The 70,788-nt window shown below is 45.1% G+C and overlaps 2 protein-coding genes across 4 annotated transcripts; one reads left to right on the top strand and one right to left on the bottom strand.

Moving 5' to 3' along the window:
* Positions 1-6,502: 6,502 nt before the first annotated feature.
* Positions 6,503-41,043, bottom strand: TNFRSF10A (TNF receptor superfamily member 10a). Of its 2 annotated transcripts, none has more exons than XM_032144157.2 (10): positions 40,600-41,043; positions 27,686-27,782; positions 17,892-18,005; positions 17,049-17,160; positions 15,623-15,696; positions 15,432-15,536; positions 14,813-14,844; positions 14,195-14,344; positions 12,042-12,114; positions 6,503-6,908 (listed from the first exon to the last, which is right to left on the bottom strand). In XM_032144157.2, the coding sequence occupies exons 1-10, from the start codon at positions 40,903-40,905 to the stop codon at positions 6,589-6,591; spliced, it is 1,383 nt and encodes a 460-aa protein (XP_032000048.1). In that variant the 5' UTR covers positions 40,906-41,043; the 3' UTR covers positions 6,503-6,588. The 2 variants fall into 2 exon arrangements, with proteins under 2 accessions (XP_032000048.1, XP_032000047.1); XM_032144156.2 differs by having other exon boundaries at positions 14,195-14,377.
* A 9,864-nt stretch (positions 41,044-50,907) lies between these two features.
* Positions 50,908-66,524, top strand: CHMP7 (charged multivesicular body protein 7). 2 transcript variants are annotated; one of them, XM_032144058.2, is made up of 10 exons: positions 50,908-51,644; positions 53,857-54,028; positions 59,876-60,061; positions 61,080-61,213; positions 62,656-62,704; positions 62,953-63,072; positions 63,355-63,453; positions 63,689-63,749; positions 64,568-64,747; positions 64,963-66,524. In XM_032144058.2, the coding sequence occupies exons 1-10, from the start codon at positions 51,346-51,348 to the stop codon at positions 65,022-65,024; spliced, it is 1,362 nt and encodes a 453-aa protein (XP_031999949.1). In that variant the 5' UTR covers positions 50,908-51,345; the 3' UTR covers positions 65,025-66,524. The 2 variants fall into 2 exon arrangements, with proteins under 2 accessions (XP_031999949.1, XP_031999950.1); XM_032144059.2 differs by lacking the exon at positions 63,689-63,749 and having other exon boundaries at positions 51,281-51,644; positions 64,963-65,013.
* Positions 66,525-70,788: the final 4,264 nt, after the last annotated feature.

Below are 70,788 nucleotides of genomic sequence, written 5' to 3' on the forward strand. Positions count from 1 at the left end.
AACTAGGAAGCAAAAAGTCCTGAACTGTCTATCAATAGAAAATACTAGCATTTTCTAGATGGGTTTTCCATAAGGAGGAACAGTCAGACTGCAGGATTTTCTTTCCCTTTCTCGTAATCAGCCTAAGAAACAATATTTTACATTTTATCAAAATAATTCCCAGCTGAGGCGGGCGGATCACGAGGTCAGGAGATTGAGACCACGGTGAAACCCCGTCTCTACTAAAAAAAAAAATACAAAAAAAAATTAGCCGGGCGTGGTGGCGGGCGCCTGTAGTCCCAGCTACTCGGAGAGGCTGAGGCAGGAGAATGGCGTGAACCCAGGAGGCGGAGCTTGCAGTGAGCCAAGATCGCGCCACTGCACTCCAGCCTGGGCGACAGAGCGAGACTCCGTCTCAAAAAAAAAAAATTAATTAATTAAATAAAAAATAATAATAATAAAAAAAAAATTCCCAGCCAGGTGCAGTGGCTCATGCCTGTAATCCCAGCACTTTGGGAGGCCAAGGTGGGTGTATTGCTTGAGCCCAAGAGTTCAAGACCAGCCTGGGCAATATGGCAAAACCATATAGCTACCAAAAATACCAAAAAGAAAAAATTAGGCCGGTACGTTGGCTCACCCTGTAATCCTAGCACTTTGGGAGGCTGAGGTGGGTGGATCATGAGGTCAAGAGATCAAGACCATCCTGGCCAACATGGTGAAACCCCATCTCTACTAAAAATACAAAAACTAGCTGGGCTTGGTGGCATGTGCCTGTAGTCCCAGCTACTCGGGAGGCTGAGGCAGGAGAATCGCTTCAACTAGGGCGGCAGAGGTTGTAGTGAGCCAAGGTCACGCCACTGTGCTCCAGTCCGGTGACAGAGCAAGACTCCATCTCATAATAAATAAATAAATAAATAAAATTAAAAACAAAAATTAGCTGGCATGGTGGCACATGCTTGTAGTCCCAGCTACTCAGGAGGCTAATGTGGGAGAATCACCTGAGCCCGGGGAGGTGGAGGCTGCAGTGAGCCATGATCACACCATTGCACTCCAGCCTGGGCTACAGAGCAAGACCCTGTCTCAAAATAATAATAATAGTAATAATAATAATAACAACTCATTTGTTGCCTTTATTAGGTTTTTAATTGTTTAGAAAAGCTGAGATCTAAAAGGTTTTTTACATTCATGTAACCTTCTGTATTGCTTTTTTTTTTTTTTTTTTTGAGATGGGGTGTCACCCTGTCGTCCGGGATGGAGAGCAATGGCCCCATCTCAGGTCACTGCAACCTCCGCCTTCTGGGTTCAAGTGATTCTCCTGCCTCAGCCTCCCAAGTAGCTGGGATTATAGGCACCTGCCATCACGCCTGGCTAATTTTATGTTTTTAGTAGAGATGGGGTTTCACCATGTTGGCCAGGTTGGTCTTGAACTCCTGACCTCAGGTGATCCACCTGCCTTGGCCTCCCAAAGTGCAGGGATCACAGGCGTGAGCCACTGCGCCCAGCCTATTTTGTCCTTTTAACAGAGAAATTCAAATTCTAGTTTTATGTCAGTTCACTCTCAGTATTTAAGCTCATTTTTAAAAGTAATATAATAAATTCATTCAGTTTAATTAACTTGAGCACATATGATTCTCTCTAGTTTTCTCTAACTTTTTATTTCTGCTGTGATTTGTGTGTGCCCCCCAAAGTTCATGTGTTGGAAACTTAATTCCAAATGCAACAGTGGGGAGAGGTGGGACGTTTACGGGATGATTAGATCAAGAGGGTACTTCCCACGTGAATGGATTAATACATTATTGTGGGAGTGGGTTCATTATTGCAGGAGTAGATTGGTTATAAAAGTGAGTTTGTCCCCCTCTTGCACGTTTTCCCTTCCTCCCATGCATGCCCTCCTGTCCTTTCACCTTTCACCAGGTGATGAGGCCACAAGAAGGCCCTCATCAAATATGGACTCCTTGACCTTGGACTTCCAAACCTCCAGAGCAGTAAAAAATAAATCTGCATATTTAAGTAAATCACCGAGTCTCAGGTGTTCTGTTATAGCAGCACAAAACAGACTAAGACAATATCCATTCAGTTTTATCTGTTATTTATTGATTCATTTTGAAACAACCTTTGAATAACTTCCAAACTAAAACAATATTATTTTTTATCTTAACAAAAACCCATCTTTTCTGTCTCATAGTTTTTTTGTTTATTCATTTTTGTTTTTTTTAGAAAGAGTCTTGCTTTGTCGCCCAGGCTGGAGTGCAGTGGTGCTATCTTGGCTCGCTGCAACCTCCACCTCCTGGGTTCAAGCGATTCTCCCACCTCAGCCTCCAGAGTAACTGGGGTTACAGGCAACTGCCACCATGCCTGGCTAATTTTTGTATTTTTAGTAGAGACATGGTTTCAACATGTTGGCCAGGCCGGTCTCGAACTCCTGAGCTCAGGTGATCCACCACCTCAGCTTCCCAAAGTGCTGGGATTACAGGCGTGATGAGCCACCGTGCCTGACCAGTATATTTCATAAATTTCGAAGAAAAGATACACCTTATTTTTCTGTTATGCTTTGTATATAAAGTTGCTTCCCCTAAAATTTCTAGAAATTCCAATTACATTAATATGATTAATTAATAAGAATTGTTAACTCTTAGTGACTTTAATTTCCAGTAAACACTAGAAAACTAGAAAGTATGCAGTCATTAACTGTTTTCTTCCAAGTTTGCAAGCACACGATTTCATAATTTCTAGAAACATGATTCCTAGGACAATTGGAAAAATTGTCCTACGACACAGGACAGGAAATGGCAGAGGAAAGGTTTAATAGGCCCAAATATCTTTTATTCTTCTGTAATAGGTAGCTAAAGTAAGTTCTAAATTTATGTTCAGCAATAAATGTTTCAGTATCATATTAATATCTTATTTGGAAATGATCTAGATATTCAATACGTATTGCTATGGTTTGAATGTTTTTCTGCTCTGAAAATCATATTAAAACTGAATTCCCAATGTAACAATACTCAGAGGTAGGGACTTTAAGATGTGACTCCATCATGAGGGCCCTGCCTTCATGAACAGATTAATCCTTCACAGATTAATGGGTTATCATGAGTGTGGAGTAATTATAATTTGTGCATGATATGGTTTGGATCTGTGTTCCCACCAAATCTCATGTTGAATTGTAATCCCAGGTGTTGGAGGTAGGGCCTGGTGGGAGGTGATTGGGTCGTGGGAAGCTTCTCATGAATAATTGACCACAATTTCATGGTGCTGTTCTCCTGATACTGAGTGAGTTGTCCTGAGATCTGGTTGTTTGTAAGTGTGTGGCACCTTCCCCTCTCTCTCTACCTCCTGCTCTGGCCATGTGAGACAGCTCACTCCCCCTTTGCCTTCTGCCATGATTGGAGGCTTCCTGAGGTCTCCTAGAAGCAGAAGCTGCCATGCTTCCTGTACAGCTTGCAGAACCGTGAGCTAATTAACTTCTTTTCTTTATAAATTACTCAGGCTCAGGTATTTATTTATAGCAATGCAAAACAGACTAAGATAATGTGACTCTGTTATAAAAGCCTGTGTGTCTCTCAGTGTGTCCCCTTGCCATATAATGTCCTGCACCAACTTGGGACTCTGCAGAGAAACTTTGTATTAGTTTGTTCTCACATTGCTATAAATTAATACCAGACACTGGGTGATTTATAAAGAAAAGAGGTTTATTTGGCGCACAGGTCCACAAGCTGTACAGGAAGCATGATGCTGGCATCTGCTTGGCTTCTAGGGAGGCCTCAGGAAAGTTACAATCACGGCAGAAGGCAAAGGAAGAGACAGCACTTCACATGGCCAGAGGAGGTGGAAGAGAGAATGGGGAGGTGCCACACATTTTTTAACAATCAGATCTCATGAGAACTCACTCGCTGTCAGAAGGATAGTACCGAGAGGAATGGTGTTAAAACATTTATGAGAAATCTGCCCTCATGATCCAATCACCTCCACCAGGCCCTACCTCCAACACTGGGGACTACAGTTCAACATGAGACTTTGGTGGGGCCACAGATCCAAACCATATCAGAGCCCATTAGCCAGAAGGCCCTCCCTAGATTTGGCCCGTTGCCCTTGGACTTCCTAGCCCCAAGAACCATAATACATAAATTTATTTTCTTTATAAATTACCCACTCCCTACTCTGAGGTATTCAGTGATAGCAACAGAAAACAGACTAATACAAATAACCATCATTTAACTTAGGTTAATATAACTATAAGATTTTTAAGTTACCAAAAATTAAATATAAAAATACTTAAAAGTAGACATCTTGGCCAGGTGCAGTGGCTCACGCCTGTAATCCCAGCACTTTGGGAGGCCAAGGTGGGTGGATCACGGGGTCAGGAGATCAAGACCATCCTGGCCAACACGGTGAAACCCCATCTCTACTAAAAATACAAAAAATTAGCTGGGTGTGGTGGCGGACACCTGTAGTCCCAGCTACTCGGGAGGCTGAGGCAGGAGAATGGCGTGAACCAGGAGGCAGAGCTTGCAGTGAGTGGAGATTGTGCCACTGCACTCCAGCCTGGGTGACAAGAGACTCCGTCTCAAAAAAAAAAAAAAAAAGAAAAAGGAGGTAGACATCTTATAAAAATATCAAAAAAGACACAAACATCACATAACACATAAAAAAACACAAAAATAAACAAACACATAACACATAAAAAACACATAAAATACAAAGAAACATACATTGAAAATATATGGCTCTTTTCAATCTTCTTTTTCATTCTTGTGTTTCATATATATCAAGAAATTTATCTTTTCCTTGTGCATTTTGTTCTTCAGTTGAATTTACAGTTTTATGATCTTAAAGACACATAAGTGTTCTTTTTTTTTTGAGTCAGAGTCTCGCTCTGTCGCCCAGGCTGGAGTGCAGTGGCACAATCTCGGCTCACTGCAAGCTCCGCCTCCCGGGTTCACGCCATTCTCCTGCCTCAGCCTCCCGAGTAGCTGGGACTACAGGTGTCCGCCACCACACCCGGCTAATTTTTTGTATTTTTAGTAGAGACGGGGTTTCACCATGTTGGCCAGGATGGTCTTGATCTCCTGACCCCGTGATCCACCCACCTTGGCCTCCCAAAGTGCTGGGATTACAGGAGTGAGCCACCATGCCCGGCCACACATAAGTGTTTTGATTAGTAAATCCAGGTAGAAGTTGTATGTGTGAACTGTATATAATGTTGACAACTCTGAAGAATTGTCTGTTTTAATTAAACCAAGAAACTTAAACTAGCTTTCTATTTACTAAAGATTATCTCAGATCACATGACCTTGAAAAACATTTAGATGGGCTCCCACTTTTCTAAGAAAATGTTTCATTTATGGAAGCAATTCTTTTCTTTCTTTTAGCCAAATCTTTGCATAGGTACCAAATAACACATTTGTTTGGGATGAGAGCTCCCCACTGCCCTGCCAAAAAAATAGTACTTTTATATACATGAGTCCAAATCTCCAAAGGTATATGTACTTTAATCGTGACCTGAACTCAAGGTAAATAAATTAAATAATTAATAAATTAACCTTAGCTTACTGGACGGCCACCATCTTTTATGCTGTTCCCTTGACAGAAATGTTGTGGGATAAATGACCATATATGAAATGGGACTTATTGGAGGAATTAATGCATCTGATAATGGAGGTTGAGAAGTTCCACAACAGGCCATCTGCACAGCAGAGACCCTGAAATGCTGGAAGCAGGGCTTAATCCAGTCCAAAAATCTAAGACCCAGGGAAGCCGATGGTGTAATTCTTAGTTCAAGGCCAAAATCCTTAGATCCTTCGGGGGGCCACTGGTGTATGCCCTGGAGTCCAAGGGCTAGAAATCCTAGAGTCTGATGTCCACAGGCAGAAGAAGAGTGTCCCAGCTCCAGGAGATCAGATGGATTTTCCTTTCTTTTTTTTGTTCTATCTTGCTCCCCAGCCTATTGCATGGTGCCCCCACCCCCGCCACATTAAGGGTATGTCTTTTCCACTCAGTCCACCCGATCGCATGCCAATCCCCTCTGGAAACACCTTCGAAGACATGCCCAGAAAGAATGTCCCAGAAATAATGCCTTACCAGTGTTCTACGTGTTCCTTAATCCATTCAAATTAACACCTACAATTGACCACCATGATAGGGAAACACATGGAGGCCAGCTCAGGGGAGAACCAGATTTTTCTTTGGCATGTGAGCCTCAGTCGGGCAATAATTCTTTCAAGTTTATTTTATTTTATCTTGAGACGGAGCCTCACTCTGTCACCCAGGCTGGAGTAAAGTGGTGCAATCTCGGCTCACTGCCTCGTCGGTTCAAGCGATTCTCATTCCTCAGCCTCCCGAGTAGCTGAGAATATAGGCACACACCATCACATCTGGCTGATTTTTGTATTTTTTTTGTAGAGACGGCATTTCATCATGTTGGTCAGGCTGGTCTTGAACTCCTGACCTCAAGTGATCCACCTGCCTCAGCCTCCCAAAGTGCTGGGATTACAGGCATGAGCCACTACACCTGGCTAAGTATTTATTTTATATACATGTTAAAAAAAAAAAAACACCTAATATGTATTAACACCTAACACCTAAGAGGAAACCTCTGGTAAAAAGAGTCTTTCATTCCAAGGACACGGCAGAGCCTGTGCCATCTACCAAGTAGATGAACTTTCCAGAGTCCACCAAGAGGTCCTGAATCTTCTCTTTTGCATGTCTCTCTTCCACCCTCTCCAAGGCATCCAGCAGGGTGTGGATCGAGGCGTTCCGTCCAGTTTTGTTGACCCATTTCATCAGCATTGCATACAAGGCATCCCCTGGGCCTGCTGTACCAGCTCTGACCACGTCAATCTCATTTTTCGTGAGGTCCAGCTGCCTCATGAGCTGGTCCCAGGAGTCAAAGGGCACGATGTCTGCAAACTTGTCAAAGAACAGCATCAGAGCTGGGCGGAGAAAGCCACAGAGACAGCCAGGTGAGTTGGGATTCAGTTCAGAAGGGGCAGAGGATCCCACATCAGGCCCAGAACCCAAGGAGAGAACCTGGAGAGCCCCCTGCATGGGCAAACCTGTTGCTCCATTGCCCACCCACCTCCCATCCACAGAGAGCCCACCCACACTGCCTGGCCTCCATGGTCCCCAAGGCGCTGACAGGTGTCAAGGTCACCAGAGAATCTGCCCTCAGAGAGGGCTGAGAACCCACCTGGGGAGGATGGATTGACCCTATGGAGGCAGAAAGCAAAGTGGGTGAGAGTCGGAGGGAGGGAAGGAGAGTGGCTGCAGCGGGAGCTCAGAGGATGGAGGCTGCCTGGGCTGCACTTGTCATGGGAGCATGTCCCAGGTGGCCACTTCTGCATCTGTGGAAAGCGCAGGGTCTGGGGCAGGCGACCTCTGCCCTCCCTGAGGCTGGGGCAGAGCCAGGTGGGGGTAAGCAGGCCCTGACCAAGAAGCAAACCTGAAGACAGAGCAAACCTACCCAGATCTCAGGACTACCAGGGATTAAATGCAATGAGATGTGTGTGCAAAGCACGGCACACCACCATCCACAGGGATAGAAGGGGCCAGGAGTACCAAGCTATGTTTTCTAACAGCCTCATTTAAAGAACATAAAAAGAAAAAAAATGACATTCATTTTAATGTGTGGTACTGAATATGTGTAAAATATAATTTAATATGCAATGAATATACAAAAACTGAAACTGACCCTAATGTCCCATAGAAAGGTTTTTTTTGATAAACAGAAATTGACTCTTCTGGTCCTTAAGGACTTGAAACTTAACATTTGTTTTATCTGAGTTACTTCCTCAGGAAAGACCTTCAGGCATCTCAAAAAAAGTATCAAAGAACTGAAACTCACCAGATCACTACATCCAGACTATGATGGGATATGGGACCCCTCATTCATCTTGATTGCTTCCTTGCCCCATTCTAGCTCCTACTTTCTTACACATTGTTACATTTCTTGCCTGCTATATAAACCCTTAGTTTTAGTGGGTCAGGGAGATAGATTTGAGACTGAGCTCCCATCTCTTCCACTGCAGCACCCGATTAAAGCCTTCTTCTTGGCAATACTCATCATCTCAGTGATTGGCTTTCTGTGCAGTGAGTAGCCAGACCTAGACCAAACCCCTCAGGTTTTGGTAACACATTCTGGTTCCCTGGCTGGGAAAGTGTTGCTCATGGCTCTGCTGCATGGGCCAGGAGTCTCAAAAGCCCTCCCAAGTAGTTGCCCTGCTAACTTTGGCTGGAGGTGAGTTTCAGTCTCTCTCTGGTCCCACTGCAGCCAGCCCCAACCACATTCCTGATTACCTCCGAAGAACTGCCTTTTAAATTTGATATTTGCATCCAGATAAGTGATTGTCCTTTGTGGGCCCAGACAGCAGGATCTGCTCTTCTCAGTTTGAGAAATTTTTTAAAGGAATTTTCATTTGCAAGTTGAACAGGCCCAAGTGACTGTGAAAGGGAAGCACTCTGCCTCTCAGTCTGGACACTCTTGGAGGCTTGTTTGTAATTGTGTGTTGTTTCAGGGCAAGTGAGTGTCTTTTGTGGGTACCAGGCAGCACGACTGGCTCCTCTCAACTTGAGAAATTTGAAAGGAATTTTTGTTGGCAGGTTGATCAAACCTAACCAATGGAGAGAGGAAGCACCCTGCCTGTTTCAGTCTGGATACTCTTGGAGCTTGTTTGTTGCTGCAGCAGTTGTATTATGTTTTGGTGATTATTTGTATGTGTTTGCTAGAGTCATGGGAAATTGGAATTCAGTAAACTTGGTATTCTTTTGTAATACTGTTTGGCCCCAATATTGTTTGGAAACTGGAGTTTGCTGCTGAATGAGAAAGTGGGATGGAGTTCCTGTAACTAGGCTTTTATGTTGCTGTTCTAAGCAGGATTGGGACCGATTAGTTGGTTCTAGGTGGTGTTCTCTGCGATGCTGTTGGGAGTCTCCAGAGGTTTGGCCTTTAAAAACCAAACTACCATGGAAACTGCTTTACCTAAAATTTGAGTTCACAGCCTTCACTGAATTATCTATTGGGGCTAACAAAGTTCAGCCATGTGAACATGTTTGTAGACTGGTGAGTTTGTATTACTGTCTCATGGAGAGAGTTCAAAGGTAAAAGCTATTGGATCTTTGTGTGTGTATATAGGTCTAGATGTGTTTATGTGTATGTACATTTACTATTAAGTTACATGTTGTGTCTACCAAATTGACTTATAAGTAAGAGTACTCATAAATTAAGTAAATAAGTCCAAGCAATTTTCAAGTTCATGTGACTTAAGTAAATCCTTACTAAACAAGCCAGCTTTAAAATTATTGGTAAAATAAAAAAACCAAAATGTCTTCAGAATTGTCAGCATACATTTTTGTCTGGGCTTATATTTTTCTTTGCTAGATATTTTGAGATATCAGTTTGGCACAAAAACTTAGAAGACTATAAGCTCAACCAAAACAAAATGATTTTTGAGTCAAGCTTTTGATAAGTAAGATTAATTTAATGTTGTTGGTTTAATGGAAACAGCTGAGTCTTCTGAGGTATTGGTGAAAATATCTATATATTTAACTTTGAAGCTCCTAGGTGAGCACCTGGTGTTCACTGGCTATTAAAAAAATAGTTGACAAAGAAATTAGCTAACTTTAAATGATGGTGTTTAATATCTCAATTTTCAGAAGCAATCTGGATAAACTTAAAAATGAAAGAATTGAGTAAATATAAATGGGATGTTTTAAGTAAATTTTTCATGTAATTAAAAGTTGTTGTCATTGGATTACAGAGAAAACTTCCAGTGCAGTAATTGAAAGACTAATGTGTGGCCAAGAGCATTGGCTCATGTCTGTAATCCCAGCACTTTGGGAGGCCAAGGCGGGTGAATGTCCATCACTTGAGGCCAGGAGTTTGAGACCAGCCTGGCCAACATGGCAAAACCCTGTCTCTACTAAAAATACAAAAAGTACCCAGGTGTGTGGTGGTGCACACCTGTGGTCCCAGCTACTCAGGAGGCTGAGGCATGAGAATTGCTAGAACCCAGGAGGTGGAGGTTGCAGTGAGGTGAGATTGCACCACTGCACTCCGGCATGGGTGACAGAGCGAGACTCCATCTCAAAAAAAAAAAAGAAAAAGAAAGACTGATGTGTTCATAAAGATTGTGATTGTTAACCAAACATGAAGCTGGGCAGGAGCTGACTGAGTGGACTGAACTAATAGAGAACTGAAATAATTTGTATGGCTTTTGTTGGTTTGAAGTATTGCTGATTCTTTTGGTTTTGTTTTTCCAGAGTCTGGAGAACTTTTTTCTTCTTTGCTGTTTATAGTCTTTAAGTATACTTTAAGTATATTGAGTATCCTTTTGTAAACAGAATTTGAGGCATATTTCTCTCTCTGCCTAATTTCTCCAGAATTTGTCAATTATTTGTGACTATTCATGGCAACATGTTTGCTTGCATATGGTTAATAACAACGTTTTCTTTTACAATGGAACACAGTTGGAGAAAATGGTTATTTTCTCAGGGCTTTGATTGCAATGGCCTCCTGAGAGGTTCCAGCAAAGCCAACTTAGGAGAGCCTATGTGGACAGTGATTTTTGCTGCACTTTGTGTGGTTAATCAGGCCACGTATATGGAACTAAACTTATTTTGCAGGTACGCTGGTCCTGCTATAATTTGTCTTTGGTGGAAGTGGGGCCGAGACAGAGAGATTGTGTTTCAGAAGAAACACAATCTTTTAGTATGAAATTAACCTTTGATTCCTGGGTGGCCACCAGGTCACCCATGGTATGAAGCTTCCCATGAAGCCCCTCCTCAACCACGAAACAGCCAGAAAGATCCAGGACAAGACTCTCTGTGACTGTGGGATTGATAAATAGAGAGGGAGAACTGAAATCAACCCAATAGTTCCATCAAAAGGTTTTTTGTTGTTGTTGTTTTGATAAACATAGAAATTGACCCTTCTGTTCTTAAAGCTCAAATCTTACATTTGTTTTATCTGAGTTCCTTTTTCAGGAAATGACCTTCAGGCCTCTCAAACAAAGTATCAAAGAACTGAAACTTACCAGATCACTACATCCAATGGGATGCTGGACCCTCATTCATCTTGATTGCTTCCTTACCCCTCCCTAGTTCCTGTTTTCTTACACATTGTTACTTGTTTTTTTTGTTGTTGTTGTTTTGAGACAGAGTCTTGCTCTGTCACCCAGGCTGGAGTGCAGTGGCACGATCTCAGCTCACTGCAAGCTCTGCCTCCTGGGTTCACGCCATTCTCCTGCCTCAGCCTCCTGTGTAGCTGGGACTACAGGTGCCCACCAACACGCCTGGCTAGTTTTTTTTGTATTTTTAGTAGAGACAAGGGTTTCACCATTAGCCAGGATGGTCTCAATCTCCTGACCTCGTGATTCGCCTGCCTCGGCCTCCCAAAGTACTGGGATTACAGGCGTGAGCCACCGCGCCCAGCCCACATTGTTACATTTTATCCCTACTATATAAACCCCTAGTTTTAGTTCATCAGGGGACATGAATTTGTGACTGAGCTCCCATCTCCTTGGCTGCAGCACCCAATGAAAGTATTCTTCCTTGTCAATACTTGTTGTCTCAGTGATTGGCCCTCCGTGCAGTGAGCACCAAGACCTAGACCCAACCCCTGGTGTTTTAGTAACAAAATAATGAGTGAAATATTTTACATTCTTTCTTGCATTAAGTCTTTGGAATCGTTATATAGTTTATACAACAGCTCTGCAAATTGGGCTTAGGCACAGATAAAGAGCTATTAGCCCACTGAAGTCAGTGGTGCCATGCAGGACAGGGCAGCCCCTCAGGGCTGTTGTTCTCCTGAACAACAAAGGAGAAGAGAGGAGGTGGAGAAGGGGATAGACAGAGTGGCTAGTGTCATTAATAGGGTGCAGAAAGGATGAGGTAGAGTGGGAAGAAGAGATGGGAGAAGACAATTTAGGGTCTTGATGGTCTATAGCATATGACCCCCAGTTTCTGGCATGGAATGCTCTGGAAGAGCACTCTCAGCAATGGGGACACCAGTTAGGACACTGTCCCTATGCCCTCCATTCCTGCTGCATCTCCAGGAGCAAAACACTTACTCTCAGTGGGGTCAGCACCATTTGCTGGAACCAGCAGCCTCCTCCTCTGAGACCCTTCAGCTTCTGCCGGTCCCTGTAACACACAGTGGGGAACGCCTTGGTCTGAGTCAGGGGTCCTGCAGTCTAGTACTGACCCTGACCACCAGCCAGCCCGGAGACCTGCAGCACATCACTTTCCCTCTTGGGTCACCATGGACATGGTGAAAAACCTCTGGTCCTGCATAGCTCACAGCCACTCCCTATTGCTGGCACTACCACCTCAGCTCCACCCTGTCAGATCAGTGGCAACATTAGATTTTTATAGGAGCGCGAACCCTATTGTGAACTGTGCATGTAAGGGATCTGGGTTGCATAGTCCTTATGAGAATCTTATGCCTGATGATCTGTCACTGTCTCTCATCACCCTCAGATAGGACCATCTCATTGCAGGAAAACAAGCTCAGGGCTCCTACTGACTCTACATTATGATGAGTTGTATAATTATTTCATTATATATTATAATGTGATAAGAACAGAAATAAAGTACACAATAAATGTAATGTGCTTGAATCATCCCCAAACCATCTTCACCTCCCAGTCCATAGTAAAATTGTCTTCCACAAAACTGGTCCCTGGTGCCAAAAGGTTGGGGACCATTGGTTAATAACAGAATGTCTTTTGTATACACATACACTGATGCATAGATTTGGACAAAGAATCACAAGAAATGATATCTCATAGTTACTTGAGAAAAAAGACCCAGGGCACTGCAGAGTGGAGGATGCTCTCTTTACTCACTAAGTAATTTTCTCACTTTAAATATATAAACCATTTGTTCATGTCAAAGCACCTTATCAAGCTGGAGAGATTATTCACCTTTTTAATGTTTGCTTTCTTTTTTTTAAATTACATTTTTGGTTAGAATAAATGGGTACTAATGCAAGAAAGGAAATGAATGGAACAGTCTAGGTGGAAGGAGATCATTGTCTAGATGAGCATTTAACCTCTGATTAAGGAGGGACCCAAAGCAGAGGGAAAAGGGAGAATCGGCGGCTCAAAGGGGTTGCAAAAACCAGACAGTGACTAGAACAATTCAGGGAGTGCCTCGCTTTGCATTGAAACACAAAACAAGTTCTATTTAGATTACAAGGTTATATGCAAAAATCACATCATTAAAAAAAATATCTCCATAAGAAGTTAGAGGAGATCGTCTTGTGTTGGCGAAAGGTCTTTCTACAGTAATGAGCAATGAAAAGGTAAATGTATCTACAGATTTCACTGGTTAAAAATTAAAGCTTCTACACCTGAAAATATTAGAACAAAAAGGGGCAAGAAGAAATTAGGAATCTATTGTCTGAATGTGAGAAAAAGCGTGAGTAGGAGAGCAGGCATTCTCATAAAGACTCTGAGAGACAAGACACTGATCTTATGCAAAAACAGTGAAAACAAAGAAATGTTCATTTAAAACAATGTTTTCCTAAATAGCAAAAAAATAAAAAGAAAGAAAAAGCCCTTCAGTGTCAAATCAAAATACATGAACTGGTACAAACCAACACTAGGGGGCTGTGTGCATGTGTGTACCTGCATGTGTGGGTACGTGCATGTGTGTGTGCATGTGGGTACGTGCATGTGTGTGTGCATGTGTGTACATGCATGTGTGTATATGCATGTGTGTGCATGTGCATGTATGTGTGTGCACACAGTAAGCAGTACTGTTACAGGCTGACTTGGAAATTGTGCTTCTTTTTGGAATCCTCCATACAACCATATTCAGAAATCTGGGCAGAGATTTATATCCAAATATGTTTAATGCAATAATAATTTCAGAGTAAATTTAAAACTCCTGCTGTTATGAGCAAGGGCTCCTTAACTTCTGTTAGGAGCACACAGTGGAGACCGTGCAGCCTTATTCAGTCATCAACAAACCCTGTGACCCCCACTCTATTCCTTTGGAGCTCCAGTTTCTGAGGACATGGCAAGGACAGGACAGGGACTAAGAAGCAGACGTTTGGAAGAGTGCCTGTCCCCTTGTGAGGGTGGCTGCTTTTTCCACGCAGCCCCGTCCCCTGCAGTCCCGTCTCCCTCAGGCTCCACTTCCCCTTTGGCCAGGAGAGCCGCGGCATGGCCTTCACCCCCTGCCTACAAGGTCTTGGAGGGGCCTGTCCCCCACTCACCAGCAGACACTGTGACTCCCCTGGGGACTGTACGGTGACACCTGTCAAATATGCCGGCTCCTGGCTTTCCATTTGCTGCTCAGAGACGAAAGTGGACAGCGAGTCTGCGTTGCTCAGAATCTCGTTGTGAGCATTGTCCTCAGCCCCAGGCTCTCGTAGGAGACCCGAGCACCAGAAACACACCTTAGGAAGGCAAAGAACCAACTCCGAAGCCCACACCCAGGGCTCCCCATGGCGTCTGTAGGGCACAGCTGGACCTGCTGCCACCATCCCCTCCCAGTGAGGTCACTCCAGGAAGTCCATGCTCAGCACATCCAGGACCTGCTGCTGGGGCCAGTCCCCGGTGCTGGGCTCGGGGGCTCACCCCATCCCCAGGGTACAGGCTGTGGGGTAAGGGTCTCACCTGGGCTGTAGGAGGGACAGGGCTACAGAATGGCCGACCAGCCTGTATGATGCTCAAAATGGCCTGTGTCCCCCATAGTCAATCCACAGCATCCAGGCCACTTCAGAGACTCAGGGCAGCCATGAGAGCACGGGGACCCACCCACCTGGACTACACTGGGCAAGAAGCAGTTCCTGAGCCCCTGATGCCCCCAGCTCCTGGAGAAATCAACTCACCCTGCCCATGCACTTGGGGTCCCCTCCACAACCTAGAAGAGAAGAGGGTTCCCTTAGTGGCCAGGGAGGGGCCCATGCAGCACTCCTTCTTAGAGGGCAGTGTTGGGCAGGGGTGGGCTGGGGGCTGGGACACTGGACAAGGAGCCCCGGGCCTGGGGATCCACATGAGGTCTTGCTAACTCAAGAGTTCCTTCAGGAGCGGGGAGTATAAAGGGAAGTAGGCTAAAAACAAACACGTGGAAAATCACTGTTTTCTGCTCTGTGTTCTGCTCTGAACAAAGCTACATAAATCCCACAACCTCTTCTCGTCCTGACTCTTGTCACCCAGTTGAGGAGCTGACTGCCTCCTGCCTGGCCGGGCCTGAACAATAGAGGAACTGGCCCTGCCTTCCCAGACTTGGCTGGGAGATGAGGGGACCCCCAGCCTTGGGAGAGGGATGGATGAGACCAGGGTCCTAGGGGTGCACAGGATGGGAAGATAGGGGGTGATCACAAGGAGGAAGATAGAGCCAGGCCAGAGACACTAGGACTTGGGGCAGGGGTGGGCGTTTCTGTCTGTGGGAACAGAAGGAGGCAGGGCAGAGAGTGCCCAGTGCCCCTGCCCTCAGCCAGCACCTACCTGAGCCGATGCAACAATAGACAATCACCACAGCCACCAACGGCAAGAGGACAACCAAAATCACAAGTGGGACGACCAAAATCACCCATACATTACGTCCATTGCCTGAGAAAAGACAGGGAAAGATAGGAGTCTCGGGCTGCTGGTCACTGTCTCCTCTGCAGCTGGGGCTTCCCCAGTGGGCTTTGTACCTGATTCTTTGTGGACACACTCGATGTCACTCCAGGGCGTACAATCCTTGACCTTGACCATCCCTCTGGGGCACCTGGGTACACACAGGGAGGGAGAGGGGGGACTCTTGATGGAAAGCTGGCCAGGTGGGATGAAAGAGGAGCCACTCTCCCTGCCCAATGTCCCTGAGAAGGCATCAGGGGAAGGACAGTCTCCTCGTGTCTGCAGGGGGTCCCCCTATGCTCCCTTGTTTAGGCTGGGGAAGGGTCTGAGCATGCACACTTTACCCCCTCGGCCTCCCTGCTCTGGGGTCAGAGCTGCAGCTCCAGGAGACTTCTGTGCTGGGCACACACTAATCTTCCCTTGGCTGCAGGGGAGGCCTGCGTTAGGAGGAATCACACTCCAGGGGAAGATCACAAGCCCGTGTGGCCACAAGCTGAGCCCCTTCCTCCAGTTAACCCACGGTACAAGTGAGCTCTCGCCTCCACCTGTCTGCTGGTTCCTCTCAATCACGGCAAACACTGGAGGACCAGAGAAGAGCAATTACTCTTTGCTTCCAAAACCAAAATAGGAAAAAGACAGGACTTATTGGGAAATCAGGGGCCAGGGGTGAGGCCGGCTGGGTGGGCTCAGGTCCTCATGGGAACTTGGAGGAATTCCACCCATGGCCTTATTATGATTTTTGCGGGCCGTGGGCATTTCTGTCTTCTTGAATTAAAAGCAAATATTAAAAATTACATTTTAAGGCTGGGCGCGGTGGCTCATGCTTGTAATCCCAGCACTTTGGGAGGCCGAGGCGGGCGGATCACGAGGTCAGGAGATAGAGACCACGGTGAAACCCCGTCTCTACTAAAAATACAAAAAATTAGCCGGGCGTGGTGGCGGGCGCCTGTAGTCCCAGCTACTCGGAGAGGCTGAGGCAGGAGAATGGCGTGAACCCGGGAGGCGGAGCTTGCAGTGAGCTGAGATCGCGCCACTGCACTCCAGCCTGGGTGACAGAGCGAGACTCCGTCTCAAAAAAAAAAAAAAAAAAAAAAAATTACATTTTATGACTCAATTTGTTTAAATATAAATATAACCCCAGCTGGATTCTATGCCATTATTTTCTTATGATTTCAAGATAAAATATTTCATTTACCTCTATTGTGGGCCTTAAGTCATGGCCTCCTGTGCCTAGTGAACAAGTCAGCCTGGCCAAGGGGACTAGTGCTGGGGAGGGGTGAGAAGGGGCCACTGCAGGGGACAGGGGTGGGGACAGGCAGATGGACCAGGAGGGGCAGGCTGCAGGCTCAGGAGACGCCACAGGCTCAGGGACACCTATGGGGGTGGAGGCACCATGGGGTCAGGGCTGATAGATACGGGTACAAGGAGGCTCAGGTCTTTTTAGGGTTCCTTGCTTCTGGGGGTTCTTTGAGGCTGCTGGGAGCCCCTTGGCTGTTGTCTCACCCTGTGCTGCACTTCCGGCACATCTCAGCGGAGTTGTCATTCCGGAAAGTTCCTGGTTTGCACTGACACGCTGTGTTCCTGGTCGTGGTGCAGGGACTTCTCTCTTCTTCATCTGATGACAGAGTACAAGGTTTTGGGAATGTGTTTCCCTGACGTGTCCCTCGACCTTTCCTCACTACCCCAACCCCTTCCCCCTCAGCTCAGTTCAACTCAGTTTGCCAAGGAGTTCTGAGGGCCAGATTCTGCACCAGCACACTCGGGCTCATACAGGACACCCACCCTTCAGCTGTCACCAACACTTGGAGTCATACAAAAGGACTATGATTCATTATTTATTACATCAGATTAGGGAAAAAGCACCATTTAGATCGCATGGTGAGTAGCAAAGGAGGCACATGATATCATTTGAGAGAGTCTGCAAGAAGAGGAGCCCTTGGGTGACTTCCCAAAAACCCAGCCTGCTGAGGAAGAGGGAGGAGCCTGAGAAACTGAAGGCTGAGTGAGCCCGAGAACCTGCCAGGAGCACACAGCCCAGGGGGAGCATGGCCCCAGAGCAGACCCGTACCACCGCTGAAACTCAGCCCTGTCCACTCGGCCAGGCCTTCTCTGTGCTGTAATGATGCCCCTACCCTCTTGGAGCTGATAGTTTGCACTACCAGGTGGCATGCATTATAAAAATCGTTTCTTTCTGTTTCTTTTTATGGACCTAAGACATAACCATGGAGCAGGGTATGATGAAGACCAAGTTGGGCTAGAACTTGGTTCCCTGACTCACATTGGCTACAACTCCCACCTCAGTGCCCCTCACTCCACCTTTTGACAAGAGGTCCACACATTCTGTACCTGATTTACAAGCTGTACATGGGAGGCAAGCAAACAAATTGTTGGAAGCATTGGTGTAACCCACACCCTCTGTGCACCGGTTACAGGCTCCAAGATGTTCTGATCTATGAGATCCTGGGAAGGGAGAGAAAAGCCAATGAATGAATTGCCATAGAGTTCCCAGAGGCTCGTGGCGGTGGCTGGGAAACTTCTTTTGGCCATCAGTAGACCCCAGACAGGGAAATCCCATCTTCTTGGCTTGGTCTTGTCGTCAATTCCGCATCTATTACACACCTCTGACTGGCGTTGCTGACAGAAATATAATACAAACCCATGCAACATTCAAATTCTATGAGAGCTATATTAAAATAGTAAAAAAAGAATGAGATCAAATTAATTTTAACAATGTATTTTTTGGACCTAAAATATCCAAAACATTAGCATTTCAACATGTAAACAGATAAAACATTGAGATATTTTCTTTTATTTTGAATACTAAGTCTTCGAAACCCAGAGTGTATTTTTCACTCACTGCACATCTCAATTCAAAGTGGCTGTGTTTTAAGTGATTAATGGCCACATGGGCCTAGAGACCAGGGCAATGCCACCTAGGTCCCTGGAAACTCACAAAAAGTCCTAATCCCTGCCCTCAGTGAGCTCCTGGTCAGTAGAAGGTACAAACAGGCACAGAAGCAATACAGCAATGAGGGGAAGGCTTCAGATACAGCCCATGCCACCTGCCGTGGGAGGAAAATGGAAGGAAAAATGGGTCCTCCGTGTACAGAGTCAAATAATGAGCCACAGAAAGAGGGCCTACCTCATGCTGCCCTGGATTGCAGAGGGTCTCCAGGCACTGAGGTGACAGCCTGCAAGAGCTGTCGCCAGCGGGAGCCCATGTCCGGAGGCTCGACTTTCACCTCCAGGGCTTTGCCCCTTCAGGTGACCTCACTCTCCCCTTTCAGTGCCCATTTATTTATCCCTCTCCTCTGATTCATATTTATCGATATTGAAAGAAACTCAGAAAACCCAAACTGTGGAAAAAAACTTCCTTGATAATGTGTTATGATGATGAGACTACCAATTATAAAAATGTGGTTATCGAGTAATAGTGCTGGGGCGACTAAGGTTACCACTGAAAAATAATAAAGGCTTTTTTTTTTTTTTTGAGATGGAGTCTCACTCTGTCGCCAGGCTGGAGTGCAGTGGCGTTATCTTGGCTCACTGCAACCTCTGCCTCCCGGGTTCAAGCGATTCTCCTGCCTCAGCCTCCCGAGTAGCTGGGACTACAGGCACGTGCCACCACACCAGCTAATTTTTTGTATTTTTAGTAGAGATGGGGTTTCACTGGGTTACACCAGAATGGTCTCGATCTCCTGACCTCGTGATCTGCCAGCCTTGGCCTCCCAAAGTGCTTGGATTAAAGGAGTGAGCCACCGCGCCTGGCCAAAAAACCCAAACTGTGAAAAAAATCTTCCTTGATGATGTGTTATGATGATGACACTACCAATGATAAAAATGTGATTATTCAGTAATAGTGCTGGGGCAACTAAGGTTACTGCTGAAAAATAATAAAGCTTCTTGCTTATGCTCTCCCTATAAGGAAATAGAGATTAGGTCTATCAAGGTGTCAACTGTAAAGTGTGAAACCACACAAGTACTGCATGAGAAATTTTTCTTACAAGTTTGGGGAGAGAAAGGACCTTCTCAGTCTCACAAGAAACTAAAAAGTTTGCATAAAGTTAACTATATAAAAATTAGGAAGAAAACTGCATGGAAGAAATCATGACTAAGATAAAAACAAACTAGGAGAAAACACTTGCAATGAAAACGACACTTAAAAGCATAGTTTCCTTCTATAGGAATTCATACCAAAAAAATCTAGAAAGAACATCAACAAGAAAGTAGTAGACTTGAACAACACTACTAACAACTAGACTGGACAGATGTCTATAAAACATTCTACTCAATCAAAACAAGATATACATTCTTTTAAAATGCACATAGAACATTCTCCAAAATAGACCATATGCTCGGCCATAAGATAAACCTCAATACACTGAAAAAGATAGAGATAATACAAAGTACACTCTCCTACCACAATGGAATAAAACTAGAAATAAATAGCAGGAAGAAACTAGGGAACCTCACAGCTGTATAAAAATTAAATAGCACGCTCCTAAATAACCAACTGGTCTAAGAAGAAATCAAAAGAGAAATCAGAAAATAAGACGAATGAAAATGAAGACACAACATACCAAAACCTATGGGATACAGCTAACGTAGCTGAAGTTTACAGAGAAATTGTCTATTAAGGAAGAAGAAATATCCTTCCCAAATGTCTATTGAGGAAGAAGAAATATCTCAATCTATAACCTAATAATCCACTCTAAGACACTCAAAAAAGAAGAGCAAACTATAGATAAAGCAATGAGAAGGAAGAAAATAATACAGATTAGAGCAGAAATTAATGAGATGGAAAACAGAAAAACAACAGAGTAAATTAATGAACTCAAAATCTAGTTCTTTAAATAGATCGATATATTGGCACAACTAATTGTGTTAAAAAATTAGCACAGGGAAAAAATAATACTCAAATTATAGTCACGCACTGCATGATGACGTTTCGGTCAACAATGAACCACATATGTGACAGTGGTCCCATAATATTATGATGAAGAAGAAAAATTCCTATCACTTAGTAATGTCATAAGGCAATGCATTACTCAGGTGTTTGTGGTAATGCTGATGTAAACAAACCTACTCCACTGCCAGTTAAAACTATAGCACATATAATGCAGTTCTATATATAATATTTGATAATGATAATAAATGACTTACTGATTTATGTATTTTTGATACTATACAATGTATTGTTATTTTAGAGTGTACTCCTACTTACAAATAAAAAAGGTAACTATAAAACAGCCTCATACAGTTTTCCAGAAGAAGGCATTGTTATCAGAGGAGATAGGAGATGACAGCTCCATGTGTGTCTGCCCCTGAAGATCCTCCAACGCGACAAGATGTGGAGGTGAACGACAGTGATATTGATGAACCTGTCCTTGTGTAGGCCTAGGTTAATGTCTGTGTTTCTTTTCTTTTTTTCTTTTTTTTTTTTTTTTTTTGAGAAGGAGTCTCACTCTGTCACCCAGGCTGGAGTGCAGTGGTGCAATCTCAGCTCACTACAACCTCCGCCTCCCAGGTTCAAGCGATTATCCTGCCTCAGCCTCAGCCTCCCGAGTAGCTGGGACTACAGGTGCCTGCCACCATGCCTGGCTAATTTTTTGTATTTTTAGTACAGACAGGGTTTCACCGTGTTAGACAGGATGGTCTCGATCTCCTGACCTCGTGATCTGCCTGCCTTGGCCTGACCTCGTGATCTGCCTGCCTTGGCCTCCCAAAGTGCTGGGATTACAGGTGTGAGCCACTGTGCCCAGCCAATGTGTGTGTTTCTTAGTTTTTAACAAAAAAAATTTAAGTAAAAAAAAAATTTAAGTTAACAATACAAAAATGCTTATAGAATAAGAATATAAAGAAAGAACATATTTTTGTACAGCTGTACAGTTTTCGTTTTGAGCTAAGTGTTATAACGAGTGAAAAAGATTTAAAAATTAAAAAGTTTATGAAGTAAAATAGTTACACTAAAGTTAATGTTGAAGGAAGAAAAAAATTTACAGTTTTGGTGTAGCCTAAATGTGCAATGTTTATAGAGTCCATAGTAGTGTACAGGAATGTCCCAGGCCTTCACATTCACTCACCACTCACTGACTCATCCAGACAAGATCCAGCCCTGCAAGCTCCATTCATGGTAAGTGCCCTAGACAACTACACCATTTTTTTTTAACCTTTTATACCATATTTTTATTGGGCCTTTTCTATGTTCACATATGTTTAGGAACTCAAAAACTTATCATTGTGTTACAATTGCCTACCAGTACAGGTTTGTAATCTAAGAGCAATAGGCTGTATCATATAGCCTAGGGATGCAGTAGGCTGTATCATCTAGGTTTGCGGAAGTACACTCTATGATGTTTGCACAATGATGCACTTTTCAGAATGTGTTCCCATCATTAACTGAGGCGTGACTGTATTAGAATCAGAAATGAGAGAGAGCACATTACTACAGATTATACAGAAATAAAAAAATTATAAAAGAATACTATGAAACCTGTACAACAAAAAATTAGGTACCTTAGATGAAAGGGACAAATTCCTAGAAAGACACAAACTACTGAAACTGAATCAAGAGGAAATAGACAATGTGAATAGACATATAGCAAGTAAAGATTTTGACTTAGTAATCAAAAATTACTCCTAAAGAAAAGTTTTCACAAGATGGCACTGAAAGCAAAGAAGGAACTGCCCCTCCTAAAGCTGAAGTGATGCAAAGGCTTTGAAGGCCAAGAAGACAGTGTAGAAAGTGTCCACAGCCATGAAAAAAATAATATCCATACATCACCCACCTTCCGGTGGCCCAAGATACTGAGACTCTGGAGAGCACCTCCAGGAGAAACAAGCTTGACCACTACGCTATCATCAAGCTTCCATTGACCACTGAGTATGCCATGAAGAAGATAGAAGACAACAACACACTTGTGATTCATTGTAGATGTTAAAACCAACAAGCAGCAGATCAAACAGGCTGTGAAGAAGCTCTGTGACATTTATGTGGCCAAGGTTCAACACCCTGATTAGGCCTGATGGAGAGAAGAAGGCATATGTTCAACTGGCTCCTGATTACCATGCCTTGGATGTTGCCAACAAAATTGGGATAATCTAAACTGAATCCAGCTGGCTAATTCTAAATACATGTATATGTTTTTACCAGAAAAAAAAAGTCGAGGCCCAGATGCCTTTACCACTGAATTATACCAACCATTTCAACAAGAATTAATACCAATTATTCAGAAACCCTTTTTAAAGACAGCGGAGGAAGGAGCACTTTCCAATTCATTGTATAAGGACAATATTACTGATATGGTTTGGCTGTGTCCCCATACAAATCTCATCTTGAATTCCCATATGTTGTGGGAGGGATCCAATGAGAGGTAATTGAATCATGTGGGGCAGGTCTTTCCCTTGCAGTTCTCATGATAATAAGTAAGTCTCATAAGATCTGATGGTTATTTTAAGGGGGAGTTTTCCTGCACAAGCTCTCTTTGCTTGCTGCCATCCATGTAAGACATGACTTGCTCCTCCTTGCCTTCCACCATTATTGTAAGGCTTCCCCAGCCACGTAGAACTGTAAGTTCAATTAAACCTCTTTCTTTGTAAATTGCCCAGTCTTGGGAATGTCTTTATCAGCAGCATGGAAAAAAAAAAAAACAAAAAAACGAATACAGTACATTGGTACCAGTAGAGTGGGGAGCTGCTGAAAAGATACCTGAAAATATAGAAGCAACTTTGGAACTGTGTAACAGGAAGAGGTTGGAATGGTTTGGAGGGCTCAGACGAAGACAGGAAAATGTGGGAAAGTGTGGAACTTCCTAGAGATTTGTTGAATGGCTTTGACCAAAAGCCTAATAGTGATATGGACAATAAAGTCTAGGCTGAGATGGTCTCAGATGGAGATGAGGAACTTATTGGGAACTGGAGCAAAGGTGACTCTTGTTATGTTTTAGCAAAGAAAGCAAAGAGAGTGGTGGCATTTTGTCCCTTCCCTAGAGATCTGTGGAGCTTTGAACTGGGAAGAGATGATTTAGGGTATGTGGCAGAAGAAATTTCTAGGCAGCAAAGCATTCAAGGGGTGACTTGGGTGCTGTAAAAGGCATTCAGTTTTTTTGTTTATTTGTTTGTTTGTTTTTAACCAACGTTGCATTCCTAGGATAAAACTTATTTGGTCCTGGTATATAATTCTTTCTTTGTTTTGTTTTGTTTTTTGTTTTTGAGACAGAGTCTTGCTCTGTTGCCGAGGCTGGAGTGCAGTGGCACGATCTCGGCTCACTGCAAGCTCCGCCTCCTGAGTTCACGCCATTCTCCTGCCTCAGTCTCCTGAGTAGGTGGGACTACAGGCACCTGCCACCATGCCCGGCTAATTTTTTTGTATTTTTAGTAGAGACGGGTTTCACCGTGTTTGCCAGGATGGTCTCAATCTCCTGACCTCATGATCCACCCTCCTTGGCCTCCCAAAGTGCTGGGATTACAGGCGTGAGCCACCGCGCCTGGCCAGCATTCAGTTTTATAAGGGAACCAGAGCATTAAAGTTTGGAAAATTTGCAACATGACAATGTGCTAGAAAAGAAAATCCATTTTCTGAGGAGAAATTAAAGATGGCTGCAGAAATTTGCATAAGTAACGAGGAGCTGAATGTTAATCCCCAAGACAATGAGGAAAATGTCTCCAGGGCATGTCAGAGGTCTCCATGGCAACCCCTCCCATCACAGCCTCGAAGGCCTAGGAGAAAACAGTTTCCTGGTAGGAGCCCAGGGTCTTGTGCTGTGTGGAGTCTAGGGACTTTGTGCCCTGCATTCCAGCCACTGCAGCCGTGACTAAAAGGGCCCAAGGTACAGCTTTGGCTGTTGCTTCAGAGGTGGAAGCCCCAAGCCTTGGCAGCTCCCACATGGTGTTAAGCCTGCAGGTGCACAGAAGTCAAGAATTGAGTTTTGGGAACCTTCACGTAGATTTCAGAAGATGTATGGAAACGCCTGGATGCCCAGGCAAAAGATTGCTGCAGGGGCAGGGCCCTCATGGAGAACCTCTACTAGGGCAGTGTGGAAGGGAAATGTGGCATCAGAGCCCCCACACGGAGTCCCTACTGGGGCACTGCCTAGTGGAGCCGTGAAAAGAGGGCCATCATCCTTCAGACCCCAGAATGGTAGAACTGCCGATAACTTACACTGTGCACCTAGAAAAGCTGCAGACACTCAACACCAGCACATGAAAGCAGGCAAGAGGGGCGCTATACCTTGCAATGCCACAGGGGCAGAGCTGCCCAAGACTATGGGAACCCCCCTCTTGCATCAGTGTGACCTGGATATAAGACAAGGAGTCAAACGAGATCATTTTGGAGCTTTAAGATCTGACTGCCCTGCTGGATTTCAAACTTGCATGGGGCCTGTAGCCCTTTGTTTTGGACACTGTCACCAATTTGGAATGGATGTATTTATCCGATGCCTGTACCCCCATTATATCTAGGAAGTAACTAACTTGCTTTTGATTTTATAGGCACATAGGCAGAAGGGACTTGCTTTGTCTCAGATGAGACTTTGGAAGGTGAACTTCTGAGTTAATACTGAAATGAGTTAAGACTTTGGGGGACTGTTGGGAAGGCATGATTGGTTTTGAAATGTGAGGACATGAGATTTGGGAGGGGCCAGGGATGATATGGTTTGGATATATTCTCACCCAGATTTCATCTTGAATTCCCACATGTTGTGGGAGGGACCTGGTGGGAGGTATCTGAATTACAGGGGCAGGTCTTTCCCATGCTGTTCTCATTATAGTGAGTAAGTCTCATGATATCTGATGGTTATTATAAGGCGGAGTTTTCCTGTACAAGCTCTTTGCTTGCTGCCATCCAAGTAAGATGTGACTTGCTCTTCCTTGCCTTCTGCCATGATTGTGAGGCTTCCGCAGCCACATGGAACTGTTAAGTCCAATTAAACCTCTTTCTTTTGTAAATTGCCAGCTTTGGGTAAGTCTTTATCAGCACTGTATAAACGGACTAATACAATTAGCTTAATATTAAGACCAGAAAAGGACTTCACAAAGAAAGAAAACTACAGACTCATGATTCTTATGAATATGGTTGCAAAAATCTGCAACAAAATACTAGCAAGTTGAATCCAAAAGCATACAAAAAGAATTATAGGCTGGGCATGGTGGCTCATGACTGTAATCCCAGCACTTTGGAAGGCCGAGGCAGGCAGATCATGAGGTCAGGAGATCTAGACCATCCTGGTTAACACAGTGAAACCCCGTCTCTACTAAAAAATACAAAAAATTAGCTGGGTGTGGTGGCAGGCGCCTGTAGTCCCTGCCACTCAGGAGGCTGAAGCAGGAGAATGGTGTGAACCTGGGAGGCAGAGCTTGCAGTGAGCCAAGATCACGCCACTGCACTCCAGCCTGGGCAACAGAGCGAGACTCCATCTCAAAAACAAAACAAAACAAAAGAATTATATACCAGGACCAAATAAGTTTTATCCTAGGAATGGAAGGTTGGTTCAACATCCCAAAATAAATTGATGTAACAAATTATATCAATAGAATAAAAACCAAAAGTCACATGATTATCTCAAAAACACAGAGAAAACATTTTACTAACTCCAACACCCTTTCTTTTTTTTTTTGAGACGGAGTCTAGCTCTTTCACCCAGGCTGGAGTGCAGTGGCGTGATCTTGGCTCACTGCAGGCTCCGCCCCCAGGGGTTCACGCCATTCTCCTGCCTCAGCCTCCCGCATAGCTGGGACTACAGGTGCCCACCACCTCGCCTGGCTAATTTTTTGTATTTTTAGTAGAGATGGGGTTTCACCATGTTAGCCAGGATGGTCTCGATCTCCTGACCTCGTGATCCGCCTGCCTCGGCCTCCCAAAGTGCTGGGATTACAGGCGTGTGCCACCGTGCCCGGCCGTCCAACACCCTTTCATGATAAAAACCACAAAATAATCTAAGAGTAAAAGTGAACTTCCTCAACCTGATAAAGAATATCTACAAAAACCCACAGCTAACATTATATTTAATGGTGAACAGCTGAAAGAAGTTCTCCAAAAAAGATATCTGTTTTCACTGCTTTTCTTCAATATGGTACTGGAGGCTTTAGCCAGGACAATTAGGTAAGAAAAAGAAATAAAAAGCATCCAGATTGGAAAGGAAAAGGTAAAACTTTCTCTGTTTGCAAATTATATGATCTTATATAGAGGAAATCCTAAGGAAGCCATTATAAAAGCATTAAGAATAATAAACAAGTTCTGCAAGGTTATAGAATACAAGATCAATGTACAAAAATCAATTATATTTGTATACACTCACAATGAATCCTAAAATGAAATTAAGAAAAGGTTTTATCCACAATAGCATAAAAAAGTATTAAATATCTAGGAATAAGTTTAACAAAATCAACCCAAAATTTATAGTCTGCAAACTACAAAATTGTTTTAAAAATTAGAGATGACCTAAATAAATAAAAAAAATCTCATGCCTTTGGATCAAAAGACTTCTCATTGTTAAGATGCCAGTAACCTCTAAACTGAGCGACAGGTGCAACACAATCCCTGTGAGAAACTCAGCTGATTTTAGAAATTGGCAAGCTGACCCTAAAATTAATATGGAATTTCAAAAAGCCCAGCATAAACAAAATAATTCTGGAAAAGGAAAACAAAAAAGAAAGATTCATACTTCCTGATGTCAAAACTCACTACAAGACTGTGTGGCACTGGAAAAAGGACAGATATAGATCAATGGAAAAGAATTGAGAGTCCAAAAGTACACCCATACCTTTATGGTCAATTGGTTTTTGACAAGGATGCCATTTAATGGGAAAAATCATCATTTCAATGAATGGCAACTGGATAGCCACATGCAAAAAATGCAGTTGGATGCTTATCTGATGCCATTTACAAAAATTGATTGAAAATGCATCAAAAGTTAAAGTACAAAACTCTCAGGAGAAAACATGGGGATAAAGCTTCATAACCTTGGATTTGGCAAAGGATCAATAAGTATCTGTTGAATAGAAGAACCAGAAACTGTAGGAAACAGAAAACTTGAAGAACATGGAAAAGGAATGTTATTGATGAATTTTGAGGTAATTTTTATATATGGTATAGGGTAAGGAAAAGGAGGTGTAAAGGATTAGAGATCAGTCTTAGAATGTACCTGGTGGACACAACTCTTCCAAAGGGCTATGTTCCCATTGCTGTCTGCCAACTGGTTGATCATGAAGTTTGATGGTTGCAGCTGAGCCAGGTACGACCTGTGGGGACAAAGCAGGGACTGGCATGAGTGGCTTCCAGATCTCACCCATTACAAGATCAATCTCACATTCCATTCCCCCAAGCCTCCAAAATTAGACAGAACTTGCATCTTTCTCCCAGTTCTAAAACTCAACCCTTTGTTTGTACTCATCTTTGTCTCTTTGTCCCCATGTCCCCAGCCCATGGCAACTACCATTCTACTGTCTGTTTCTATGAATTTAACTACTCTACATACTTCATATAAATGGAGACATACAGTATCTTATGTTTTTCTTGTGGCTGTCATATTTCAATTAGCATAAAATCATCACGATCCATCCATTTGGTACCATGCATTGGAATTTCCTTCCTTTCCATTGTGTCCTTCCATTCCTTCCTTTCCATCCATACATACATGATATATATATATGTCTATATATCATATTTTGTTTATCCATTCATCTGTCAATGGGCACTTGGTTTGTGTTCACATTTTAGTTACTGTGAATAACGCTGCTATGAACACGGGTGTACAAAATCTCTTTGAGCCCCTTCTTTCAATTCTTTTGGATATATACCCCAAGGTAAAATTGCTGTTTTCTTACCAGAGTTGTATAATTCTTGCAGATCTTACATTTAGAGGCCACATATGAAAAGCCAACAGCTACCATCCTACTCAATAGGGAAAGACTAAAGGTTTTTTCTCCAAGATCAGCAACAAGACATGGAGGCCTCCTTTTATCACTTCTATAGTATCAGGGTAATGCGGGGCCCACAGAAAGAGTTAGAAAGTGTTCCCTCCAACTCAGTTTCTTGGAAGAATTTGAGGAGAATTCATGTTAGTTCTTTAAATGTTTGGTAGACATCATCATTGAAGCCAACCGGTCCTGGGCTTTTCTTTGCTGGGAAGTTTTGGATTATGGATTCTATCTCCTTACTATAGTTCTGTTGAAAATCTCTATTTCTTCATGACTGAATATTGGTAGGTAGTGTGTTTTTAGTAATTTACCAGTTTTATCAATGTGATCTAGTTTGTTGACATGCAATTATTCATACTATTTTTTATAATCCTTTGGATTTCTGTAAGTTTGTTTTCTATGTCCCCTCTTTCATTTCTGATTTTGGTTATTTGAGTTTTCTGTCTTTTTTCTTAGTCCATCTAGGTAAAGGTTTGTACATTTTATGGATCTCTCTTACGAGTCAACTTTCAGTTTCTTTGAGTTTCTCTGTAGTTCTTCTATTCCCTATTTCTATTATCTCTGATCTAATCTTAAATTTTTGTATTTTATAAAGACGGGTCTCCGGGTCTCGATTCTGACCTCTGATCCCCCCGCGCCTCCAAATTGGATTACAAATGTGATGTGTACATTTTTTAAAAAGCAGGATACTGAATCAAATATTAAATAATGAACTTCAGGTTTAAAAAGACACTTTACAAACTGTCCCCCAAAGCAGCCTGCCAATGTCCCATGAAATACTAGAGTCAGAAAAAGATGAAAGAGCAGTATAGTTATTCAGGACAGGATTTCTGTGCAATAAATTACATTATAAAGACAAGTGAAAACCATTGGGGTCTGAGGATTAGCTGGTAGTAATGTACTGATGCTTACTGTCTGATATTGAGGGTTGTATTGTGGTTATGCAGGAGAATGTCCTTATTTGTTGGAAATATCCACTCAAGTGTTTAAGGGTGATGTGCATTCTGTGGGTAGCTTGCTCTCAGGTGGTTCAAAGTAAAGTGTATAGTATAATTTTTGCATCTTTTCTGTAATTGGGAGATTTTTTAAATTATAAAGTTAAATTAGAAAAGAAAGAGCAGGGGGGCCGGGCGCCGTGGCTCACCCCTGTAATCCCAGCACTTTGGGAGGCCAAAGCGGGTGATCACCTGAGGTCAGGAGTTCAAGACCAGCCTGGCCAACATGGTGAAACCCCGTCTCTACTAAAAATATGCTGGGTGTGGTGGTGGGCACCTGTAATCCCAGCTACTCCAGAGGCTGAGGCAGGAGAATTGCTTAAACCCAGGAGGCGGAGGCTGCAGTGAGCTGAGATCGCACCACTGCACTCCAGCCTGTGTAACAAGAGCGAAACTCTATCTCAAAAAAAAAAAAAGAAAAGAAAAGAAAGAAAAGAAAAAAGAATAGGAGGAGAAGGAGCAGGAGAAGAAGAAGGATGAGAAGGAGGTTGTTAAAAACAGCTTAGGCTGAGCTTAGTTTGACTGCTGCCAAGATTTAAAAGAGATCAAATGCAACCCCTTTCTACATAAAAGTCTCTCTAGTATTTGGTGACAGCTACGTTAGTGTCTGTTCCTCAAACTCTGTGTTTCCTTTTTCTGCTCTCACAGTCCTATTTCCTTGTGTATTACCTGGCTTGTATCTTGTGACCTGCTAGAGTCACCTGGTAGTTGCAGTAGTTCTCTGCAAATGAAGATAGTCCCATTCCTTCCTTCCCAATTATTCCGTCTTTCTCTCCTGCCATAGCGCATTGGCTAGGACCCTGAGTTCAATGCCAAATGGATGTGATCTGCAGGAACATGCTTGGAATTGGTCCTAATCATGGAAGGAACGCATTCAATATTCTACTATTTTAACTGATGTTAGCCATAGCTTTTATACATGCATTTAATCAGTTTAAGGAAGTTCTCTTCTGTTTTTAATGAGAATTATTAAATCATAAATGGAAGTCAACGTTTGTCAAATGCTCTTTCTGCTTCCATTGACATATTTATATAGTTTTTCTACTTCACGCTGTTAATATAATGAATAACATTAATTTTCAGATCTTAATTCAACTGTATTCCTGGAATAAACCCTACTTGCTCACACTGTATTTTCTTCTTGCAGAATTCAATTGGCTATTGTTGAATTAAGGATTTTTACATCTGGATCTATAATAGATATTGATCAGTATTTTTCTTTTTTTGTAACTTCTGTCAGATTCTGGTATCAGAATGATGCTTGCCTTTTAAAACAGTGAAGAAGTTTTTCCTCCTTCTTTATGTCCTGAAACAATCTGTCAACTGTTGGTGTTATTTCTTCCAAAAATATTTATAGAATTCATCAGTGAAATGACATGGGCCTGTAGTTTTCATCATGTGAGCATTTAAACAATGAATTCCGCCAAGGTGGTGGCTCATGCCTGTAATCCCAGCAGTTTGGGAGGCCAAGGTGAGCAGATCACCTGAGGTCAGGAGTTCAAGACTAGCCTGGCCAACATGGTGAAATCCCATCTCTACTAAAAATACAAAAAATTAGCCGGCCATGGTGGTGGGTGCCTGTAATCCCAGCTTCTCAGGATGCTGAGGCAGGAGAACCGCTTGAACCCAGGAGGCGGAGGTTCCAGTGAGCTGAGATTGCACCACTGCACTCCGGCCTGCATAACAGAGCGAGACTCCGACTCAAAAAATAACATAAATAAATAAATAAACAAACAAACAGTGAATTCCAATTCATAGACAGCTTTAGGAATATTTAAATTATCTTTACTTCTTGTGGCTATTTTGCTAAGTACTGTTTTTTAAGAAATTTGTCTATTTGTCAAATTGATTGGCATAAAGTTATTCATAAGATCCCACTATTTTCCTTTTAATGGCTGTAGAGTTTGTAATAACATCCCATCATTAATTATTGATATTGGTATTTCATGCTGTTGTTCTTTTTTTCTTTTAAAGTTTGGTTTATTACTTTTTTTTTTTTTTTTTTTTTCTGAGATGGAGTTTTACTCTTGTTGCCCAGGCTGGAGTGCAGTGGCATGATCTCGGCTCACTGCAACCTCGGTCTCCCGGGTTCAAGCAATTCTCCTGCCTCAGCCTCCGGAGTAGCTGGGATTACAGGCACGCGCCACCACGCCCGGATAATTTTGTATTTTTAGTAGAGATGGGGTTTCTCCATGTTGGTCAGGCTGGTCTCAAACTCCAGACCTCAGGTGAATCGCCTGCCTTGGCCTCCTGAAGTGCTGGGATTACAGGGATGAGCCACCTCGTCTGGCCAGTTTATTACTTTCATTAATTTTGTTGATTATTTCTGAGAATCAACTCTTGGCTTGTTGATTCCTTTTATTGTTTGAATTCTATTTCATTGATTTCAGTGTTATTATTTCCTTGTCATCTTGTTACTACCTTTGAGTTTAATTTATACTTATTTTACGGGTAAGTAATGCAGACCTCTGAGTCATTGATTTTGATACCTTTCTTCTTTTAATCCTTAAGAACTTTACTGAGTTATATATGATGTAATTCTTTCCCTTAAATATATTTATAGAAGTGTATAACCATCAATAAAATCAATTTTTGAACATTTTCATCATCATCCCCAAAAGAAACTCCAGGCAAGGCACGGTGGCTCACACCTGTAATCCCAGCACTTTGGGAGGCCGAGGTGGGTGGATCACGAGGTCAGGAGTTCAAGACCAGCCTGGTCAACATGGTGAAACCCCATCTGTACTAAAAATACAAAAATGAGCCAGGCGTGGTGGCAGGCGCCTATATTCCCAGCTACTCGGGAGGCTGAGACAGGAGAATCACTTGAACCCGGGAGGCAGAGGTTGCAGTGAACCGGGACCATGCCACTGCACTCCAGCCTAGGCGACAGAGCAAGACGCCAATTCAAAAAAAAAAAAGAAATATTTTGAATTCTCTTTTGATTTCATCCATAAACTATGAGTTATTTATAAGTATGTTGCTTAATATTCACATTTTTGGAGTCCTTCTAGATATTGTTATTGCTTAACACTTTAATTTCATTGAGATCAGAGAACATATTTTATATAATTTCGTTTTAAATGTATTTAGATTTGTTTTATAGTTCACAATGTGGTCTATCTTGGTGAAGTACCATGTTCATAGAAAAGAAGGAATCTCCCATAGATGTTGCATGTATGCTCTATAAATGTCAATTAAGTCAAGGTGGTTGACGATGTTCAGATCTGTTATTTTACTGTTTTCATCTGATCGTTCTATCAATTGCTGAGAAGTGGGTAACATGATCTCCCTTTAATCCTTTTGAGTGTTGCTTCATGTATTTTAAAGCTCTACTATTAGACATATACACATTTATGATTATTATGCCTTCTGATGAATTCATTTTTTTTTCTTTTTTGAGATGCAGTCTTGCTCTGTCACCAGGCTGGAGTGCAGTGGCACAATCTTGGCTCACTGCAACCTCCGAATCCCTGGTCCAAGCGATTCTCCTGCCTCAGCCTCCCCAGTAGCTGGGATTACAGACAAATGTCACCACACCCAGCTAATTTTTGTATTTTTGGTAGAGATGGGGTTTCACCATGTTGGTCAGGATGGTCTCGATCTCCTTGACCTCGTGATCTGCCTGCCTCAGCCTCCTAAAGTGCTGGGATTACAGGCGTGAGCCACTGCGCCTGGCCCGAATTCACTTTTAACACTAAAAATAGTACCTTAAAAAAAAATCTCTACTAATAGCAAGTGAAAACCTGACAACGAGCTCCTGGTGACTATGGACCTTGGCAGTGCTCAGCCTTCTGTTCAGCTGTTCTTCTCACCTCTCACGTGAAACATAGTCTATGAAAGGCTGAGGCCGTCACATCTGCGTTAGTGCAGGCTTCCTAGAACCCATGTTACTCATTCATCCAAGGAGGGCACATCGGCGCCTGGTAGGAACACTGTGCAAGGAATCGTGGGGTATCAGGAAGATGGCACGACCCTCCCTTTCCTTAGGACAGTTCCAGTTCCCAGGTAGATGAGGCACAGCCATCAATAACCCGAGTCATGAGGGGCTGCCCAGGCAGAGGTGACAAATGCCACTGGTGGCAGGGACACCAGTAGACATAGAGGGAAAAGTCCACATAGAGGGAAGAGTCCACACAGGCAGGTTCCTAGGCAGATACAAAGTCAAGGCAGTGGGGGAGGGGAGTCAAAACAAGTGATGCTGGGACACAGCTCTGAGGGTTGTGGGCGTCTGATTGAGGGAGATGGAAGATGAGGTCAGAGAAGTGAGGTTCTCAGTTCACAGATTTGGGCTCATGGGGGTGTGAGGTTGTGTGTGTGTGTGTGTGTGAGAGAGAGAGAGAGGGAGAGAGAGAGAGAAAGAGAGCAAGAGAGAGAGGTCTTGTTCCAGGTCTTCTCCTCCACAGACTCTCCTGACCCTGCCCTGCCTCTTCCTGAGATGAGTCATTCACCGGGGGTTTCCTTGCCTTGTGTTAGGCTGTTTTAGAGAAAAGTTTGATATTCACACTGTGATTTCCTCTCTCAGGCATACACACCCTAAAAAATGCCTTATTGAGGCCAGGCGAGGTGGCTCATGCCTGTAATCCCAGCACTTTGGGAGGCCGAGGTGGGCGGATCACGAGGTCAGGAGATCGAGACCATCCTGGCTAACACGATGAAACCCCGTCTCTACTAAAAATACAAAAAATTAGCCGGGTGTGGTGGCGGGCGCCTGTAGTCCCAGCTACTCGGGAGGCTGAGGCAGGAGAATGGCGTGAACCCGGGAGGCAGAGCTTGCAGTGAGCTGAGATCATGCCACTGCACTCCAGCCTGGGCGACAGAGCAAGACTCCTTCTCAAAAAAAAAAAAAAAATGCCTTATTGATCTTAAAATCAGCAACTCAGAATTGTTCTGAGGTTGGTTGTGGTCAGAAATCTGCTTCCTTTGAGTCTTTTGTGGCATTTTTCTTTCTTTGTTCTTTTGGTATAAAAAGACCCCTGGGTTAAGAAGCAAGTCATCTGTCTCGTAGTCCCGGGCCAGCCTCATGGTCTGGGGGAAGCCACTTCTTCTGTAAACATGTCTATCATTCTGGAAATAAGAGGTGGCTTTACATGACTTGTCAGGGCCCCCCAGCTGTGATCCAGCGCTAGGTGAATGCAGGCCACATGAACAAGCACCAAATACTCCCCTGGGAAAGGTCAGCAGAACCCAGTGACCCAATCATTGCTGCTGCCCCTGAGGGTCACTCATCCCCCTGCCCAGCGCCTCCACTGAACGAATGTTCTGCGTCTTATGCTGCTCGTCTAAAACAAGGATAATGAGGGTTCCTGTATAGTCTGGTTGTATGAGGATTAAGTGTGTTCATATACGAAGTGCTAAGAACAGAGCTTGGCACACGCAAGTACTGTATTTCAGCACATGCCATTGTTAGTACAATCATTCCCCTCAATGCTGATTTTAATGAAACCACATCTTCCAAGCCAACAATACCATGACCTGGGGCCTTGCAACTGCCAGAGTCAAGTAGGGAGGGATGGCATCCCTGGAGCCGGCACAGCCTCTCTGGAGGTGGGGGGTGGGGGAGGTGGCCCCCAAGCTTCCTGATAGCTATTTAGGTCCCTGGTGACACCTCCTCCACCAGACTGAGGGCTTCAGAGAGCAGGATTGACACGGGCTCATTTGTCCTTCCACCACCACCAGGCGCAGACATTCTCAGAGTAAAAGGCTCATCACCTACTTCCTGGGTGAGTGACTTTCCCTCCAAGCCCATGAGGTGACCCCAGTGGTGGCCTCAGCTCACCGCCTCAGGTCACAGGTTCCTGGCTACAGCACAGGGAGGGGACCCCGAAGAGTCCTGTGGACTCTGCTAAGGAACACCAGGAGCTCCCAGAGGCCAAGTGCAGGGCAGAGATGTGGAGAAACAGCTGCTCAGAGCACCTTAGCCCTGCAGAAGCCAAAACATGGCTGCTATTATACAGAAGGGGAGGCCAAAAATGCTACAGACATGGCTCTGGCAGATTATTTTTGCCACCATCGAAGTGCTGAAACCACATTGTTAAGGAGAAAATCTTATAAGCAGTCAGAGAACAAAGATCTCCTGAGGGGCAGCCTAGGCCCTGAAAAACCACAACAGGAAGAGATAGCGGCAGAGGCCCCACCCCAGCCGGTGCTGCTCCCCTCTCCTCTTCATCAGGACTGTCCCTGCTCCCTCCACCCAGTGCTGAGACCAACAGCAGACATGGGGGCGAGGGTGTGATGCACTTAACATGACTTAAGCCATAAAGATATATTACCAACAAACTCCAATGACTTAACTTTGAAATTCTCTTCATCTAAGTTTTTAAAGTGGTCATTCCTAGTTTCTCTCATTCCTACCAGTGCTCTGGACAGACTTGCCTATGGCCAGGTGCACACACTTCCCCCACTCTGAGCTGCACACACTTTCCCTCTCTCAGCTGTGGTCCCCTCCTCTGTAAAATGTGATGATTCACATCCCCTCCTGGCCACAGGCGGGTGTCTGAGGTGCTGAGTGCACCCTGCTCTTCCCTACAAAGCAGACCCTTTCTCCTTTCCCCATTATCACAGATACCTGCCTGGGAATCCAGAAGAGGCTCTTCCCAGACCAACAGGTAGCTGCTATTATCAAGCAGGCCAGGTCCCAAATGCTGGGGACTTCCTCCTCCTAAATCTCATTTTCTCCCCAGACAAAATGAGAGCAACGATCCCCATGTCCCTGGGTTAGGGAAATACCCTGAATGAAGATGTGCAGTCTCTGGCTGGACTGGCCCAATCTCTGTGCAGGTCCTTCCACCTCGTCTCTCTCTTTATCAAAGTAGGAATTGAGAAATTCTGAAGGCTCTGAAGCTTAGACACTCAGGCTATCAAAGAGCCCAGACATTGGAGGCTGAAGACGGCCAGGGTTGGCCGTGCTCCCCTTCAGCTCTGTGACTCTGCTGTGGCCCCAGCTCCTTCCTATAAACTAGGCAGATATAAAAGTCTGCAGCGGCCCTGTGTAAACCACAGTGGTCTGTGTTGGCAGATGTGTGCTGTCGTGTAGGAGGACAAATCACATGCTCAGCGCTGGCGTCAGTCACTCAGGACTCTGGATCCCCAGAGCACCTGTCCTCCACGCAGCAGAGGCTGCACCTGCTCCTACCTGCACCTCCATACGGGCTCTCTGAGCTTGGGGCAGAAGGTTCTAAGGAATGGGGTGGAGCGCCGTAGGGAGGGGCCGTGGAGGAACAGAGGAGCCAGACTTCAAGTGAGGACAAAGATGGCACTGCAGGGCCACAGACTGGTTTACCTGCCACGTTTCCTTCCAGTTGTCCTTCTGGTGGGTGCCTGGCATTGGTTGCAGTTTGAAGAGTGAGCAGGAAAGGTCTCCATCCATGTGGCTGCAGATGGCTGCGCACCCAGCCCCTACTGAGAGGCAACATGCCCGGTTCTGGTCCTCTGTCCTGTATCCAGGAGTGACAGGGCAGCAAGGCTCTAGCTTCCAGGTCGGGGATGGGGACAGTGCCGTGCCCTGAGCCTGTGCTGTTGGGCAGTTGGTGTCACTCAGTCTGGAAAAATGCCAGTGCCTTCAGTTCTCTTTCAAGTTCATTAGGACAGGTGCCCTGGGGATCCAGAGTCCTGAGTGACCGACACCAGCCCTGAGCATGTGATTTGTTCTCCTACACGACAGCACACATCTGCCAACACAGACCACTGTGGTTTACACAGGGCCACTGCAGACTTTTATATCCGCCTAGTTTATAGGAAGGAGCTGGGGCCACAGCAGAGTCACAGAGCTGAAGGGGAGCACGGCCAACCCTGGGCTCTTTGATAGCCTGAGTGTCTAAGCTTCAGAGCCTTCAGAATTTCTCATTTCCTACTTTGGTAAACAGAGAGACGAGGTGGAAGGACCTGGCACAGAGATTGGGCCAGTCCAGCATTGACAGAGCCAGGACCTGGGGTGAGAAACTGAGCTCAGCTCCAGGCTCATCTGATGTCATCCCGACAGCCTGAGGACACAGACATTATCTCCATTCACAGGCATGGCGGGTGGCAGGGACTGGCCCCAGCTGATCACAGTTTCCTAAGTTCAGAGGTGAGACTGCCATCTTCCCTGCTCCCTCCCCAGCGGTCTAATCTGGAGTCTCTAGCTCATCTACTCCCAGTCTCAAAAAATTCCTGGATCCTTGAAAATCTCTAATAACACTGAAATAAAAAATACAACATTGAGGTCTATCATTTTTTACCTCTTAGAGTAGCAAAGAATGAAAGTTCCATGTAGTAAAGGTGCAGGGACACGGGCACGCTTGTGTATTCTTTTTTTTTTTTTTTTTTTGAGACAGAGTCTTGCTCAGTCGCCCAGGCTGGAGTGCAGTGGCGCGATCTCGGCTCACTGCAAGCTCCGCCTCCCGCATTCACGCCATTCTCCTGCCTCAGCCTCCCGAGTAGCTGGGACTAGAGGTGCCCGCCACCACGCCCAGCTAATTTTTTTCAATTTTAGTAGAGACTGGGTTTCATCATGTTAGCCAGGATGGTCTGGATCTCCTGATTTCGTGATCCGCCCGTCTCGGCCTCTCAAAGTGCTGGAATTACAGGCGTGAGCCACCGTGCCGGCCACAATTGTGTATTCTTGGTATGAGAGTAAAATTGGCACAATCTTCTCCCGAAGTACAATTTAGCAATATCCAAACAAAATTCTACATTGATGAGCTCATTGACCCAACAATTCCTCTTCTAAGGGGCTGCCTGATACTGCAGGGAACATTGATATATGGATGTATGACACATACAAGGGTTCTCACTACAATGCTGCTGGAATTAGGAAAAACAAAGGCAGGACATAATGTTAACAATTGTCCATAGGATGGAAGATTAAAATAAACTGTGGTTCACCCCATGTGTTTCACCCATACACTAAATATTATGATGCTGTTAAAAAGAATGAGATACTTGCATGTACTGATACAAAATATCTGACGTGATTTGTTGGTCAGTCAGAATTTTAAAAGTTAAGGTGCCTATAAATGCACAGGAAGAAGGCTGATAGATGGTGGGATGGGAGGGTCCTGTGGGATGGCAGAAGGCCTTGGTGTCTGCTATGGGTCCTCTGTCCCTGCCAGGTCTCATGTTGAAATCTGAACCCTAATGTAGCTGGTGGGGCCTGTTGGGGTTTGGGGTGGATCCCTCATAAAAGGCTTGGTGCCATACCCGCCCCCTCCCCCATTCCCCCAGGAGTTGTCAATCTTAGTTCCCATGACAGCTGGTTGTTAGAATGAACCTGGCCTCTCCCCCTCCCCTTGTGGATCTCATCCCCCTCCCCCTGCCATCCTCCCCACCCCTTCCCCTGATGGGCAGAATCCAGCTGTCCTTACCCTTTACCACCAGTGGAAGTTTCCTGAGGCCTCACCAGAGGCAGATGCTGGTGGCATGCTTCTTGTACAGCCTGCAGAACCATGTGCCAAATAAACCTCTTTTAAAATTATCCAGCCTCAAGTATTCCTTTTTTTTTTTTTTTGAGACAGAGCCTCCCTCTGTCGCCCAGGCTGGAGTGCAATGGTGGGGTCTCGGCTCACTGCAAGCTCTGCCTCCCGGGTTCACACCATTCTCCTGCCTCAGCTTCCCGAGTAGCTGGGACTACAGGAGCCCACCACCACGCCTGGCTAATTTTTTGTATTTTTAGTAGAGACGGGGTTTCACTGTATTAGCCAGGATGGTCTCGATCTCCTGACCTCGTGATCCGCCCGCCTCGGTCTCCCAAAGTGCTGGGATTACAGGTGTGAGCCACCGCGCCTGGCCTCAAGTATTCTTTTATGGCCACACAAACAGACTGTGACATCTCCAAAACCACCAAATTCAGATGTTTCACCTTGTTTACACAGGTGAGCCCTACATCCACCTGAAATCACACTAGTCTGTCAAAAAGAAAGCCATTTAATAAGCGTATTAAAAATAAGAATCAAACGTGGGCTCCACCTAACATAAACTGATGTTTAAAACATAAATTCTGTAATTATTTGGAGATTACAAAATGCCACTGGTTTCCTGGATTTTGTTTAGTTTGTTAAACAAAAACACGTAAAATTTCCTGACACTTGTAAGACTAGTTTATCCTTGAGGTATTTAGCTTTTGTTTTGTTTTTCCTTAACATAGAAGGAATCTGGAAGAGAAGAATTGGTAGAGCCTTAATGAACTTGAAAGAGAACTGAAGGCATTGGCATTTTTCCAGACTGAGTGCTTGCTTTCACGGGAAACGCTGCCTCCTGAAGGAAGGGCGTGCCCGCTCCTGGCTGACTGCCTCGTGGAGGTCAATTGACTGCCCTGTACCTGTTGATGTGCAAGAAAGTGGCTGGAAGGAAACTGCTGCCGGTGTGCTCAGTGGACTCGAAACGGAAGACAACGAACAGCGGAGAGAAAGTTACTTTTTCCTGTCGGGCTGCGTGTTTAACCAATTTGTCTAAGAAAAGAAGGATGGAGGGCCGGGCGCGGTGGCCCACGCCTGTAATCCCAGCACTTTGGGAGGCCGAGGCGGGAGGATTTGGCTAACACAGTGAAACCCTGTGTCTACTAAAAATACAAAAAATTAGCCGGGCGTGGTGGCGGGCGCCTGTAGTCCCAGCTACTCAGGGGGCTCAGGCAGGAGAATCGCGTGAACCAGGAAGTCGGAGCTTGCTGTGAGCCGAGATCGCGCCACTACACTCCAGTCTGGGCGACAGAGCGAGACTCCGTTTCAAAAAAAAAAAAAAGAGAGAAGAAAAGAAGGATGGGGGTGGGGAGGGAATCAGGGAGCGGGGAGAATGGCGCTCCCCTTCACGCAGCTGGTGTGTGGCTCCGAGTTGGCTTGGAAGTTTACACACTTGAGCTCTATCGATTCCGAAACGTCCCGATACATCGTGAGGTGTGGGCAGGAGGGAGCCGCGCCAAACAGCGGCTGACGGGGTAGCGTCCCCGGGCCCAGCCTCCTGCGGGAGGGGGCTCTGCTCCCTCCAGACCCCGGTCGCTCCTGCCTGGCCTCGGGGACCCCGTTCTTCCTCCAACGACGGGCTCCTCCTGCCCGGACATGCCCCGCCACAGGTGACCCGGGCCAGGCACCCCCGCCGTGTCCCCCTCTCTCCCTGCCCCCTCCCGGTGCCAGGCGCGCTTTTCCCCAGGCAGGACCGCGGTGGGGACTCACCTGCAGCAGGACTCCGACGACGACAAACTTGAAGGTCTTGTGGACCCGGAGCCGAGGGCTGGCTCCCCGCGCCGGCCTGGGTCCTGGGGCGCGCCCTGCCCGGGCACGGGCACTGAGTCCGTGCTGTCCCATGGGGGTAGGGAGCGCTCCTCGGTCCCCGCCTCGTGGTTCAATCCTCCCCGCGGAAGAGTCCCACACTTTGCTGGGTGTGGCCGCGGCTGCCTCTGTCCCACTCGCTGCGCTCCCGGAATTCGGAGTCACTGCCAGGAACGCACCTAGCTTTACTCCAGCTGGTGGTGGCGCCATCCTGCCAGGTCAATCCAAGAAGCAGCGTGCTTGGCTGTGACAAGACAGAAGTTCGCATTTGGAGTTCAGGGCACGCCTGACCCCGCCCCCTTTTCGGGGCACCTGCGGCTCCTGTTGGCTAACCCTGAACTTCCTTCCTCTGTGACCACCCTCGCCACTTTCAGGTTCTGTTCCGCGTGGATGCCGCTACATTCGGAGTCGTTTTGCCACTTGGTCCCAGCGCGAGGCTTCTCGGTCGGGAGTCGACCTCAGCTTCTCCGTGGCCGGGTTCTTGGCACCCAGCAGGCGCTCGGTGGACGGATGGGTGGCGGAATGAAGGACACAGAGGCCACCGCGGGGTCTGGCCTCTAAGAGGCTTTTATGGCCTCCTCCGTCACTACCGGGCGAATGATTCAGCCTGCCTTTTTTTTTTTTTTTTTTTTTGGAGATGGAGTCTAGCTCTGACGCCCAGGCTGGAGTGCAGTGGCACGATCTCGGCTCACTGCAACCACCGCCTCCCAGGTTCAAGCGATTTTCCTGCCTCAGCCTCCTGAGTAACTGGGATTACAGGTGCCCGCCACCACGTCCGGCTAATTTTTTCTATTTTTAGTAGAGATGGGGTTTCACTGTTTTGGCCAGACTAGTCTCAAACTCCTGACCTCGTGATCCGCCCGCTTCGGCTTTCCGAAGTGCTGTGATTACAAGCGTGAGCCACCGCGCCCGGCTCATCCTGCTTTTGGCTTCAGGTTTCCATGCCAGTGAAATGTCACCTCAACTCCACTGTCCCTGGTGTCAGGCAAGCCCGAGGGACCCAATTCTGCCTTTCTTCTGGATTTTCCTAACCTGGTAAGAGTCTCGGAAGTCCTTAAACCACGGGAGACTACCTGGGACATGACACGGGATGAGACTTGGTGGGGGTCCCACGGGGGGCAGGTCCTTCCAGCTGTTCCTCCGCACCCAGCGCTGCACGGGCCCGGGGCGCGGGAAATCAGCCTCCCGAAAGCCATGCGAGTCACGGTCCTGCCTGCGACGAACTCCCAGGGCGACCTTGGGGCTGAGGAGTGGGTAAGAGAAAGGGGGCGCTGATTGATGTTCATTTTTCTCCATATTTTAACGGTGTTCCGGTACCATTTGTTGAAAAGACTCTTTTCGACCAGGCGCGGTGACTCACGCCTGTAATCCCAGCACTTTGGGAGGCCAAGGCGGGCGGATCACCTGAGTTCGGGAGTTCGAGACCAGCCTGACCGACATGGAGAAACCCAGTCTCTACTAAAAATACAAAGTTAGCGGGACGTGGTGGCAGATGCCTGTAATCTCAGCTACTCGGGAGACTGAGGCAGGATAATCGCTTGAACTCGGGAGGCGGAGGCTGCGGGGAGCCGAGATGGCGCCATTGCGCTCCAGCCTGGGCCACAAGAGGGAAACTCCGTCTAAAAAAAAAAAAAAAAAAAAAAAAAAAAGACTTTTTTTCCTTATTCAATAGCCTTATCACTTTTGTTGAAATTAAATCGACCATATATATGTGTGTGTCCGTTTCCAGAGTATTCTGTTCCGTTTATTTATTTGGCTATTCTCATGCTAATTACCACATTGTCCTAATTATGAGCTGTACAGTCAGTCTTGAAATCAGGCAGTTCAAGTCCTCCCCCTACTCCCCACCTCCCAAATGGTTTGCATTTCTGTATATATTTAATGTTGAATAATTTTTTTCAATTAAAAAAGCCTACTGGAATTTTAATTGGGATTGCATTGAATGTAGAGATGAATGAGAATAATCGACATTTTAACAATTTTGAGTCTTTCAATCCATGAAATTTATTTATTTGTTTAGATATTTTTTACTTAAGCTTGACAATATTTTGCAAACTTTCCACGTACAGATCTTTCATATCTTTTGTAAATACATTTCTAACTATTTTTGTTACTATTGCTAATGGAATTGATTTAGCTTCCCTTATTTTCAAATTGTTTGTTGCAACTATACAGAAATACAGTTGATTTTTGTGCATCGGCCTTGTATCCTATGGTACTGCTAAATTGATACAATATTTCTGGTTGTTATTTTATAGATTATTTAGGATTTTCTATGAAGCAATCCTATCGTCAGTAACTAAAAACTGTCTCAGTTCTTCCTTTCCAGTCTTTATACCTTTTATTCATCTTTGTTGCTGAATTGCCCTGGATAGGATTTCCAGTACAATGTTAAATAGAAATAGTTAAAGCAGACATGCTTATCTTATTCCATATCTTAGAACACATCTAATTAATCACTATTAGATATGATGTTAGTTATAGTTTCCTCATAGATGCCTGCTGTAGTTTGAATGTCCTCTCCAAAACTCAAGTTGATTTTTTTTTTTTTTTTTTTTTTTGAGACAGAGTCTCACTCTGTGGCCCAGGCTGGAGTGCAGTGGCCTGCTCTCGGCTCATTGCAACCTCCACCTCCTGGGTTCAAGCAATTCTCCTGCCTCCCCAGTAGCTGGGACTACAGGCACACGCTGCCATGCCCGGCTAATTTTTGTATTTTCCGTAGAAACGGGGTTTCACCGTGTTGCCCAGGCTGGTTGTGAGCTCCTGAGCTCAGGCAATCTGCCTGCCTTGGCTTCCCAAGGTGCTGGGATTATAGGCTTGAACCACCATGCCCGCCAATTTTTTTTTTTTTTTTTGAGATGAGTCTTGCTGTGTTGCCCGAGCTAGACTGCAGTGGCGCGATCTAGGCTCACTGCAATCTCTGCCTCTGGGTTCAAGTGATTTTCCTGCCTCAGCCTCCCGAGTAGCTGGCATTACAGGCATGCACCACCACCACACCCAGCTAATTTTTGTATTTTTAGTACAGACGGGGTTTCATCATGTTGGCCAGGGAGGTGGGGCCTTTAAGAGGTGATGTAGCTCATGAGGGCTTCATCTTCATGAATGGATTAATGCTATAGTCTCAGGAGTGGGTTAATTTTCATGCAAATGGGTTCCTGATAAAAAATAATGAGTTTGGCATGATTTCCTCCCTCTCTGTCTCCTAGGCCGGCTTCGACCTTCTGCTCTTCTGTTGTGTGGTGACCCTCACCAGAGGATAGCTTCATGCTCTTGGACTTCCCAGCCTCAAGAACTATAAGAAATAAATTTCTTTATAAGTTGCCCAGTCTGTTGTATTCGGTTATAGCAGCAGGAAATGGACTAAGACAATGCCCTTTATCTGATCAAATTCCCTTTCATTTCTACTTTGCTGTTTTTACCATTAATAGAATGTGAAATATAACAATAACGTTTGACACATTGAAACGTACCAAATGTTATTTTTTGGCATCTATTGAGATGATTATATTGTTTCTCTCTTTTATGCTATTCAAATGTTTAATCAAATTGACTTTGAAATGTTGCACCTCCCTTGAATTCGTGGGTTAAATTTCACTTGTCATGATGTATTATCTTTTTTACATATTGCTAGGTTTGATTTGCTAATACTTTCTTAAGCATATTTTTGTGTCTGTATTCATGAGAGATATTGATTTATCATTGTCTTTTTCTGTAATGTCTTTCTAAGTTTAGGTATAATCATTATTCTGGCTTTATAAAATAAACTTAATTTCCTGAGAGTCTTTTAAGATTGGCATTATTTCTTCTTTCAATGTTTGATACCATTCACCAGTAACATCATCTGGACTTGGTGATAATTTTTCTTGTTTTTCTTTTGGGGTATGTATGTGTCTGAAGGTTTTTGATAATAAATTCAAAACCTATAATAGATTCGAGTTTTTCAGATTTTCTATTATTTTATATGTCTCTTTTTGGCAAGTAAAAATTTTAAAGTCATTTGTCTCTTTTATCTGAGTTCTTAAATATATTGGCATAAAGTTGCTCACAATATTCCGTTATTATCCTTAGCAATCAGAGTGATGTCCTCTCTTTTATTTTGATAACTTACGTTTTGTCTCTCTCTCTTTGATGAGTTTCACTAATGATTTATTATTCTTTTCAAATAGCTATGCTGTCTATGTTAACTTTATTACTTTTAGGGTTTTTCTGTTTTCTATTGTATAGATTTTCTCTCATTATTGCCTTTTTTTTTTTTTTTTTTTTTTTAGACGGAGTCTCGCTCTGTCACCCAGGCTGGAGTGCAGTGGCGCAATCTCGGCTCACTGCAAGCTCCGCCTCCCAGGTTCACACCATTCTCCTGCCTCAGCCTCTCCGAGTAGCTGGGACTACAGGCGCCCGCCACCACGCCCGGCTAATTTTTTTTAATATTTTCAGTAGAGACGGGGTTTCACCGTGGTCTCGGTCTCCTGACCTCGTGATCCGCACGCCTTGGCCTCCCAAAGTGCTGGGATTACAAGCGTGAGCCACCGCGCCCGGCCACATTATTGCCTTTCTTATACTTATTCTGGGTTTATATTGCTCTTCTTTTTTTTTTCTAATTTTTTTGAGACAAGAGTCTCGCTCTGTCGCCCAGGCTGGAGTGCAGTGGCGTGATCTTGGCTCACTGCAACCTCTGCCTCCCAGGTTCAAGCGATTCTCCTGCCTCAGCCTCCCAAGTAACTAGGACTACAGACGCCTGCCACCACGCCCAGCTAATTTTTTTTTTTTTTTGTATTTTTAGTAGAGACAGGGTTTCACCATGTTAGCCAAGATGGTCTCAATCTCCTAACCTTGTGATCCGCCCGCCTCAGCCTCCCAAAGTGCTGGGATTACAGGAGTGAGCCATTGTTCCCGGCCTGCTCTTCTTTCTTTAGCTTTTAAGTGGAAACCTAGATCATTGATTTCTATCCTTTTTTCTTTACTAATATGAGCACTTATACTCTCTATGTCCCGCTTTAGTTATGTCCTACAAATTTTGATATTTTGCATCATCATTTAGTTTGAAATATTTTCTGATTTCTACAGGCTTTCTTCTCTGACCCATGGTGGTTTAAACTACAAATATGAAAGTCTTTTTTGTATGTCTTACTGACTTCTAATTCAATTTCACTGCAACTAAAGAAAGTGTTCTGTATGATTTCAACCCTTTTAAATTTATTAAGACTCTTCTTAGGCCCAGAATAGGGTCTACCTTAGTAAACATACTATGTGCACTCAAAAAGAATGAACATTCTACAGTTGTTGGGTATAGTATTCTATGAATGTTTATTAGGTCAAGGTGGTTGATAATATTTTCAGATTGTCTGTGACTTCATTGATTTTTCTTTTCTTTTTGAAAGAGTCTTGCTGTGTTGCCCAGGCTAGAATGCAGAGGCACCATCTTGGCTCACTGCAACCTCTGCCTACCAGGTTCAAGCGATTCTCCTGCCTCAGCCTCCCGAGTAGCTGGGATTACAGGCATGCGGCTTTTGTATTTCTTAGTGGAGACGGGGTTTCTCCATGTTGGTCAAGCTGGTCTCGAACTCCCGAGCTCGGGTGATCCGCCAGCGTCGGCCTCCCAAAGTGCTGGGATTACAGGCGTGAGCCACCACGCCGGACCAATACTTGGTACTTGTGAAATAGCAGCAATTTGTCCTAGCTGAAATATAATAATAAAATTTTGAATTTTTTTTTCGAGACGGAGTCTCGCTCTGTCACCAGGCTGGAGTGCAGTGGCACGATCTTGGCTCACTGCAACCTCTGCCTCCCGGGTTCAAGCGATTCTCCTGCCTCAGCCTCCTGAGTAGCTGGAACTACAGGAGCGTGTCACCACACTCGGCTAATTTTTGTATTTTTAGTGGAGACGGGGTTTCACCATGTTAGCCAGGATGGTCTCCATCTCCTGACCTCATGATCCGCCCCCTCGGCCTCCCAAAGTCCTGGGATTACAGGCGTGAGCCACTGCACCCAGCCCAAGATTTTTTATTTTTAAAGACACTCAATAGTTAAAAGTCAACTTAATTAAAAGCTAATATTTAAAATGTATGTGTATGTGTATGTGTGCATGAGTGCGTGTTTGTATTTAAAAGGCCTTCATGGTTTTGTTTTTGTTTTTTTCTGCTAGGACCTTGTCTTTTTTTGAGCAAAATTTTTTTTTCTTCTCAATTGACTCAATTCTGTTTTCACCCAATTTTTTTTTTTGCTAAAATAGTTATTGCAACAGAGGCTACTCTTGGGTTTTTAAGAAAGAGTATAGTTTAGACACTTAGAAATGCTTTGTTTAAAAAAATGTTTTCAGTGCACTGTAAAAGCATTATGTGGTCTAGCCTCATAATAATTTTCCCTTTTTGGAGACCCAGGATTCTGCATGGGCTCTGCCCAGAGCTCAGCGACCCAGTTATAAAAGAATTGATAGTCCCTATCTAAATAACACTGGTCTCCTTATACAATCCAATGGTAAATTTCTATAATTTTATGTTCAATTGGCAATTAAATCTGTTTTAATTTCCCTCTAGCTCACCAGAATTTCTCTTCAGACCTTATAATGTAACTTTTGCTATCTGACTTTCACCTGAGTTGTTTCCTTTAATATGCAAATTTAAGACTATTTAGCTGACTACTGCCTAGCGTTGTGAAACAGGTTATCAAGAATCTGAAAGTCTAAGAAAAGAAGAGTTTTTATGAATCTGTAAGATGTACTTCTTCTATCAGCATGCCTAATACATCTATGTATTTATGTGTTGTGTACACAATGTTGCACTCTTGAAAATATATCAAAGAGGTCTAATTAATTGTCTTAAAAAATAAAAGCATTTACATCATTTATTAGAAAAAGGAAAGACTAGTCAAATGCTTTTCCAAGTTATGTGACTTAAGCAAAATCTTTAATAAACAAGCTATCTTTAAAATTATTGGTAAAGTAATGTTAGAAATGTCTTAAGAATTGGCAGCATACATTTTTATTTGCATTTATTAATCAAGCAATTTCATACTTAACCCTGCCTTATACTATAAGGTGTCAAAATTTGACACAGGGTATAAACCCAGCCCAAGACAGAATGACCTCTGCTTGTGTAATCATTAATAAATAAGACATTGATATTGGTTTAATGAAAATAGCTACATCTTGAATTACTTAGTAAAATTACCATAACTTCTAATCTTGTGGCAGTCTAGGCAGTCTAGTCCACAGGCAGTAAGGAAGTTTGTTTTGGGAAAGGACTGTTATACTTTGTTTCAAAGTTAAACTATAAGTAAACTTGCATGGGAAGAGAATGTTTAATTTTGTGAAAAACGACCAAACTGTCTTCCAAAGTAGCTGTTAGAGACAACCTGTCCCCAGAAGAACACAGCAAGCCCCCTCCCCTAAATGCCCTGCAGCTTATTTCTTCTGAGATGCTGCCCCCACTCCAAGTTCCCAGAATTTAGGGACAGCTGTATCCACCCCCAGGCCAAACCACATCCTGGTACTCTAAGTCAGGTGGGGCAAGAAGTGACAAACAACTGCAGGATGTAGACTAACCTCAGAAAGCCCGTAGGCCCTCAAAACCCTATATAAGCCCCTCACCTTAAACACCCTGGGCTGCCTCCTCTAACTGTTATGCAGCAGGCCGGCAGGTCAATAAACTTGCTTGCCTGACTTTTGAGTACACTCGTCCGTTCTCTCGGCCAACCTTACAGTAGCTGTACGAGTTTGCATTTCCACCAGCAATGAATGAGAGTTCCTGTTGCTCTGCATCCTCACCAACATTTGGTGTGGTCAGTATTTTGGATTTTCACCATTCTAATAGGTGTGTAGTAGTATCCTATTCTTGTCTAATTTGCTGTTCCCCAATGACATATGATGTTGGGCATATTATCATATACTTACTTGCCGTTGGTGTATCTTCTTTGGTGAGATATCTGCTCACATCTTTTATTCATGTTTTAATTGGGTTATTCTTTTTCTTTTTCTTAAGTAAAGAGTTCTTTGTGTGTTTTGGATAACAGTCCTTTATCGGAGATGTCTTTTGCAAATAGTTTCTACCAGTCTGTGGCTTATCTTCACATTCTCTTCACAGCGTCTTTCACAAAGCAAATAATAATAATAATTATGTCTAATTTATCAATTATTTCTTTCATGGATTATGGTTTTTGTGTTGTATCTAAAAAGTAATCATGATGCCCAAGGTCATCTAGATGTTTTGTCTTCTTGGAGTTTTATTGTTCTGTGTTTTTACATTTAAGTCCATGATCCATTTGAGTTGGCTTTTGTGAATGGTGTGAGATCTGTACCTGGATTTGTTTTTGTTTTTGCATGTAGGTGTACAGTTGTTCCAGAGCTCATTGTTGAAAAGACTCTTTGAACCATTGTATTGCCTTTCTTTTATGAAAGGTCAGTTGACTATATCTATGTGTGCCTATTTCTGGGATTCCTATTCTGTTCCATTTATCTGTTTGTTTATTCTTTAACCAATACCACACTATCTTGATTACTGTTGATTTATAGTAATTCTTGAAGTTGGGTTCTATCCGTCCTCTGACTTATTTCTTCAATATTGTGTTGGCTCTTCTGAGTCTTTTGCCTTTCCACATAAACTTTAGAATTAGTTTGTTGATATCCACAAAATAACTAGTCATGATTTTCACTGGGATTTCATTGGATCTACAGATCAATCTGGGAAGAACTGATATCTTGATAATATTGAGTTTTCCTGTCCATTAATATAAAATGCCTCTGTATTTATTTAGTCCTTCATGGATTGCTTTCATCAGAATTTTGTAGTTTTCCTCATGTAGAATTTGTACATATCTTGTTAGATTTATACCTAAGTATTTTATAGGGGGGTGCTAGTGTAAATGGTATTGCATTTTTAATTTCATATTCCACTTGATCGATTATAGGTATATAGGAAAGGAATTGACTTTTATATATTAACTTTGTATCTGCAATCTTGTTCTCATTGCTTGTTAGTTCCAGGACATCGATTTGGCAATTCTTTCATAATTTTCTACATGGATAATTATGTCTTCTATAAAGACAGACCATTTTATTTCTTCCTCTTCAGTCTGTACAACTTTTATTTCCTTTTCTTGGCTAACTGTGTTAGCTAGGATTTCCCGTACAGTGTTGACTAGGAATGGTGTGAGCAGACCTTCTTGTGTTATTCCTGATTCCAGTGGAAAAGGATCTAGGTTTTCACCATTAATTCTTATGTTGGCTGTAAGGTTCTTGTTTATGTTCTTTATCAGGTGGAGGATGTGTCCCTCTATCCCTAGAGTGCCGAGACTTTTTATCATGAGCTGGTGTTGGATTTTGTCAAATGCTTTTTCTGCATCTAGCGATATGATCATATGATTTTTCTTTAGCCTATTGGTGAATTATATTAATTGATTTTTGAACATTGAACTAGCTTTGCCTAGCTGTAATAAATTCCACTTTATCCTGGTGTACAATTCTTTTGACACATTGTGGGTTTCAATTTGCTAACATTCTATTGATGATTTTTGCATCTATATTCACAAGATATATTGTTTTGTGTTTTTTCTTTCTTGTAATGTCTTTGTGTGGTTTTGGCGTTACGGTAATCCTTGCCTCATAGGATCAGTTGGGAAGTATTCCTTTTGTTTCTATCTTATAAAAGAGATGGCACAGAACTGGAACAACTTTTTTCTTAAATATTTGATAGAACTTATCAAATGAAACCATCTGGGCCTAATGCTTTCTGTTTGGATGTTGTTAATTATTGATTCAATTAATTAGATATAAACATATTCAAGTGGTCTGTTTCCTCTTGTGTGTTTTGGCAGAGTGTGCTTTCAAGAAATGTGTCCATTTCGTCTAGGTTATCAAATTTGTGGACATACAGTTATTCAGAGTATTCCTTTATTATCATTTTCATGTCCATGGGATCTGCAGTAATGTCCCTTATTTCATTTCTGATATTGACCATTTGTTTTTTCTCTTTGTTAGCCAGGCTAGAGGTTAATCAATTTCATTGACCTTTTCAAAAAATCAGCTTCAGGTTTTGTTGATATTCTTTTGATTTTGTTTTCAATTTCATTGATTTCTGATTTTTATTATTTTTTCTCTTCTGTTTAATTTGAACTTAATTTGTTCTTCTTATAGATTCCCAAGGTGGAATCTTAGGTTATTTTAGATCTTTCTTCTTTTCTGGTTTGTGCATTCATTGATACAAATTTCCCTCTATACAGAGATTCACGGATCCATCCGAGTGGTCCGGGCACCACTGGCGCCCCTCTGCGGCTATTCCCCAGTTCCATTTTCTGAAGCCACAGGTCAGAAGCCGCTGTAGAATGCCTTGCCGAACTCCAGGATCTTGAACGGGGCGTAAGGCGCAGCTACCTGCCGCGCAGGCGCAAGCCTTTCTTTCCGCACAAAGACCGTGGGAGGAGGGGTCGGCGCAAGCGCTCGGTGTCGCTCTTGAAAAGAACATCATCCTGCCTGCTGGCTTGCGGAGCGCAGCGCAACGCATGCGCCTTGAAGATTTACGGAACTTATTTCACGTTCAGGGCGGCGGTGACGTGTGAACGAGAAGGAGGTGGTCAAGGAACGGAAGCCGGGAGGGAACTAGGGCGGAAGCGGACCAGGGCCAGGCTTGTGTTAGGAGCCTTGCCGGGGCTGGGGTTCCGATGTGGTCCCCGGAGCGGGAGGCCGAGGCCCCGGCCGGGGGAGACCCGGCGGGCCTACTGCCCCCCGAGTGGGAGGAGGACGAGGAGCGCATGTCCTTCCTGTTCTCTGCTTTCAAGAGGAGTCGCGAGGTGAACAGCACCGACTGGGACAGCAAGATGGGCTTCTGGGCGCCGTTGGTGCTGAGCCACAGCCGCCGCCAGGGGGTGGTGCGCCTGCGTCTGCGGGACTTGCAGGAGGCCTTTCAGCGCAAGGGGAGCGTCCCGCTGGGGCTGGCCACGGTGCTGCAGGACCTGCTGCGGTGAGGGGCGGGCCGGGGCCAGGGCCGCGAGGGCGGGCGGGGGCAGCTCTCCGAGGGCCGGGCCCTGGTCCTGTTCTCTGCACAGCGCACTGCGCCCAGCCCAGTGTCTGGCCCAGGGAAGGCATTCAGTGTGTGTTCAGAAGGCGAAGAAGGAAAATAAGGAGGCTGTGCTAGGGAGGCTTGGAGGGAGAGGAAGAGGGGATCTGGGGGAAGATTGGGGGGCGGGGATAGTCCGATTAGATGAGTTCCAGAGAAGCTAGCCTAACAGAGGTGACAGTGATTTGCCTGGACTGGGACCCCGTTATGTTGTTGTTTCGTAAGGGCCTCCAAATTTGAATGGCCCGTGGAGCAGAAGGTCTAAGAGATAGGATTCATTAACCTAGGGAAGGTCAGAGCTAGAAAGCGGGCATTCGTGGGGAAGAGGCCTGTAGGCATCTTGCCAACAACCCCTGGCACAGCTCATGCGTCTGGCTTGTCCTTGGCACAGGCTTTTTGGAGCAGAGAGGATGTGAAGGAGAATGAGGGCTTTGCTGAGTATCTGGGTGCCCTTAAAAGGTCTGTAGGAGATACGTGTGCGACAGGTGCAGTGTTTTGGCGGTATCTGAGGGTAACATTAATAACTAATATATGTACAGTACTTCCCAGCATGCAGATACTTTGCATGCACCATTTGACCCACTCAGCGGTCTTGTGGTGAGGTGATAGAATTATCCTCAGCAGACAGAAGAGGAAACTGAGTTTCAGGGAGATCAAGTGACTTACCCAGAGTTACACAGCTAGTTAAAGGTGATACCGGGACTGGATCCCTGGTCTTTGGATAAGTCATTTGCACTTCAGTGTACTTATAATTCTGAGACCAGCCTAGCATGATACCTCTCTCAGTTAAGGAAGGAGAAAGTCAACTCTGCTGTTTTTTGTTTGTCTTTTTTTTTTTTTTTTTCAGTTTGCTGCTCTTTCTGATTAAGAGATCTCCCTTCTCTACTTTTGTTCCCGGTACCTTCCCATTGGACTGGACATTGATATTGCCCAGGATGGTCTCGAACTCCTGGACTCAAGCGATCCTCCCACCTCAGCCTCCGATAGTGTTAGGATTACAGGCGTTGAGCCATTGCACCTGGCCAACAAGGCTTTCTGAGATTGCATGCAGTGGAAACAGTTTTCGTTCATGCCTGAAGTAGGGAACAGGAGAAACAGTAGTTGAAGAAGTCAGTGAGGGATGAGACCAGAATGGGCCTCCTTACTGTAGAAGGGTGATGATCTTCCACTTCCAGTCAAGACACTTTAATACCTCTGTGGTATTAAAGTCTCTTTTCCTGAGTGCGAGTGCTGCTCCACTGAAGCTTCGTGGTGCTTGCGTGGGTCCTGAAGAATTTCTGAGGGTGATACTTCTCCACAGAGGCGACGTGACATAGTATTAATATTAAAAGTAATGTCAAAAACCACAATTACTTTTGCACCAACCTAACAGATTAACAGCTTTTTGCTTGAGGGCCAGCTGGCCTAGGCCTGAATCCTGGCTCTGCCATTTGCTGAATTATGTGGCCCTGCACAAATTTTATGCTGTCTTTAACAATCAGTTTGACGAATTCTAAAATGGTGATGATAATTGTACCTAGGTTTATTGTGAGGATTTGAAGAGATATTCCTTATATAGCCTTCAGCATAGTGACTGGCCCGCGGCAAGCATTTAATAAATTGAGCTGCTGTTACTGTTACCAGCACCACGAAATAGTTACGTCGTATCTTCACCCTTGCCTTGGAAGGGCAAGAAGTCCTTCTCTGTGCATCTTTGTTTTCTTCCTTATGTCTTGCACTCGACAGTGATTTCATTTTAATGTTTTGAGCACCAATTGTAAAAGGAGATCTCACCCAAGGCCCAGAAGCCGCCTGTGTTTCTGTTGTCTTAGTGGAGCACTTGCCTTTTGGTTCCAGACCTATCATGGTGTAGATTTGGCCTCTCTGCTTACCTTCTGAGTCCCTCAGTTTTCTCATTCGTTAAAATGCTCATAACACCGCCTCCCATGCAGAGGTGTTGTGACGCTTAGAGCTGGAGTATAAACAGTGCTGTGTGTCGTTGGCACAGTGTAGGTGCTTAACAAATGGTCATGATGATGATGATAAAATTCCTCTTTTAGGGTAAAGGAGGAGCTGGAGACTGGAATGGGACATTGCATTAAGTGCTACTACACGCCCTTCTTTTTCTTCCCTGCAGTCGAGGGGAGCTGCAGCGGGAGTCAGACTTCATGGCCAGTGTAGACAGCAGCTGGATCTCCTGGGGGGTCGGGGTCTTCCTGCTGAAGCCTCTCAAGTGGACTCTTTCTAACATGCTGGGAGATAATAAGGTTCCAGCTGAGGAGGTCCTTGTCGCTGTGGAGCTGTTGAAGGTGGGTACTCAGAAGGGGATGTCTGGGTGTCACTTGGTGTGATCACAGCATCCTCCACGTCCCTTGTGTGTGTTCTTGAAAAAAGACTGTCTCTTTTTTTACATGGTGACTGTGTTGATAACTGAGTTTATCTGCCCTCCCTTGTACTTGCGCTTTATATATATATTCATTAGTGGCACTTGTACATTTCAAGGGTTAGCCTTTGTCTGGGAATTTTCAGTAACAGTGGATTATTTTCTAGTATCTGTAGGGATTAATGTTAAGCATCAGTTTAGGAAATGCTTTGCCTTCTGTAGTTTACTGACGAGGGTTTCTTGGGATTCCTGAGGACCTTGTGGCTTTCAGCATTGCCACTCTAAACTGGCCCACTCACCTCCACTTTCCTACTTTGTGACCATGCCCTTTCCCCTTCCAGCTTTCTGATGGCCTGCCTTCTGCTGCACGTGCTCTTCTCCCTCGAAGAGGCCACTGGGGCCATGGTCCCATCTTAGCTTCCTGGTCAGTCAGCCTCCTCCCGGCCTGCCTTTCCCACAGCCTTGAATGCATGGCTCATTGTTCCACTCCCTTCCTCAGCAACACCCTCAGCTCCTTTGCATCTCCTTTGCAACACCAGGAGACTCCCAGCAAATCCATAGCCCTCGATCAGCCACATGGGGTTTACCACCCCTGCTGGAGAAAACCACTTGTCATCAGACTGCGGTCCCCTTCATGATCCCCAGCTGTGGGAGGCCCTCAGGGCCACACCATAGCCTTATTTTTCTTTCTCTCTGTCCCCTCACACGCTCATTCCATCCTGTGTCCTCTTTGCTCTCTGCGGGCACTTCACTGAGAAGGTAGACTCAGGATTCCTGAGGCAGCCTACAGTTTTCTGTCCTCTCACCCCAAGCCTGACTTCCTCAGAGCCCACCTCCTTCTGTGCTCAGAGTGTAGTGTCCTTCCTCTGCCCCTCGTCTGCTCTGTGTCTGCCCTGCCACTCTTGTCCCTTTGTCCCATCGGCTGGCCTCTTGCCTGGTATGTTCCATCTCACTCTCAGCCTGTAAACCCAAACCCACTCAATGCTTTTCCGAACACCGACTGTCTCTTTCGTGGTACCTGGGCCCTGCCTAGTGACTGCTGTTTCCTTCTCAACCTACCTGTGGTGCATACGTCACCACTTCCTACCTCCCATTCACTCTGTCACCCGGTGCAGACCTGCTTCAACCACCCCCTCCACCCAGACTGCTGTGGATGGGGTGATAGGGGCCTTTCTGTGTGTGTGTGTGTGTGTGTGTGTGTGTGTGTGTGTGTGTGTGTGTTGACTGAGCACCTGGTGACCAAAGGACATTGCAGAGAGTAGTTACTTTTTGAAATTCACAGACCAAGCCTGACCTCAGGGCCCTTGCATAGCCCTAGAGGCTTCACACAGCTGGAGCCAGCCCAGAATCCCCACCCCTCACCCCAAGAGAAGCACCCATTTCTCTTCACCTTGAGAGACTCCAGCCCACTCTGTCTGAGATTGAGGAAGAAGTCTCCAAAATCTGCCAATCTCTCCCTGTCCCCCAGGATCGTTGACTAAGCAGCCCACATTTTCTTCAGGGCAGCCCCTCTGCTCCATCTGCACCCCTTCCCTGCACCCACGCAGTTATTCCCCTGCCCAGTGGCCTGGTCTCCAGGGCTCAGTCAAGGTCCCCGCAAAGACTGCAGGATGGTTTGGGTGGTTCTGGGCCAAGCTCAGGTCCTCTCTGCGGTCTTTCTCTCATCTCACATTGTCCTCCAGCCTGGGGCAGAGGAGAGGTAGACCCATGGATCCCCACAGGTGAGATTTATACTGGCAAACAAAGCCTGCTCTTGAGGTAAATTTTTTTTCCCAAGTCCAGACAGAGAAACAGCCAGTAACTTTTTACTTTTGGATGATACTGAAAAATACAAAAAAGCAAAAATTGTCCATTATTTTGTTATTTAAAAAAATACAAAGAAATGAAAGTTTTCTTTCTGTTCATCCAACTTCTCTCTCTTTGGGTATTCTCTTCCCATTTGTGTGAGAGTGTGTGAGTGTGTATGTTTACAGACTTATGTTTCCTTAATGGCTTTGTCAACTCTAGTTCTTCCTGAAAATCTTATTCACTTGTTTCTTGTCTGTCTTTCCTACTAGAAGGGAACAGTGCCATGGGCCCTGGGACCCTGGGAGCAGTGCCTGATACCTGGTAGACAGTCAATAAATACCTGTTGAGTGAGTGAATACACACGCACAGACACATGTGTACACGTCACTCCATTTTTTTCTAGAAATGGAATTGGTGTGCACCCCGCTTTGTTTTCTTTCCACTGCATTATATCAGGTGCCTCTTTCCAGGCCCTACACGGTATGGATTTACTTGATTCTTTTTGATGCCTGCATGATAATCTATCGGTGTGCCACAATTTATGCAACAGGTGCTCCACAGATGGACATTTAAGTCATTCCAATTTCTCTCTCCATTTTTCCATTACAAAAAAATGCCACTTGTGCAGAGATCTATGTACTTCTCCCTTTATTTTTATGGAATTGATTTTTGGAAATGCATACGTGCCTTTTAAATTTTAACAAAAATTGCCAAACTACTTTTCAAAAGTTAGTAATAAGTTGTACTTTCATCAAGACTGTATTAGGGAGTCCAGTCCCCCACATCCTTGTCAGCACTGGATGACATCAGTCTTTTAAATCTTGCCAACTTATTGGGAAAAAAAAGATACGTCCTGTTTGTGAATTGAGCATTTTTTTCACGTGTGTACTAGCCATTTACATATCCCCTTCTGTGAATTGTCTGTTTATATCCTTTCCCGTTTTGTATTGTGTTATCTTTTTTTTTTTTTTTTGTGATGGAGTTTGTCACCCAGGCTGGAGTGCAGTGGCACGATCTCCGCTCACTGCAAGCTCCACCTCTCAGGTTCATGCCATTCTCCTGCTTCAGCCTCCCAAGCAGCTGGGACTACAGGCACCGCCACCACGCCCGGCTAATTTTTTGTATTTTTAGTAGAGATGGGGTTTCACCATGTTAGCCAGGATGGTCTCGATCTCCTGACCTCGTGATCTGCCTGCCTTGGCCTCCCAAAGTGCTGGGATTACAGGCGTGAGCCACTGCGCCTGGCCTTATTGTGTTATCTTTTATGTTAATCTGTATTCTTTATGTATTAGAGATAGATATATATATTTAGTATTAAGGATGTAAATATTGTTTCCCAGTCTGTTGCTTGCTTAATTTTTATTTATGATGTCTTTTACCATATAGAAGGTTTCATATTTCTGTAGTCAGATCTCTCAGACTTTTCTGTATGGCTATTGAATTTCAGGTCTTGTTTAGGAAGGCATCTTCTGACTCAAACTTAATTTATTACTTTTTACTTTAATTTTTTCCGTTTACATTTCCTTCAATACTTATTTTTGTGTATGTGGTGGGGAAAAGCTGTATTTTCTTCCAAATGGATAGCCAGTTGTCTCAGTATCTTTTCTTGATGTCGTATAACATTAATTTATTTATGTGTGGTTACTGTGCAGTTACTGCAGTAGTTGCATATCTGGTAGGGCAGTCGAATCAATGAAAACTCGATGTCTGTGTCTTCTTAGGCTCTTTTCCACCCTTTGACACTGTTGACGAGTCGCTTCTTGAAGTGTCCAATTTCCTTGAATTTGTTTACATGACGCTGCAAGTTCTCCTTGGTTCCCCCAAAGCAGTCCTTCTGTCTCTCTTTTGTGGCTTCCTTCACTTCCTAAACAATGGTCTTCCTTCGGCTTATTACTTTCCGCCCTGAATGTCCTTGGGATCTTTGCTGTGGATATGCTGAGGACTTTCAACATTGTATCGCTGTCCTGCCGTCTCCTTTGAGTTTCAGATTTGTATATCCACTTATATGCTATATACATATTCTTGGATATCGCGCAGACATTTATTTATTTATTTATTTATTTATTTATTTATTTATTTATTTATAGATGGAGTCTTGCTCTGTTGCCCAGGCTGGAGTGCAGTGGCGCAATCTCGGCTCACTGCACCCTCCGCCTCCTGGGTTCAAGCGATTCTCCTGCCTCAGCCTCTCAAGTAGCTGGGTTCACAGGCGCTGCCACCACGGCCAGCTAATTTTTTGTATTTTTTTTAGTGGAGATGGGGTTTCACCCTGTTGGCCAGGCTGGTCTCAAACTCCTGACCTCAGGTGATCCACCCACCTTGGCCTCCCAAAGTGCTGGGATTACAGGCGTGAGCCACCGTGCCCAGCCTCTCTCAGACATCTTAAACATCATATTCAAGGTGGGATATTTTGTCTTTCCTTTAAACTAGGCTTTTCCTCCTGAATTTTTTCCTATTAATAGCATCACATCCACCAGTCACTCAATCCATAGTGACTTTCCACTAGACTTTCTCCTCCAACCCTATATCCAGTTACCAGTGTTATCTTCTGACTTTGGTTTGTCTCCACCACTCCTCTTTCTGTGTTTATTATTCAAATAGTCTGTTGTTCAGCCCCACATAATCTCTTGTGTAAATGGTCTCCTTGCCTCTAATCTTAACTCTACAATCCATCCTCTCCCAATTGGCAGTTAGCTTTCTGTTAATCTAGCCATGTCAGTTTCCTTCAGTGACCACCCACCATCTACAGAATAAAGGATCATCATAAGATATTACACTTTCTATAATATAGGAGTGCTTCTCTCTGTCCTTTCCCCTCTACATTTGTACACGTGCCACACTGACCCACCCTTCTATGCTCATGTTCCTCTCTCTTCCCGAGATACCCCTTTCACCTCTTCACCTAGGAACTTGCTCACTCTTCAGAATTCTGCTCAGCTTTTTTTTTTGTTTTCAAGAAATCCTGAATCCCCAGGCAGTCCTTCCCTATATTTTCATAGCATCCCATACACACCTCAGTCTTTCTTGTTTCTGGTAGTTATTTCCATGTATGAGCGAAATGGTGACATTATTTCTTGGAACTTATATTTCTTAGTCTTGTCACTAATCTTATCCCATCTGTTTATCATGTACTTTTCTTTGTTTTTTGTTTTGTTTTGAGACAGAGTTTTGCTCTTGTCGCCCAGGCTGGAGTGCAGTGGCGCGATCTTGGCTCACTGCAACCTCCGCCTCCCAGGTTCAAGCGATTCTCCTGCCTCAACCTCCCAAGTAGCTGGGATTACAGGTGCCCGCCATCACACCCAGCTAATTTTTTTTCATTTTTAATAAAGACGGGGTTTTGCCATGTTGGCCAGGCTGATCTCGAACTCCTGACCTCAGGTGATCCGCCTGCCTCAGCCTCCCAAAGTGCTGGGATTATTACAGGCATGAGCCGCCACGCCTGGCCCTTTTCCCTTAAGACTTTTTACAGACTCAATAATGTTTGTATTTGCAGTATAGCCAATCGGCAGGAAAATGGAGAGACTACAATTGGAAGGGAATTAGATATCGTTTCATCCACCCTCTTCAGAGAATGATACTGAAGACTAGTGAGGCTGTGACTGGCCCAAGGTCACCCAGGCTAGGCTGGAAATCAGGCCTCGGCTCTCATTCACAGCTGTTCTACCTCACCTCACCTCGTCAGTCTTCCCTTGGGAAACCACAGGCCAGGGAGAGGCAGGAGTGTAAAATCCCCAATGGGTGTGCAGCGCAGAGCTGGCTCCCAGCATCTCATGTGCCTCATTTCATATGGAGTCACCAAACTTTCCTCCAAGGCTTAAAAACACAGATCCTTCCTCCTTTTTGAAAAGCTGCTACTTTGGGGAGGATGGGATTGGGATTCCCAGGTGCTTGCCTTGTGTGATCATAGTTTTGAAACTCAGGGTCAGGGTCCCTGCATCCTGTGGCAGTGGCCAGGGCCTGTCAGCCAATATCGCCTTTCCCACAGGAAAAGGCTGAGGAGGTGTATCGTCTGTATCAGAACTCGCCCCTCTCCTCCCACCCCGTGGTGGCCCTGTCAGAGCTTAGCACCCTCTGTGCTAACTCCTGCCCAGATGAGAGGACCTTCTACTTGGTGTTGCTGCAGCTGCAGAAGGAGAAGAGAGTCACAGTCCTCGAGCAGAACGGGGAGAAGGTATGGAGGCTCATCTGTTCATTCACTGACTCAGCAGTGATTGATTAAGTACATACAGTAGTGACCCCTTATCTCAGATTTTGCTTTCCAGAGTTTCGGTAACCTGCCGTCAACCACGGTCCAAAAATAATAAGTGGAAAATTCCAAACATTAACAGTTCCATAGATTTCAGTTGTGCACTGTTCTGAGTAGTGTGATGGGACCTCGTAGTATCCCGCCTGTATGTGCATCCCTGCTTTGTCCAGCGTCTCCCCGCCTGAGTCACTTAGGAGTCGTCTCAGTGATCAGATCAACTGTACGGCATTGCAGTGGTTGTGTTCAAGCCACTCTTACCGTACTTTTTTTTTGAGATGGAGTCTTGCTCTGTCGCCCAGCAATGGCGCAGTCTGAGCTTACTGCAGCCTCCGCCTCCTGGGTTCAAGCGATTCTTCTGCCTCAACCTCCCGAGTAGCTGGAATTACAGGTGTGTGCCACGGCGCCTGGCTAATTTTTGTATTTTTAGTAGAGAAGGGGTTTCACCAGTTGGCCAGGCTGTCTTGAACTCCTGACCTCAAGTGATCTGCCTGCCTCGGCCTACCAGAGTGCTAGGATTACAGGTGTAAACCACCATGCCTGGCCTATTGTACTTAATAATGGCCCCAGAGCACAAGAGCGGTGGTGCTGGCAGTCCACATTTACCAAAGAGAAGCTGTCAAGTGCTTCCTTTAAGTGAAAAGGTAAAAGTTCTGGACTAAATAAGGAAGACAAAATATCATTTGCTGAGGTCGCTAGGATCTACAGTAAGAATGGATCTTGTATAGGAAAAACTGTGAAGAAGGAAAAATGTTTACATAGCTATATGTATAGGGTTCAATATTCTCTGAGGATTCAGGCATCCGCAGGGGGTTCCATTCACTGGAACGTATCCCCCATGGATAAGGGGGGCCTGCTGTTCTCATATGCCCACCATCAACACGCTTGCTTGGGAATTTCTCAGCCTTTGTGGTAGCAGCAGTAGTAATATCTCCCTGTCCCTCAGATTGTGAAGTTTGCCCGAGGGCCACATGCCAAGGTTTCTCCAGTCAATGACGTAGATGTCGGGGTGTACCAGCTGATGCAGAGTGAACAGCTTCTCTCGCGCAAAGTGGAGTCCTTATCCCAGGAAGCAGAGAGGTAACTTTTAACCCTGAACTGAACCTCCTCCCCACTGTAGCTGGCCCCCAGAGCCAGCAAAATGTTAGTATATGTGGGCTTTTAAAAATAGGTGGGTTTTTTTTGTTTGTTTTTTGTTTTTTAGCTAATTACAAAAGTACTCACTGCTCAATGCAGAAATCATGGAAAGCACAGAATATCACAAAAGAGAAAAAAAATGAGGCCTCTTTTTTTTTTTTTTTTTTTCTGAGACGGAGTCTCGCTGTGTCGCCCAGGCTGGAGTGCAGTGGCGCGATCTCGGCTCACTGCAAGCTCCGCCTCCTGGGTTCACGCCATTGTCCTGCCCCAGCCTCCCCAGTAGCTGGGACTACAGGCACCCGCCACCACACCTGTCTAATTTTTTTGTATTTTTAGTAGAGACGGGGTTTCGCCATGTTAGCCAGGATGGTCTGAATCTCCTGACCTCATGATCCACCCGCCTCGGCCTCCCAAAGTGCTGGGATTACAGGCGTGAGCCACCGTGCCTGGCCTTTTTTTTTTTTTTTTTTTCCTCAATTGAGACAGGGTCTTGCACTGTCCCCCAGGCTAGAGAGCAGTGACACGATCTTAGCTCACTGCAGTCTAACTCCTGGGCTCAAGCAATCTTCCCGCCTTAGCCTTCTGAGTAGCTGGGACCACAAGTGCGCACCACCATGCCTGGGTAATTTTTAAATTTTTCGTTGAGATGGGGTCTCACCATGTTGGCCAGGCTGGTCTCACACTCCTCGGCGCAAGCAAGCCTCCCACCTCAGCCTCCCAAAGTGCTGGGATTACTGGGGTGAGCCACTGTGCCCAGCTGAAAACATGAGTCTTAATGCTTCCTCCACAGACGATGACTGTGAATGTTACGTTTATGCTTATCCTTGCCAGTGTCCATTCAACTAATATTTATTGAGCCAGGCATTGTCTTAGGGAATGGGGATATAGCCGTGGACAAGACAGGTCCCTGCCTTTGCGGAGGTCTTTCTGAGGGGCTCTTCCCCTGCCCTTCCCCCTGAATGACTGTACAAGGAATCCCTAATAAAGACACACACTCTGGCAGGAGGACACAGACATTGAAGTCTGTCTTCCAGTTGGGAAAGCCTAGCCTTGTTGGAAGGCAGAGGATATGTCCGAGGTCATTGTTGGTGTTAACAATTCGTTCCCTGTCTCCCCAAAATGGGAAGACGTGTATGATGTGCCCTGTTTGCATGTTCTGTCCTTGTGGGTTGAAAAAGGTTATCCTCAGTCAGCCTGCTTCAGCCTGCCTGTTGACTTGCCACAAGAGTTTTTGCCGTCAGCATCATTTTTCTTGCCGCTGGGTAGAGTGGGTTTAGTCTTCAGATTTAAAACCACCTTAACTGAGTGCTGCTTTCAGGGACCCCTTGGGACCCTGCCTCTCCCATCCTGTGGCACAGTCATCTTATCTGTGCCTTTGTTTCCAGGTGTAAAGAAGAAGCCCGCCGGGCATGCCGAGCCGGAAAGAAGCAGCTGGTGAGTTCTTGTCTCCTCCAGCCCCATAGCAGTGCCCCAGGCAGGCCTGGAGTGATGCCCAGCAGTTTAGAGAGCAGCCTGCTGGGTTTTTGAGGGGAACAGAGTCTGCAGGGGACCCAGGCACCACAGCTTATTTTACAGACGGGAGGGAAGAAGGCTGGGATGGCCTTAGCGTCTGGGAAGGGCTGTCTTCCTCTTCCCCTTTGGCCTGCCCAGTTCAGCACTGACCTAAGTCTCCATGCCCCCAGGCACTGAGGTCTCTCAAGGCCAAGCAACGGACAGAGAAGCGCATCGAGGCCTTGCATGCCAAGCTGGACACTGTTCAAGGCATCCTGGACCGGATCTATGCCTCCCAGACAGATCAAATGGTAGTCATTCCCCTGTACTCCAGCACTCGGCTGGTCTCTCCATGTGTGTTGGTCACTTGCAGCTTTGGCTTCGCTGTTTGGAGGATCCCTGGGTTCTTTCGGGATGTGGCTGGGGTTGCCTTTGCCTTTCCAGTCGGGAGGTTTGGCCTCAGTGGGTATAGGGTAAATCGAGCTTGGGTGCCAAAAAAGAAACCCCAAAGCTGCCTTTTGGAGTTGAAACAATATTGTATGTATTTTGCCAAATGTCTGTCATTTGCACTGATAGCTTTGCTTTGTCTTTAGGTTTTTAATGCCTACCAGGCTGGGGTAGGAGCGCTCAAACTCTCCATGAAGGATGTCACAGTGGAGAAGGCAGAGAGCCTCGTGGATCAGATCCAAGAGGTACAGAAAGGGGCCAGGGAGGGACACACACAGAAGGAAGTGACGGAGGACAGATTTGACTTCATTGCACATCCTCTTCAACGAAACTTGACTTGTGACCTTGTGAACTTGAGGAAGCTTTCCTTGATTCTCACTTGGGGCAGGATTGCTTTGTAACCGTAGGTATTTTCCACCAAAGACTGAGATGCTCAGAGCCACCATGCCTAGCTCAGGGCTTTGCACTTGTCTCTTACAGCTCTGTGACACCCAGGATGAAGTTTCTCAGACTCTGGCTGGTGGGGTAACAAATGGCTTAGGTGAGTGGACAAGGTGGTTATTTTAATTTTGATTCATCTTTTTTCAGATGGAGTCTCACTCTGTCACCTAGGCTGGAGTGCAGTGACGCATTCTCGGCTCACTGCAACCTCTGCCTCCTGGGTTCAAGCGATTCTCCTGTCTCAGCCTCCTGAGTAGCTGGGATTATAGGCGCACACACACCATGCCTGGCTAGTTTTTGTATTTTTAGTAGAAATGGGGTTTCACCATGTTGGTCAGGCTGGTCTCGAACTCCTGACCTCATGATCTGCCGGCCTTGGCCTCCCAAAGTGCTGGGATTACAGGCGTGAGCCACCACACCCGGGCCAAGGTGATCGTTTCTTCCTTTCATCCTGGAAGACTTCGCTTCCCTGTGCTGTGATGAGTTTGACGGTAGATTTGCTTTTCCGGGTGCAGGCAGGCCTCTCCTAGCCTGTCCTCCCTGGGGCTCATCTGCGGGAGCAATCAGGGAATTGCCATTTCCTCCTTGACAGCCGTGCTCGTGACCCATCTGTGCTCCGGCATTCCTCATTCACAAGGCTTCTGACTGGAGGATCCTCTTCCAAGGGAAAGGGGAATCAGGGTCAGGACCATGGGGTTAACAGAATACACCTCCTTGGTGACTTAGCTCAGAGTGTGGAAGAAGCATCTCTGCTTGAAGCTACCCTCAGTTTCCTGACTTCCAGGATTTTTTTTTAATCTGCAAGGAGGCCTGGCATCTTTTGTAAAGCTAAGCGAGGTTTTGATAACCTCAGTCCTGTACTCATTAATGCATTTCTCCCTGGAGTTTATGCATCTTTATGTTGTCTTTTCTTTCCAGATTTTGACAGTGAAGAACTGGAGAAGGAATTGGACAGCCTCCTTCAGGATACCACCAAAGAACCTTTGGATCTGCCTGACAACCCCCGCAATAGGCATTTTACCAACAGTGTGCCTAACCCTAGGATCTCAGATGCTGAACTTGAAGCTGAACTTGAGAAACTGTCCTTATCAGAGGGAGGTATGGAGCTGTTTTCCAAGGCCTCTGGCGGGCATGTGGACTTCTGGCTGACAGAGTTGATGGGCCCAAGCCCAATTACTCAATTTGCCAGAGTACCAGAGCCCTGTAGGGAGTTGAGGGTTTGTTTATATTAAGACTCAGTCTCTTAAACACTGGAATGCCTTCATCTTCAAGATTTTCCTGTTATAGTGTTCAGTCATTTCTTTGCCTTGCAGGTTTGGTCCCAAGCAGTAAATCTCCGAAAAGGCAGTTGGAACCGACTCTAAAGCCATTGTAGGACCCTCAAGTGAAGGACCCTCATGTAAAAGACAGACCAGGCTTGCTGGGTGTGTACATAGTTATTTAAACAAGAAACTCTCAGAATGTGTTTGGAAGAGGAGGAAGGAGAACCACTGATTTTATCTGGATGCTACTACTTAACTACAGGACAGATAGAATTTCTGGAAGCGATGCTCCAAAGGCTTGCTCCCAGCTGTATCATGGACCTGCCTTCTCATCTTTATAGTGCCACAATTTATACAGTCCTGTGTCTGACCTGTCATTTCATAGCCTGCAGTTCTTGCCATTGGCACACTTAGGTTTGTCTTCACCCACCAGCTTCGTTCCAGCCCATGAAGGGGAAAGATTTGCAGCTTTGCCAAATCTGAATCAGTTCCCACTTCCCCCTGCGGTTTTTTAGAGGGATTTATCCCGTCGCTAATATCAGTTAAATAACTTATTCCTGTCCCACTTGATTTCACTGGTAAGAGAAGAATGAGAATGAAATACTTCAAGGTTTTATTTGAGGAGACTTAGCTGCCATTTTATGGAGAAACATGTAGTATAAAAGGTTTTTCTCTCGGGTCATTTGTCAAAATTCTCCAGGTGTTCAGAGAAAGAGGTCGCCCCAAGTGGCCCAGAGTCGTAACAGTCCGGAGGGGCTGGTGTGGCCGGTGGGCACTGCCTCTTCATCTTTTGGAGCAGGAGGTCTGCCGGTGGGGGAAAGGCTTCTTCCGAGGCTTCTGCACTCGCCTGGGAAGAGGCCCAGTCACTACAGGACCTTGAGATGTCCAGACCCCTTATGCTTTTCTAAAGAGGCAAAATTGTTGCCTTGGCCCCATCATGGAATAACTTAAAAATACATATCTATCTTCTAGAACAAGCCACACAACAACACACCTCCCCTCCTTGAGCCTGGCACACAGCACCGGGCTCTCTGAATTTGGAAAGCATTTCACTTTGTGGCCTACTGCTCGGGGCAGGGGGGCTGAGCCAGGATGTGCAATAGAAGCAGGGTCTGTGCCCTCTGCCGGGAGCTGCCCGGGCCACCCATGGACCTGTCCTGCTTCCTGCAGTCCCTGCTCCCTGCCTCCTTTGAGGGACTGGGGAGCGTGGGGTAGGGGGACAGAGGGGAAAGGGTCTGAATGCTCTGGCAGTGGCGAGAAGAGACGATCGCCACACTGCCACTCTGCTGCCCAGCCACCACGATTTCTGCCTGGAGCCCTTTGCCCTGTCCCTGCTGCCTGAGGTGGCGTAGAGCAGAGGAGAAGAATTTGCTCCAGGCCAGGAGCACAAATCATTGTTCAGTGAATTTCTCTCCAACTCGACCTTGGTAAACGGAAATGTTGGGGGTGAAGAGAAACAATCACTATTTTTTTTCTTTTTTATCTGGTAAATAATTAAAAGAAAAACTGAACACTTGTCCCGTCTCCTCTTTAGGTTGTATCAGGTGTCTTGTTCCATGGTGCGTCCCCACGCTTCCAGCTTCTGCACGCTTTGGTTCTTTCTCTTAAGGCCACAAGAGAATATGGAGAGCCTGATGGTGTGAGCTTTGAGCTGCAGCAGCTGCTGCTCCATCCAAGTGGCTGCTCACACTGAGCTCTCCTGGGGAGGACTCATTCTTTGAATGGCTTCCCTGGTATTAGCAGTGTGCCATTGCTACTGTTTTCCATTGCCTGGACTCTATAAGTGGCCTAATTTCTTCTGCCCATGTGATTGTATCATATTTTAGTCTGGCACTGGTATTTCTCAGCCTCTCCTCCAGGGATGGTGTTTGTCACGCCCTGTGAGGGAGATGGGCTTTGAGGCTGAGAGCAGCATTAGGAACAGGCTAAAAATTGGCCGCAGCACTAGGTCTGCAGCTCCAGGTAAGTCAGAGGTGAACTGGCCAGGAAAAGGTGGTGAGAGCAGCGGCTCAGAAAGCCCTGGGAGAATCTAAAGGACCTGGTGAGAAGGGTGAGAGGGACTGGGGCTCACAGGCCCTGTGGAAGAGAGGGCAGAACCGCTGTTCCATTCCTTCTGCTGGAAAGAAGTGGCCTGGACCTGGTGAGCCTTGTTCATCTGATTTAAGGTTACTTTTTCTTTTGCTGTCCTGAGCCACTGAAGAATCCTTGTTAAATGATCCAGACTTATTCTCTGCTGTGCTACAGGAAATTAAAAGGAGCTGTTGAGTCTGCTTGGAGCAGAGAACAAGAAGGGGTAATCTACAGGACTCTGGTGGTGGCGGCTGCAGCTGCTAGCATGGAATTCCCACAGCTGGACAATTAGGGCTGAGTGGCCTCAGGAGTCGGCGCCATGGAGGGATTCACTCCTCTTGAGACTTTTCTTTTTTAGTTTTGTTTTGTTTTGTTTTGTTTTTTTGAGACAGGATCTTGCTCTGTCACCCAGGCTGAAGTGCAGTGTGAGATCATGGGTCACTGCAGCCTCGACCTGGGATCAAGCAATCATCCCACCTCAGCCTCCGGAGGAGCTGGTACTATAGATGTGCCACCACACCTGGCTAATTTTCTTTATTTTAGTAGAGATGAGGTCTCAAACTCCTGGCCTCGAGAGACCCTCCCACCTTAGCCTCTCAAAGTGCTGGGATTACAGGTGCGAGCCACTGCACCTGGCCAATTTCTCCCTTCTCTTGAATCTTTGCTGCCTCATGACAGGTGTCAGAGCGGCACCACCACACCACAAAGTGAAGAGATGATGCCGTGCCTGGGAGGGTGCCTGGAGAGTCCCCCATCACTGCTAGTATGGGAACGGTGATGGTATGCACAGAGGAGGTGTGGTTAGAAGGGTAAGTGGGTATTTGGAGGTGAGGGGATGGGTGCTACCTGGGAATCTCCTAGGCCTGCCTAAAAGGGTTGTGTAACCAGAGTCCTGGGACTGGGGTGGGCTTTGCAGTCAGACATTCTGCTGTGAGAGAGACGAGAGGGTTACACTACAGTTCTCCCTGCCTGAAGTGACAGCCGAAATCTGAGCAGACCTCCGGGAAGTGGTCATGAGGATCTGGCTCAATCTGCTGAAAATATAATCTAGGCCATCAGAAAAGAGGAGGGAAGAGCTGGAGCTGTGAAGAAAGTTGAAATCACTGACAGCTGCCGAGTCCCAAAGAATCAAAACGAAGCCCTGCTCTGAGGCTTGTGGGTGAGCCTGGTGACCTTCCTTTCTTTTGAAGTGTCTTCATGTCTTCTCATTTTTACGTAGTTGTGGCTACTCTTTGGGGGAAGTGTGGCTTCTTTTTTCTTGTCTGCACAGAAGCAATGCAAGGTTATAGACTCCGGAATATGAGAGCCAGAAGGAGCCACGAGAAGGGTAGGGGAAACGTCTGTTTTACAGAGGAGGACCCGAATCTTAGGCAGCTTGTCGAGGCCACAGAGCTCACAGGGGAATTTAGTTTGTTGACTTCCAGCTTGGAATTCTTTGTTACACAAGTGTTGGGGCTCAGAAAATCATGCCCAAAATGCGGCATTTGACGAGCTGAACTAAAGCAGCAGCTTCAAGGTTTCTCTCTGGCTTTCCCCCACCATGGTGTCTCTGTGACCCTTTCATTTCTTTTCTTTTCTTTTTTTTTTTTTTGACCGTTTTCTAAAGCACCAGGAGCATGCTGTCTCTCTGACCCTTTTCTTTTCTTTTCCTTTCTTTTCTTTTCTTTTCGACCCTTTCTTTTCTAAAGCTCCAGGAGGAGCTCTTTCTCTGAAAGTTCCCTTACCTGATTGAGAAAACTTCTTCTAAAATAAATGCAGTTGTCTTAAAGCCCCCTCCCTATGAATCTCATTAAATAACCAAGAATGATTAATCACCCAAGAAAAGACTAAAAAAGAAGCTATAGCCAGGATACCATACCCAGACAGACTTTTCGTCTTTTTCTTCTGAGGGCAGTTCCAAGAGATAACCTGGGAGACGGTATCTGCATAATAAGACAACCTTGGTTCACAGTGCAGTACCACCCCTCACCTTCCATGACTTGTCCACAAGCTATTGTTTGTCCTTCAGTCCCATTCAGCATCCAAAGAGAACCATTTGCAAACCACTGTCAGGTATTTGGGTCCATTCATTTACAGCCCCCCAGTTCCCTTTCCCCAGTGAAGAGTGGGCCAACCATTAGGCCTTTCTGTGTATGTTCATATTTTTTATGTGGCTCCCCTGCTTCATGCATGTTAATAAATTTGTTACGATTTTCTCCTGTTAACCTGTCTTTTATTATAAGGGTGTTGGCTGTGACCCTTAATAAGGTGGAAGAAAGAGATCACCCCTTTCCACTCCTGCACCAGGCTACTACTCCTAACCACACTCTCAGAAACGCATTCTCATGACAAGGTGCAGTGGCTCACACCTGTAATCCCAGCACTTTGGGAGACCAAGATGGATGGATCACTTGAGCCCAGGAGTTCAAGACCAGCCTGGACAACATAGGGAGACCCAATCTCTAAAAATGGAAGAAGAAAAAAAAATACTCAAAAAATAACTCTGAAAGTACTTTCTGTGGTGGGCGTGTGCCCTCACCCCATGTCAGTGCTTTCAGTTGGCAGACCAGCTTCCTTTGGCTGACATTTGTGCAGTTACACAGACTTCTACAGATTGGAAATTACAGGCTGGGTGCAGTGGCTCATGCCTGTAATCCCAGCACTTTGGGAGGCAGAAGTGGGCAGATCACTTGAGGTCAGGAGTTCCAGACTAGCCTGGCCAATGTGGTGAAACCCCATCTCTACTAAAAATACAAAAATTAGCCAGGTGTGGTGGCGGGCACCTGTAGTCCCAGCTACTTGGGAGGATGAGGAATGAGAATCACTTGAACCCGAGAGGTGGAAGTTGCAGTGAGCTCAGATCGCGCCACTGCATACCTGCCTGGGCAATAGAGTGAGATCCCGTCTCAAAAAAAAAAAAAAAAGGAAATTGCCTCCCAGGAGATACTGGGTAGGGCTGTGCCTCAGAATCTCCCCATTTTTAGGGAAACCAAAGAAAGTATTAAGATTGTTTTGTTGTTGTTTTGCTGGTCTGCACCCTGTAGATAATGTTTTCATTGTATTTTGCAGCAGGCCCTTCAACTGTACAGAAAAGAGCCGGCTATTGGCTGCATAGCACTTCCTGAAGGAGTTGGTTCACAAAAGAAGTAAAGCTGTCTTTATTCACAGGTGATACAATTGTGTATGTAGTAATCCAAGGAACCTACAGAGAAACTACTTGAATGAAAAATTAATTTTAGCGTGGTCACTGGACACAAGCTCAATAGTTTAAATATTGAGTATTTAGTATAGTTCAATATTAAATATTGACTGTTTAGTATAGTTCTATATACTAGCAAAAATATAAAAATTTAAAAGAAATAATCTATGCTAGCCCCCAATATACTGAATTATGAGAAAAAAGTTTAATACCCTTTACCATGGCTTCTCAACCTTGGTGCTATTGATATTTTGAGCCTATAACTATTTGTTACGGGAATTGTACATTTTGGGATGTTCAGAAGCATCCATGCCTCTATGCACAAGATTCCATTAGCACTGTCCATCCCCTAGCGTAACAGCCAAAAATGACTCCAGATACTGTCCTGGGGGATGGGGAGGATGGGAGCAAAATCACCCCTAGTTATAAACCACTGCCCTACACTGAAAACTATAAAATATTATAGAGAAAAGAAAAGTTAAAGATGTCCATCCATTCTTCCCAAATTTATCTATATGGTCAATGAAAACCCAGTCAGAATGCCAGCAGATTTTGTGCATGTGTGCACGTGTGTGTGTGTATAAATTAAAAAGCAACTCTAGGCCGCACGCGGTGGCTCACGCCTGTAA

Source organism: Hylobates moloch, unplaced genomic scaffold (assembly GCF_009828535.3).
Source record: "Hylobates moloch isolate HMO894 unplaced genomic scaffold, HMol_V3 SCAFFOLD_22, whole genome shotgun sequence".
NCBI lineage: Eukaryota > Metazoa > Chordata > Mammalia > Primates > Hylobatidae > Hylobates > Hylobates moloch.

What these genes read in the sequence shown, in the direction of transcription:
- TNFRSF10A (XM_032144156.2), bottom strand. Translation starts at nt 40,905, where the DNA reads ATGGCGCCACCACCAGCTGGAGTAAAGCTAGGTGCGTTCCTGGCAGTG. An exon ending in TGCCGGAAGTGCAGCACAGG is followed by an intron (nt 15,697 to 17,048) that starts GTGAGACAACAG and finishes GTGTGTACCCAG; the next exon opens with GTGCCCCAGAGGGATGGTCA. An exon ending in CTATTGTTGCATCGGCTCAG is followed by an intron (nt 14,845 to 15,431) that starts GTAGGTGCTGGC and finishes CTTCTCTTCTAG; the next exon opens with GTTGTGGAGGGGACCCCAAG.
- CHMP7 (XM_032144058.2), top strand. Translation starts at nt 51,346, where the DNA reads ATGTGGTCCCCGGAGCGGGAGGCCGAGGCCCCGGCCGGGGGAGACCCG. An exon ending in TTATCCCAGGAAGCAGAGAG is followed by an intron (nt 61,214 to 62,655) that starts GTAACTTTTAAC and finishes CTTTGTTTCCAG; the next exon opens with GTGTAAAGAAGAAGCCCGCC. An exon ending in TCGTGGATCAGATCCAAGAG is followed by an intron (nt 63,454 to 63,688) that starts GTACAGAAAGGG and finishes TGTCTCTTACAG; the next exon opens with CTCTGTGACACCCAGGATGA.